The following is a 54,544-nucleotide window of genomic DNA, read 5'->3' as shown; positions in this document are numbered from 1 at the left end:
AATGTGATTTCCTACTTATTGTAAAATCCATTATAATGGATTCGACATGAATTATAATGCAATTTGTTTTGGCGACAAAAATGGATTTAATTCCATTTTTAGTCCAATTTTGTTGTCTGAACGTAACATGGGAATCGATTGTATTTACAACATTTTAGGCCACGAAAATCCATTATAATCGATTTGCTTTCACTTTTCTTAAATGCGGGTGAGATTGGCAAAACTATCTCTGATAAGATAATGCAGAAAGTTGGTCATCTGCCTGTGCCCAGAACAGGGCATGTGTAGGATTTAAGTTTGCAGTTCCTGTTAATGTGAGGGGAACGTTGACCGGCTCCCAACCATATTTTAAGTACTATAACCCCAAATAGCCAAACTGAGTTTTCGTTTGAGGGTTATTTGGATTAACTGATCACAGTGGTGCAAATTTTTGACTCCAGTAAATTCCAGTAAATTCTTGTCATAAAGGACAGTGTTCAGAAGCGTCTTAAGTGACTGGTTTCGCTATCCATTATTGTTCCGACTTTCGATACGAAAGTAACGGAATATTTGTGCTCGGGGTGGGTTTTTTTTTTCTTCAGACAAATTTCGACTTTTTAACTAGCCATTTTTGACGGAATTTTTTTATATCATTCGAAAGCTATTGTTGTCTTGAGCTCAAATTTGAAAAGATATTTCACCTGTGATCATTTTTCGTAAAGTTATGGGGGTTTAAAGATTGCCATTTTGGTCAATTTGGGACAATTAACGCGCGATATATTTCGCGCTATTAACGCGTAAGCGGAGATTTAATCCGTCTTAAAATCGTTCCAAATTGGTTGAAAGAAGCTTATTTGCCTTAATTGATTTGTTACAAGGAGCTAAATCTATCTTTCTGTACTTTATATGGCGTATGGGGGGATGATTTTCAAACAAAATTTCAAATTTTAGAAAAAAAAATTTTTCATTTTATTTTATTACATTCAATTTTTTTTTATGTTAATACTGCTCCATAAAACCTTAAAAGGCAGTCGGAACATTCAGGGCTTCGCCCTGATACGAGCAGTCTTGTTACTTTCTTAATAATTCATTATGAAGTTCATTTTGGTTGACGAGTTGAAATCAGTTTTTCTGATATTCAAAGCTGTTTTCAAAAATTTTATATAAACTTTTAACTCTTAAAAATGCCTTGCTATCCTCTGCATAACATTTGTGTTACATTGTCACCATATGCTAGTTTTATTGACAGTAAAATTGCGCACCATTGGTAGTGGGAGTCATTTTTATGTTATTCTGGCTAATCTTCAGAACACACAACATTGTATAATAAGTTCTTACAGTTGGATGTAAATATTCTTCTTGAAGCGTTAACAACTACCAATGAACATTTGGACTCGTTTTTTTCTTAAAATAAGAGACATCTATATTTATGACAATGAACATTTTTGAAGTAAGCTATGGTAACTTTTCATCCCTTTGTTTCAGTATTTTTTTGGCCATCTTATTTTGATTGCGTATTCTCCCAAACCGAACTAAATTGTAAACCTTTGTAAAGTTTTGGCTTGAAAATAGAATTATTATGATACTAGATTTGAATTAAACGAATTGTTTTTTTCTTGGCGTGTATCATCAAATTCCGACTTCTGGTACTGTTTTCTCGGCCTTTAACTAACATATTCTTTCCTTCGCCTCTCTCCTTTGCAAGACAGTTCATTTGGCATAACAGCAAGTGTAAATTTTAAAGGCATTTGTTTTTGTTTATAGTTAGCTTGTTTAGAGTTCTGCTAACAGGTTTTGATAGTTATTTAATAGGTTGAATCCTCATACACTCTTGGTAAGGTCGGAAAAATTTGTTTCAAATGAACTAAATGAACCACGGCGACCTGTGTTTTCCATTAGTGTATAACCGGAGGTCAGCCATTGCTGTTTCTATTTTAAAGTGTTCTTCAGCTGTTGTGGATTTAATAGTGTCACAGGGATGGTGGTATGGTGCTTCCTGCAGGAGAATTTTTTCTGTTTTGTTCAGTTTCTGTGCCTAAAAAATTGATATGAGTGTGTAGGCAGAGTAGCCTAATTCTTCGGTTCAAAGAACGCTGCAAGAGCTAAGCCATCGAAAAATAATTTAGTGTAGCCTGAACTAGTTTTGTATCAGACAACCCTATTGCGGACGCTGTCGTTGAATTGTAAACTTTTTTTAATGGCCACAAGGAGAAAAAAACGCGCCGTCCGACTATGGTAAAGTCAAATAAAGAAATCATTTCTGTAAAGGGAGATGTGGATGCCATCACGGCCTACATTTGCTGGGTACTCGTAAATCGATGTTGGGTGAGACCTTGAGGGTGAATGGGTGTACAAATAATTTTCTTCAATTATACAGGTCACAAATTTGATTAAAAAGTTCGCAATTGGTTGCAAAGAACAAAAACCAATTTTGGATTGATCAAAATTTTGGTCAGTCTAGTTTGGCTCATGAATTTTTTCATCTTTCCTCTATTCTTAATGTGAGCAAATTGGTAGTCAATTAAACCGACGACAATTGCAAATAATATGGCTTGTATCTTGCAACCATGTCATACAAGTTTTTGAGTGTCGCACAGCGGTTAGAACGAATCATATTTTTAACTAGCGCTGGCTTGATTTAATTGATAAATAAAATTTTAACTTAAAAAGATATACAAAGAAGAATTATTTAGCTTGAGATTGCCATAGAGCAAAAAACTGCAAATCAATTTTTTCTTCGTAAACATGCATAGTATTCTGCACTTTTTCGACAGACAAAGGTCTCCTTCTTTTTCGAAAGACAGTGGGGCTAACTTTTTGAGAGCTAATGCAAACTCGTGATTTGTTCCGTACTCCTCTTTTAGTCCGAGTTCCGCAATTTTTCTCATATATTTTTGGAAAAATTAAAAATCATCCAGGACCAGTTTTCCTTCCGAAACGCTTGAATACCGGCCTGCTCAAAATCCAGCAAACTTTTTTCTCCTGTCAGAGCTTAAATTTTCTAGGGCTTCTAAGAAACGATGGTATGTTTTTTTCCGTTTTTTTTGGTAAGAAGGCATATATGCTGGCGGGGCTATTTTTGAAAGACTATCAAGTATAGAGTAAAGTTGATGAAACATTCTAGGAGTATTGTTTTTGGCGTGTCAGTCTAGTTTGGCTCATGAATTTTTTCATCTATCCTCTATTTTTAGTGTGTGCAAATTGGTAGTCATTTAAACCGACGAGAATTGAAAATAATATGGCTTGTATCTTGCAACCTTGTCATACAAGTTTTTGAGAAATTTTTGAGTGTCGCACAGCGGTTAGAACGAATCGTATAATTAACTAGCACTGGCTTGATTTAATTGATAACTAAAATTTTAACTTAAAAAGATATACAAAGAAGAAATATTTAGCTTGAGGTTGCAAAAGAGCGAAAAACTGCAAATCAATTTTTTCTTCGTAAACATGCATAGTATTCTGCACTTTTTCAAAAGACAAAGGTCTCCTTCTTTTTTGAAAGACAGTGGGGTTAACTTTTTGAGAGCTAATGCAAACTCGTGATTTGTTCCGTACTCCTCTTTTAGTCCGAGTTCCGCAATTTTTCTCATATAATTTTGAGAAAAATTAAAAATCATCCAGGACCAGTTTTCCTCCCAAAACGCTTGAATACCGGCCTGCTCAAAATCCAGCAAACTTTTTTCTACTGTCAGGGATTATATTTTCTAGGAATTCTAAGAAACGATGGTATGTTTCTTCCGTTTTTTTTTTTAGGTAAGAAGGCATATATGCTGGCGGGGCTATTTCTGAAAGACTAACATGTATAGAGTAAAGTTGATAAAACATTCTAGGACTAACTTGAAGGCTCCGTCAACCAACCAAAAAACTTTGATTTTTTGAGCACACGTAGCCTTTCCGTGTCACCGAATGGAATAAATTTTTTGTTATCATTTTGTCTTCTGTCAAATCTTACAAAAGTTTTTAATAATTCGGGTATTTCGAAATTTCTGGATGCTGAGGAGACAATAAAAACCTGTTCTCATTGCTTGCGCATGCGTTGTGCTGTTCGAACTGATTTTGTTGGTTGTCTCTGTTTTAAATGCGTGAATGAAAGATTATGTCTTCAGTCAATCGAACAGCAATAATTTTGAGATGCTACAGGCATCAAATGAATTAAGAATGACTTATCTGGCTTCATTTAGTAAACTTAATTGGAATACTACTAATGTTGTTAGAGGACTAAGTTTGAAACAAGTTATAGACAATATATAAGGGTTAAACTATTGTGGGGTTGTCTTGTTGCAGGGTTTTAATTAGGTGATGTGAACATGGGAGTTAATTAGCGTTGGGTTAAAGAGTGGGACACCGTTTTTCACTAATATTGTTTTTTTACTTAAAAAAATCCTCAAATACAAGTCCCCAGAAAATTATGTACAAAAATAAAAACGTCTTTGAATATATTGAGAGCACCCCAAGGTAATGACCTTTGTTACTCTTGATCTTGTTGGCAAAAATACTGCAATCATAAATTACTTAATTGGATAAAATTTTCCAAATTATTTTTTGAATTAGCATTCATGTGTTTTGTTTTCAGTATCTGCTCCATCTCAGACTTTTGATTTTAGATTCATTGGTTTCAGTTGCACTGCTTGTGAACAGAAATCGGGAATTTTCAATGCCTTCTCTTTTCCCGTAAATTAACAGAAGCATCTGATTTTGCAAAGTAGTTCAGGTTTTCTTCCTGCTTGTTAGTCAGAGCTCCGGATAAGGAATTTACCCGAGTTTTTTTACCGACTACTTCACAAAGCTAATTATGCAAATATTTGCTTTGCTAATTATGGTGTTTTCTCAATTTTAGCTCTAAACTACAATTTTTACAACGAAAACGCTAGTAAATGGTCAAGCGTAATAATGTCCATTTCATTGTGATTCGGATTCCTATTCATTTCTTAAAAATTGATTGTCTCGTGAAAAATGGTCTAATAAATTTTTTTTTCGCTTATGAGACATGATTTTCCAGTCTAAAAATTGTTCAACTGTTCATCTATTACTTAACGGTTATTATATAGCTCAGATACCAACTCCAATCGCTTGCTTAAAAACAAGCAATAAAATACTTTTGTTGATAATTTTATACTTGTTAAATTGTCGCTCCTGTACCCGTGATGCAATTATCAGTTCATTTTGGCTTGGTCTATGAAGAAAAGAATTTTTTTTTGGAAAAAAGGAACGTTCGTCCAAATTTTGGGGAGATCAGATCATTTGTAGCAATAGGTGAAAGGACTAGTTCTGTCGTACGAGAGTCATAGTTGTCTGTGGATAGCCATGTTTGGAATTTCAGTTTTGTTCACAGATTTGTTTTCTTGCCATTTTCGAGCAAGCGTGCACAGTTTTTGCTCGATACTTTGTGTTTTGGTGGCTGATTCAAGTCATTTGAATTTAGTAGTAAAAACTGCAATGTCTTTTTTTTTAACCAGTATCATCAACTCTGAATATGGCGCGGTGATGAGCACCGGTCGAAAACAATTATTTTTGCCAAATTTTCTCGGTGCCTCTGCAACCTTCTTTTTAAATATGTTGGCGCTGTTGTTGCGATGTTCTGTTGAAAATCTTCAGATGCTTGAATACTTTATCCAAATGTTAAGATAGTGATTCTCAGTCTAAGAAAATTCTAATAAAGATTATATATTTTTGCGTGGTTTTTTAATCAGACCAAATCCTAACAAAAGAAATACCTCAGTAGCAATTTTTTGGTTAAGTTCTGAGAGTTCAAAGTTTGCCAATTTGGCCAAATTTGCGCTTTGAATATTTTATATATGATGCAAAATGTAACACGAATTGTTTAATCTTGGCAAATCACCTAGTTTTTGGTGAATTGGAACAAACTTCATATTTCAAGGGTTTCGTTATAAAAGAAGCAAAATATTGCTTCATTTAATTCCTTTTAAATAAAAGGCAACTAATTCATTTTAATAATTGTCTTTCGTCTATTATTGTTTTCGATCCTTCGCCCATGAGATTTTTGTTCAATAGTTCCTTCGCCCATGAGAATAGCCTCTCACTGGATAGGCGCACAATTCGTTGTTTTTAGGTCTCTGGAATGTAGTGACAAATCTTTAAACATGATAAAGTTTTGTCAGAATGATCAAAGAAAACGAAAGAACAACAGAAGAACTAAAAAAGCGTGTTTGCGCGAAATATGCTTACAATTCACAAAATTCTGAAGTTATTTGATACATCTTCAGAATTTTCTTTTCCGACAAAAGTGCATTTTTGAACTGCAACCTAAAAATGGTGCTTATTTTGGAAAAACTACCGTTGGGTTCAAAAAAGTGTGCACAGTTTCCCCATCTCTGATACTTATCCCTAAATTCTCCCAAATTTATCCTGAAAGCTTGAATCTCGGTATAAAGTGCCGTGAGTAAGTTTACTAAAAAACAAAATCAGTTTTTTTAATATCCGCTGCCTTGAGAGTTAACGTTTGAGCCGAACAAAAAAGAAATATGACCAATTAGCTTGCTTGATTTCAATTCGGAAAATGATAATTTATGAATAGCATTTTTTGAGAAAAATTCATTTTATGAACCGAGTCATAATTTTCTAAAACGCCCCAAAAAACTGGATTAGAGCGTTTATTCTCAAAATCAGTGCTCTTCAAAATGAATTTTTTCAAAACAGCCAATTTCTTTAGGGGTGTTTCATTGTGAAGAACGCAAAAGTTGGATCTCCGTTTCAAATATAAGACTTTAAGCAGCTGAAGCGGTTTTTAAGCAATGGTTTTGGATAAATAGAAACAAAAAGATAAATTACACAGTCCAATAGTAACTTTGAAATAAGTTTGTAGATTTGGAAAGTTTGTAGATTGAAGAAACATTGCTGAAATTGTGTTGGCAAGATTTTAAGTAGTTTTGAGTGCCTTTAAACTAAAAAATTTTGTTTTTTTTTTGCGCTGAAACTTAGAAAACAAACTGACGAAAACAATAAGATACAACGATGAATTGTAGGTCAGTTCAAAAGTTTGATCTTTTGATTTTAAAAGTTTTTAGGAAAAATTCTGAGCTTCAAATATCGAAAACCAAAATGCTGGCCAGCTCAACAATCGGATTTGCATAGTTGCTCTTACTTCAGCTTTTTTCTTTAAAACTTTAAAAGTTTAAGTTTACTCGAAGTTTATTTTGTGAACTAGCAAATCAGAACAAATACTTGGGTTTCAAGTTTAAGATGCATTTGTTAACCACTCAAAAAATCTTTTTAGCAAAATTAACAAAGTATATTTCAAAGTTTAAAATTTTAAAGTTTTTGCCAGAATTCAAAGATTAAATAATCTTCTGAGCCTGTGAGGGTTATGTCGAGCGTAATGCCTGCGTTCGTATTTTTATTTACAAAAATTGTCATACATAGCGGCACAAACATTTCACAAATCAATCCTATTAAATTGCCAAAAAACTATAAAATGCCAAAAAAAATAATCTAGCTTGGAATGTTAAAGTTTTCTCGTTTAATCGAAATAAAGTTTCGGTTAAATGATTTTTTCGCCATCTTTTTCTTAGATCGCTTGACTCTTCCGGCTTAATATTGACAAAAAATTTCAAGAAATACTGCTTTGTCCTTCTGTCTTTTTCCCTCAATTTTCTTTGAAGTTTTTGACAACATGGCATATGTGTAGGTTTTTCTGTGTAAAATGGGTTTTTCTTTGTCGCAATTTGGGATGATAAAAGTATATTTTCAGGATTTTTTATTAAAAGTTTTAAATCTTCTTTTTAATGTACCTTTTTAAAATTGCTAACCTCTCACTGGCAGTTTTTTATACAAAATTTTTTGCATGCCATTAGACCAAAACAATGAAAAGCTAAATTTCTCCTACAAAAAAGTGGCAAACTTTGTCGAACCAGGAGTTTATGTCTTGAACATAAGCAACTGGGTAATCAAAATTTGTTGCCTTTTTTTGTTATGAGCGTTTTCGCTTATTGTTTTTGTTTTCACTAATGAAATGCAAAATACTCCGTATCGTAAAAAATTTTTACCATAAATTTAAGAGATAACTCAACCAACTCATTCAATGTTTTTTTCCTCACTACATCTCATTTTTTTTTCAGCTAACACTCGCAAATAAGATTTTTCTTCCATAAGCATTGTAACCTAGTGTCCTCCGAATGCAAAGTTGGCAAACAATTTTGCAGGAATTTTCATAATTCCTGCTTTTTGCAAGAACCTTGCAAGATTTGCTTTCATTTTGTAAAAAAAAATAAGCAAGTTTTTGCTTCTGCCATGAAATAGTTGTAATTTATTTTTACTGTTTGCGATAAGTTCATTGCTTTTTAAAGTATCTCCAATCTCTAATTTAAATTACAAAGTTTCACAGATTGCTGAATTATGCTTCCCTACGACGAACGAACCATAAGAAAAATTCACGATTACATACAAAGTCGTTTTTTTTAAAGTTGTATACAATTTTTTTTCAAACAGTTTTCAAGATAGTACAGGTAGATTTCATGCATAGTTCAAAAAAGTCAAAAGCGTTGAATATCGGTCGTTTTTCCCGTTATTTAACTATAAAATAATAGGTTACTTGCAAAAACGCAAGTAAAAATCTATAAATTCAGATGTTTGCCAGAAAAGCATATATGATAAATCGTCCGTTATTTTTGCGTGGATAAAGAAACGGAAATATTGAAGTGACCAACGCAAAAATCTTATGTACTGGTTTCATATAGATTTCCGTTGATTTAGTTTTTTTGGAAAAACTAATGAAATTATTTTTGTACAAAAAACTGTTTGGTCATGTAAAACTTGCAAGATTTTTGCAAGATTCTTTCAAGATTTCCATTCTGAATTGAGAATGCAAAATATGCAAGATTCTCGAGAGGCTCTAGCAATATTCTTGCAAAATTTGCATGCCCTTGCTAGTACTGCAGAGCCAATTTCACATTGAATCCTAGTTGTTAGCTTACATCAGTAGTGACTTACAGCGGGTACGAATTAGATTAAAGCTGACTATCGATAATAACTTCATTATTATTCCTCAAGTACTTTTAAAACCATGACAACATAATTTGGCAGCTTAATTTCTATTTCTTCCCGGTCCAACAATGCAGGAAAATAAATATTTTGAAAAAGATAGCCGTTTACTGCGCAAGTAAAACAGAATCTTCCGACCACAGTCTTAGAAAAATACAACAAAGTTTTCTCGTTTCTTTTTGTCGGCGTGGTGCGATAAAATGAGCTGAACAAAAAACTGGAAATTAAGTAGATTCAACAGACATAATACAAAAAGCAAAATGAAAAAAACAATTTTTGTAGATAAATTACTTCAAAAAAAACAAAAAACAAAAACTTTCTAAAATTTTTTCAAGTTTTTGCAGTTTTTTGAATTTTTGAAAATTCAGATTCCAAAAATGCTCTGAAATACGCAAAATAAACTAACGTTACTCGAGTAAAACTAAGTTTTTTCATTTCAAATGAAGCTATTGTAGGCTTTTAAGCACTTAAAACAAGACTGCTCGCTCACTTTATTCGCTCGAAATAAGAGAAAAAAATCAAAGATTTTAAACCGGTTTTTCTCGTTGTTCGGAAATCATTTTTTTTTGAAAAATTTTATCTTGTTCCAATCACGACTGTAAGGGCTTTAATATGATATATCACCCAATCAGTCCGATGATTATTTGTGGTACCTGATTTTGCGTGGAAAAAAAATAAAAACTAAAAAAATACCCGAATACAAAGTTCCTCCCCATTTTCAATGGTCGGAACAATATTTCAACAGTAGTTTGAAATATCCATTTTTTGGATGAATCAACACTAATTTTAAAAATTTTTCGCACACTTTGAACCACAAAAGCTGTAAAAAAATATTATTTAAAGCTAGGGTCCAATTGACAATCCAGAAAGCTTATAGGCTCTAACAGAAGAGCGTCTGATGGCAATATTTCCGTCAACGAAAATAAAATTACTGCGAGGTTTCCCGATTATATTGAAGCCAAGCAGTTCGTTAGCCCCTACTGAGTAGCGTGCCGAGTGGAGCCTCATCTCAAATTCTGGTTGCTAGTTTTTTCCAAAGAGTCTCCCCTTCGCTACTATTTTAGAACCCCTATTTTTGATGCTGATCGCATAATCTTCAGCTAGTTGCTATTGATTTTATCATTTTTCAATTCAATATTTGATGCTTTCTTAAAACTTTATAAGAAGTAGGCATTAAAATATCTGAATCACTTACTTTCAGCCTATTTTTCACTAGTGAAATTACTTTTTCCAGTGAGATGAATTTCTTTTGATACCTGCAAATCACAGATGTCGATTACTAGTATCGTATACAAGTATACTACAAGTATACTAGTCAGTGGGAAAATATTTTCCCTTCAATGGGGGTGATTCACTGCAAGGAATGAAAAATAGTGAGTGTATAGTCCATTTAAGTAAGAAGGGCTGTGGAAACATTGTCCAAGTAAATTCCGTCATTGGAATATTCTATGAAGAATGTGCATTAGCAATACAGTGAAGGATATTTCATACTAGTTTACATTTGTCAATAGGGGGTGGGGTGTATATATTTATGCGGATGTGAAATAAAATTCAAATTGATGCAAAAAAATTCTTCATGCGTTTTGCTTATATTTCTTATCCTTATCTTAAGTTGTTTAAAGGGGGGCTGATTGACTCAGTTTTATTCGAGGTCCTAACAATGTCAAAAATTTCTTTGAAACTCTGCCCACCCCCCTGAGAAAATCCTAGATCCGTCGCTGCCGTGAATAATTCAAATTTTGAGAGGGGAACACAAAAAGAGCTAGTAGTGATAGAAGGATCTCTTTAAACATGTCTCTGAATTCGTGAAAAAAGCAGCTAAATTGATCGATAAAAAACCTTATAATCAGGGGCGGATCTAGAATTTTCTCGAGGGAGGGGTGGCGGATTTTCAAAAAATTTTCCAAAATTTTGACGACCTTTTTTTTTAGGTCGACCAAATTGATTTTTCGAGCTCTCCCAAAGCACTGTTTTGCCCCTATTTTGGCAAAATTTTAAGCGCCGCAGGCAAATTTTTGAAAAAACAGTCAAAAAGCCGTTTTTGGGCACTTTTTGAAAAATGTTGACAAAAAAATCGCGTTTTTTTTGGCGCGCGCTCCCCCTCAAAGTTAGTATATATTGGCGCCAAAGGCGCCTTTAGAAAAATTTTAGGGTCGGTCAGCCAAAAATGGATTTCTGAAAAAGTATCAAAGGGGGGACCCTTTGGGTCGGCAGGGGGTCGAATCCCTGAGGGGGGGGGGCATCCGCCCCCCGCCCCCCTAAATCCGCCCCTGCTTAGAATCACAATTTTTTTCATATTTTTTTGTATTGCAAACTTAAGCAGATTTAAGGGTTGGGGAGGCAGGAAGTTGATTTTTTGACCACGAAAAGGTCTCCTTTTGATACTGTTTTACGCCATTTATTTTCAGCTGATTGACCTTGAACCGTTTCTAAAGGCGCTTTTGGCGCAATATGTATTAGTTTTGGGGGGAACCGCGTACGGACTAAATTATTTTTTAAAAATCAAATCCTTCCAAAAATTCATAAGGTCAAATCTTTCTGTGGAGAGAAAGGAGGGTACTTCAACCTACAAAAAAATACAGTTTCTAAGTGTTACAGAGTAAAACATACTATAATGACGCACATTCAGAAAGCGTACGTAACTTGTCACAATTGAGCTCCGCAAGCCTCTAAAAAGTCTGCGAGGAGCGATTTGCCAAAAATCAACCTTCTTCGTGTGATGAAGCATGAACTAGAAAACTAATGGTAACAGCATGAAAGCTCAGAATCACTCGTAATTTAAACACATGAATTTGTATGTGCTGAAGTAAAAAGCCGATCTCACAGAAAAAAAAAAGATTTTTGTTTGACGTAGCATGCTCTTATGCGTTTCAAAAGTTTCATGCAGTTTTTGTGCAATGTACACAAATCATTTGTACGCACAATTTTCTTAATTCACTATTTTTTAAGTCTAAAATAATTTGACCTGATTGTTCACCAAAATTTATTTTGCGCGGCCAGATTAAGCAATGAATTCATAATTTGATAATTCAGTAAACTTATGGTCAAAAAAGAGATTGTGCTTTACAGACAAAAACTTTCGAGGACAGTTGTCAAAAATTGGTCGGCTCAAAATGCGACAACATGCCTGGTCCAGCGAATAGACTAGACAACAAATGTCAAAACTGCTTGAGAGTGTTCCAGAACATTCGGCTAAAGCGACTTCCTGTTTGCGCTCATACAGTATGTTCAAAATGCAACCCGGTGTTGCTTAGGAAGCAAGGGAAGCTCAAGGCTGACCAGTTATGTCCCGTTTGTGCCAAGAAACCGCCTTCTAATCCGGCATCAAAACCGAACCCACCGAAGTCGAAAGAATCACCGCCTGAAGTTGTCCAAATTAAATCTCCAAGAGAAGTGGAATTCAACAACCAGTCGAAAGATGATCAGGACGACTCGGAGGAGGACACTGGAGCCGATTCGCAGAGTGAAACCGAAACAGACTGCGCGATTTGCACCGATGAGTTAAAAAACCCGATAACTTTACCCTGCGAACATCGATTTTGTCAAGAGTGTTTTGACCACTGGGAGGAGCGAGCTTCTACGTGTCCATTATGCCGAGTTGTCGTAAACGAGGAGAAACAACGGCGAATTGATGAGGATCGGGAACGACGTCGGCGGCGCAGACATGCACGTAATGCGAGGTCGGTTCAACCTCCGTTTCCAGATCCTCTTTACAACACCAGAGCGGCAAGCGCCATCGCAGCGTCTATTCTTCTCATTCCCATGATAATCATGTTTATTTGCGGGAACTTTGCGGTGAAGAATTGTCACGCTATGATGTTCATTGGGTTTCCTTTTTGGACTGGAATTCACATGGTCATTGTAGTTTGCTTGACCCTGATGTCTGTTGGCAAAAGTTCCAGTACCGTCATTGTCGTTCAAATAGTTCTCGTGGGTTTTGGGATCATATTTAATACCATGTCTATTTTTCTGGGATGCTTTCAGTTGAAATTCACCATGAATAGTACAAAAATCGCTCGTTGTGACGAGTTTGACCCTGAGCCGAGAGTTTTGATTGACATTATGCTAATTTCAGCTTTCGTTGTTGCGGATGCCATTTTGATTTGCATGATACTAATCAGCATGGTTACTCTAGGAGCCAATCCTGCCGTGTGTATCCTCAAAAGATACATATTACCTAACTCGAACGCAACCCCGCATGCATTACTGCATTACTATCCTGGGAGTTTCTTTCCTCATGAAGGACATTTCTCGACGATCGGGCTACACGAACGGGTTTTCAACATCATGGGTTTTGTTTTAAGTGGGGCCCTTCTGGTGCTGGCAACCCTGGCGTTCCGCTTCTGTCACGCCTTCCGTGCTACAGGGATCTTTATCTGGTGTCCAGTGATGGAGTTGCTGTTCGCATTGTTCCACCTGCATACGTTCGGCAACCCGACTTGGTGTCGCATTACGACTTCGATGATTATCAGCAGTTTCGCCGCCCTCACTGCCTTCATTATGGCGTGCTTCGGCGGTGGTAAGTAACTTGAAAATCAATTTCAACTATTCGTTGCCTCAGCCTAATTTAGTCTAAGAAACAAAAAAATACACATCAGGTAGGTTTTCTAGAGGCAACTTTTAAAAAAAAATTTTGGAATCCAAACCGCAACCAATAAGGCTTTAATATGACACCACTTGATCCTCTACTGTTTTTTTCTTTCGAATAGTTGAAAGTTAGAGAAAAAAACTGCGTATAGTTCCTTCCCACTTCCTAATAACAAAGGATTCACCTCGTCAAAAACTTCAATAGTTCTTATTGCGCTACAAATTGGAAGCAAAATTCATTTTTGCTTAACACGGTCGAGTGTTTTTTAAGTACAAGGTCGACCGAATATGAGCAAATATACCGTTACATTTATACAGTTAGGTGTCAGTTTTTTAGGCAATAGAATCAAACGGAAAGTATTTCGAGGGAGCGTGGTTGGCTAGGTTACATATATTTTTTTCTTTCTTCTGAAGACGGTTAAAGTTCACATTGAGCGTTTTTGGCGAGTTTTTTTTTCATTGCGTAAAATCCGAGTGTGATAAAAAACCAAACCAATCAAAATCTTTTAAACTGTTCAAAAAAGCTGACGCTGTTCAGTAGTTCATTTTTCAGATATTCTGCCATTTCAACTTTTTTGGATTGCTTCTCAAATTTTTCAATTGAACGACATTCTACAAAAAAGTATGTAACCATATTAAGCAAGAATCTTTTAAAAAGAGCAGCGCCGTTTTTCATTCATTGCACTTTTTTCATTACTAATGCTCACATTTTATCATATGCTTCGTTAAATTTTATAGTTTTTGTGCCACTTCTAATACCAATTGACCAAATAATGGCAGCTCCACAGTTTTAAACAGTGCACTTTAAAATCAACTTTTGACCAAGCTGGGACTAAGTTTGAACCAACTTAGATTGTTTTTATCCAAGTTTTTCAAAACAGTTTATAGGTCAAATCAAAATCAAAACGGGAAAAATGGAAAAAATGCTACGAAAAGGAAAAGCCTGATAAAATTAACGGTGCGCAACGGCCAGAATTTTGTTTCAGTACCGTCTAGGCTACAGTTTTCCAAAAAATGTTTTAGAATAATGCACCAGCTGTAACTTACACTCAGAAAAGCCGCCTTTCAAAAATTATGTTCATGAAAATTGAACTCCCGGGATTAATTTTTCTGAAAAAATGTAGTCATAGGCTTTACAATTTACAGCTTTTTTGAATAATTTTTTAGTTAGAATGAATCTAAGGGCGAACAAGATCAATAATTGCGTCTCTCCTCGAATAACTTCAAGTGAACAATTCGACTGCTTGTTACAATGGCAAGCCTTGATTGTTCCGACTGTCCTTTAACGTATCTATCTGCAATTGTTTTGTTTTTATTAGAAAACCTATGAAATTGTCAAAAATAAATTGAAAAGGTTTAACATTGATTTCACGCACAGAATCATAACTTTTGCTTGTAGAAAAAAAATATTGGAGATTCCATAAATTAACTTTGAGAATAGCCTGAAATCATTCAAACTTCAGCATTTTACTGAAAAAAAAAATGAATTTAAACGGTAATCTAAGCAACTACCATCATAAAAATGCAATCCATCCCGCGTACAAAACAAAATGTGAAATCAATTTGGGCTATATCACGAAATGCATATTTTATGCTGAATCAGCATTACGAGGCCAAACGGTGTATTCTCTGCTCGTAATTTAAACACATTAATTTAGTCTAGGAAACAAAATAATACACATCAAGTAGGTTTTCTCGAGACATTTAAAAAAAATTTTTTTGGAATCCAAACCGCAACCAAGAAGGCTTTAAAATGATACCGCACTTGATCCTCTACTGTTTTTTTTTTTTCGAATAGTTGAAAGTTAGAGAAAAAAACCGCGTATAGTTCCTTCTCAAATCCTAACAAAACTGCTCGGATCAGGGCGAAGAACTGAATGTTCCAACTGCCTTTAAGGTCTATTGAGCACTAATAACATTAAAAAATTAAATGTATTAAAATAAAATGAAATTTTTTCTTTAAATTTGAATATTTTTATGAAAATCATCCCCGCACACGCCATATAAAGTTCAAAAAGACAGATTTAGCTCCTTGTAACAAATCAATTAAGGCAAATAGGCTTATTTCAACCAATTTGAAACGATTTTGAGACGGATTAACTCTCCGCTTCCGCGTTAATAGCGCGAAATATATCGCGCGTTAATTGTCTCAAACTGGCCAAAATGGCATTCTTTAAACCCCTATTAATTTACGAAAAATGATCACAGGGGAAATATCTTTTCAAATTTGAGTTTAGGACAACAATACTTTTTGAATGATATCAAAATTTAAAAATAGTTAGTTAAAAAATCGAAATTCGTCTGAAGAAAAAAAACCCATCCCGAGCACAAATTTTCCGTTACTTTCATATCGAAAGTCGGAACAATAACAAAGGATTTACCTCGTCGAAAGAATTCAATAGTTCTTGATGTGCTACAAATTGATAGCAAAATTCATTCTTGCTTAACACGGTCGAGTGTTTTTTAAGTACAAGGTTTAACGTATCGATTCAAACCGCAGCCTTTAACGTATCGATTCAAACCGCAGCCTTTATTGGTTGCGGTTTGAATCTTTTGCAATTCAAACCGCAACCAATAAGGCTTTAAAATGATACCATTCTTGATCCTTTACTGTTTTTTCTCTTTCGATCAGTTGAAAGTTAGAGAAAAAACCGCGTATAGTTCCTTCCCACTTCCTAATAACAAAGGATTTAACTCGTCGAACGACTACAATAGTTCATATTGCGCTACAATTTGGTAGCAAAATTCATTTTTGCTTAACACGGTCGAGTGCTTTCTAAGTACAATTTCGGTCGAATGTGGGCAAGTAAACCGTTACATTTAAACAGTTAGGTTTCAGTTTTTTAGGCAATAGAATCAAACGGAAAGTATTTCGAGGGAGCGTGGCTGCCTAGGTTACATACATTTTTTCTTTCTTCTGGAGACGGTCAAAGTTCACATTGAGCACTTTTGGAGCGTTGTTTTTCAAAGCGAAAAATCCGATTGGGATTAAAAACCAAACCAACCATATTCTTCTAAACTGTTTAAAAACTAACGCTGTCCACTCATTCATTTTTCAGATATTCTGCCATTTCAGCTTTTTTGGCTTGCTTTTCTTTAATTGAACGACATTCTACAAAAAAAAACATGTAACCGTAATAAGAAATCATTCAATAGAGCAGCGTTGTTTTTCATACATAGCATTTTTTTTTCATTACTTATCATTACTTATCATTACTTATGCATTTACTTCATGTGCTTCGTTAATTCTTATAGTTTTTGTGCCACTTCTAATACGAATTGACCAAATAATTGCAGCTCCACAGTTTTAAACAGTGCACTTTAAAATCGACTTTTGACCAAGCTGGGACTAAGTTTGAACCAACTTAGATTGTTTTTATCTAAGTTTTTTCAAAACAGTTTTTAGGTCAAATCAAAATCAAAACGGGAAAAATGGAAAAAATGCCACGAAAAGGAAAAGCCTGATAAAATTAACGGTGCGCAACGGCCAGAATTTTCTGTCAGTACCATCTAGGCTACAGTTTTCCAAAAAGTGTTATAGAACAATGCACCAGCTGTAATTTACACTCAGAAAAGCCGCCTTTCAAAAATTATGGTCATGAAATTGAACTCCCGGGATTAATTTTTCTGAAAAAATGTAGTCATAGGCTTTACAATTTACAGCTTTTTTGAATAATTTTTCAGTTAGAAAGAATCTAAGGGCGAACAAGATCAATAATTGCGTCTCTCCTCGAATAACTTCAAGTGAACAATTCGACTGCTTGTTACAATGACAAGCCTTGATTGTTCCGACTGTCCTTTAACGTATCTATCTGCAATTATTTTGCTACGTATCTAATTGTTCAGCAACATTGCTACTTTTCTTTGATCTTCTATGCTTTTTTGGATTCCACAAGCAAACACCTAAATCATTGTACCGCTCAAAATTGCTCGAAAAATAGGCGAATTGGCGGAATCCGCAACTGTATTTGCGGAATCCAGAACAGTTTGTGGAATCCACAAACAAATGATAAAACATTTGTATCGTTAAATTGAGCTGTTGCGGAATCCGCAACTGTAAGTGGAATCCGCAATTTGTAAATGGAATCCGCAAATTGTAACTGGAATCAGCATTTTGTTTGCGGTTTCCCTTTATATTTATTTATATATGTAGTAGCCTTTAAATACATGATTTGATTTCACTAGAATATAAATTTACTAGAATAGAAATTTTTTAGAATAGATCAGTGTTTGGGTTTTATGGAATCCCAATTACTGACCAGTATTTTGGATCGATGAAGTCCCCCAAATATTGAAATAATTCGACGATTTGCTATGCGTTGGGTTTTTATCCACGCTCAACCTAATGACTTCAAATAATGGATATATTCCATATTTACTCCACATTATTCCAGTTTTTGGGATTCCGTCAATCCCAAATACTGACCAGTATTTGGGATCGATGAAATTCCAAATACTGAACTAATTCGACGATTTGATTTGCGTTGGGTTTCTAATCACTCTCAACCTAATGACTCCAAATAATGGATATATTCCATTTTTATGCCACATTATTCCAGTTTTTCAGACTCCATCAATCCCAAATACTGACCAGTATTTGAGATCGATCGAATCCCAAATACTGAACTAATTTGACAATTTGCTATGCGTTGGGTTTCTAATCAGTCTCAATCTGATGACTCTAAATTTTGGATATATTCCATATTTATTTCGCAATATTCCATCTTTTGGAATTCCATCAATCCCAACTACTGACCAGTATTTGGGATCGATGAAATCCCAAATACTGATCCACTTTGGCGATATGCTGTGTGTCGTGTTTCTATACACTCTCAACCCAATGACTACAATTACTGCATTTATTCGGCGTTATGCTTCCGAAATCAGTATTTGGGATTGACGCAATCCCAAATGCTGACCTAATTTGTCGATATGCTGTGTGTTCCATACACTCTCAACTCAATGACTCCGAATATTGAAATTGTTCGGTGTTGTGTTTCCAAAATACTAAAAAATGACATCCACCGATTTAGGTGACCAATATCTTAAGACTTGTTCGTGGATTCTGCTTACAGTGATTAGCTCTTTGCTTTTAAATTACGCATTGCTAGAGATAAGAATTCCAGCTCAGCTTTTAATTGTTCATATGCAAGTTCAGTATTGAACAAATTTCGGAATCCACTCACAATTTGCGGAATCCACTTACATTTGCGGATTCCGCTTACATTTTGCGGAATCCACTTACAGTTGTAGAATCCAGAACAACTAGCTATATTTGTTTGTTGCGGAATCCGCAACAAAACAAGAGTGCCGACAAAATTTACGTTACAGGTATATGTATGCGAAATCCGCTGAAATTTTGTTTGTGGAACCCACTTAATTTTTGGAACATATTTTAAGACTTGTCTCTCGAATCCAGGAACATACAGATACAAAAGTGTGCTCCTATCCAGTGCACAGTTTGGCCTCGTAATGATAATTGATTCAAGTGTTTTCATTTTTTATGGATGAATGAATGATGTTACAATGTTGAGTATGAGGAGAAAATCTGTTCACATTACTTATTTTGTTAACCATGCCGAATTTCCTCACATTATGACATTGTTAAAATAGCTGCTCAAATTGAAAATGAAAGTTGGGGGAGGTGGAGTAGTAGAAATGTTTTAAGATTTTTTCGTGGATTACGCTGACAATGGTTGAAATTTTTTTTAAATTCCGCATGTGCATATGCAAGTTCAGTAATAAACAAATTTCTGAATTCCTTTACAGTTGGCAGATTCCGCTTACAAATTGTGCGGATTCCACTTACATTTGCGGATTCAACTTACATTTTGCGGAATCCTCTTACAGTTGCGGAATCCAGAACAACTAACTATAATCCACATAATACAGTTGCGGAATCCACGTAAATCTCGTAAGTGGAAGCCACTTACAGTTTGGAGCATGTTTGAATACTTGTCTCTGGAAACCAGGAACATACAGACACAAAATTGTGCTCCTATCCAGTGCACAGTTTGGCCTCGTAATGAGTTTTCAGATTTATTACACGCTTGGGGAGAGACTGTACGATTGATCCTATTAACATATTATAAACTATTATATATGAAATGAAAATAAGATTATATTAGGAAATCTTTTCACTCATGTGTAGAATTTCTTCTAGTATTGTCCTTCGTATATCCTCTCTTAACCCATTATATTTTTTCAAATAATTAATAAATATTTGATGAGGTTGTATAATACCTGATTTTGGTGAAATATAATCTTTCGTTACTTACTATATTAGGAAGCTCAAGTTGACAAACTACCACCTTCCTTCAAGGAAAGAGAAAAAGCATAAAAAAACGGGGTTCAAGATTGAAGGATGAAAATCAAAACTCAAGTAATCAAAATAGCAATTTATTGCAACATATTTTACATTATTTTAGAATTCCCTTTATCCTGAGCTCAAAATAACCTTTCTAAAATCAATTTGATGAGACTGTTGGAAATTCCTTTCATTTTGAAAGTGGCATTTCTTGATTTAAATCGCGCCATAAAAACCTGAAAAAGATTTTCGACCGGAATTTTCAGAACAACGGAAAATGCAGCAGAAAAACGCAATCTAATTTTGCAGACGCCTTCAAAAAAATGAAGTTGGCAAAATGAACGAAAAAAATGGTGGTGCCAAAAATCTTTAGGAAAAAATAAGTGCTAGTTTTAGGTCGACAAAAGTTATTTCCGAAAATATTTAAATGATCTTATTTTGTCTCTAAAAATTAAGACCGGGTCAAACTGGTTGTTTGTTTTTTTTTTGGAACGCGCTCTCTTCTCATTTTTATTTCAGATCTGTAATAGTCGCATTTGGAGTTTCGTGACGAAAAGTAGACAAAAAAGGAAGCCCCATCAAATCCTCCAAATCCACCTCTGCATAATAGGTTGATAAGTCTGTTTTCTGGAGTCCATGACAACATAACCTAAAATTGTTTGTCATCCAGTAGTACTCCAGCTTAACCCATTTACTTGAGAGAAGAAAATTTTGCAACAAACTTTCAGCAAATTGAATAGAGAAGAGAGTCTTCAATAAACTTCCAATCCGGTAGTTACTCTATAACACAAATAAATAGGGATCAGTTTCATTTTTTTCAGCACAACTGACATTTTACATGCTGAAGTTGCCTCTGTTTCAACTTAATGAAAATTTATTTGTTGTTGGGTACAAATTTCCACATTTATTTTCATTTAGCTGCCTCTGACAATAAGAAACACTTATTTAATGGGTCATATACATAGGTAGCAGATCTTAGTTTTTAGATCTCATAATACAAGTTTCTTTGAGTGTAGTAAAATGCTAGGGCTAAAGATTTGATTAACAATACGATTAAGAAATTCAGAAAGATGTTTTTTGAAGATGACCAAGACAAAAAACCTGTCTTGTTTACTATTTCATCACCCTATGGTATCTAATAGAAAGTATAAAAAATTAAAGCCAGCATCAAAATTCAGCGTTTTACTGAAAAAATTGAATTGTTAATCTAAGCATTTACCATCATACAAAGGCAATCCCGAGCACAAAAATTTAAAACCATTTTGGGCGATGCCCCGAAATGCATATTTTTTACTGAATCAGCTTTCAGATTTAATACCTGCTTGGGGAGGATAATCTACGGTAGACCTCTCAGGGGGCGGTAAAGGGACTATACGATTGATAATATATTATAATTGTATTATGCGTAATATAAAAATTAGTTTTTTTTTAAAATCTTTTCACTCATGTTTAAATTCTCTTCTAGTTTTGTGCTTCGTACATCCTCTCTTAAGTCATCATGCTTTTTTTATATAAAAGTCATATATTTGATGACGTTGTATAATACCTAATTTTGTGAAATAAATTCTTTCGTTTCTTAACATATTAAGAAGGTCAAGATAACAAACTCCAACATTCAAGGAAAGAGAAAAAAAGCATAAGGGAACGGGCTCAAGATCGAAGGATTGAAATCAAAACTCAAATGATTAAAATAACAATTAAATGCAGCATCCTAAATATCATTTTGAAAATCTTTTTGTCTTCAGCTCAAAATAATTTTTCTACAACCAAATTGATGATACTATTAGGAAATCCTTTCATTTTGAAAGCGGCATTTCTTTAATTAAACCCCATCAAAAAAATTCCTGAAAAAGTTATCGACCGGAATTTCCAGAACAACAGAGAGATATAGCAGAAAAAATCAATCAAATTTCGGAGACGCCTTCAAAAAATGAAAAGTTAGTAAGATGAACGAAAAAAAATCACACGGCAACTAAACTCTTCCTAACGAAGGCGGAGCCAAAAGTTTCTAGGAAATAGTAACTGCTGCTTTTTAAGTCGAGAAAATTTATTTCCCAAACTAATTAAATGACCCTCCTTTTGCCCTAATATTTAAGACAATTTTTTGAACTTTTTTTCGTCCCGCACTCTCTTCTCAAATTTATTGCAGATCTGTATTATGACGCATTTGGAGTTTCTTGACGAAAAGTAGAAAAAAAACGAAGCCCTCTCCAAATCTTCTAAATCCAACTCTGCCTAATAAGTTGAAAATTCTGTTACTTGAGTCCATGACACCATAACTTAAAACTATTTGTCATCCAATAGTACGCTAGCTTAACCCAACAAACTTTCAACAAGCTGACCAGAGAGTCATCAATAATAAACTAATCCGGTGGTTACTCAATAACGCAAATAACTAAGAGTTATTTTTCTCTTTTTTTTTCAGCACAACTGACATTTTCCATGAAAGATGAGACCCTGGAGGGCGATTGCACTCATGGCCCCTACCCGGAGATAGACAAGGTCATAGTGGGGGCATCACTGCTCCTCGTCGTCGCCAACTTCCTCACCACTCGATCATTTTCCAACCACATCGTGACCCCAAATAACAGGGTGGGGCCAGCACCCATAACAAACGCACAGCAACGTGCTTCAGCACCTACACCCAACCCTGTTTAGAACTCTAGAGCTAAAAACTGAGTATGCAGCATCAATTTGCAATGACTGATCTCTTTAACAACCTTTGCTCTGTTTCAGCATTATTCGTTGTTGGGTACAATAATTCACATTTACGCTCAATTCAGCCGCCTATAAGGAGAGACAATTATTTAATGGGTGCCATAGATATGGAAGATCAAAATTTTTAGATTCGAAATTACAAATATTTTTGAGTGTACTAGAAGAATGCTTGGCTAAATATTCGATTTAGAATACGACTAAGAAATTCTGAAAGATGTTTTTCGAAGATGACCAAGACACAAAACGGGTCTGGCTAACTATTTCACCCCTCCCCCTATGGTACCTAAAAATAGTATCCACCCCTGAACTAGACCAATTCAAGGATTCAGTGTATGCGAATAACCTTACAACGAGTTTTGTACCTTACAACGAGCTCCCTTCCTTTTGCAATAGGGATCAAATCAGTAGATCCCTATGGAGCTATGATTTTCTACTGATAATTCTGGTTGCCAAATTGTTCCAAAGGGTCCCCCTTTGGTATTAAGTTACATCAATTTTTGGCTGGTCAACCTCGAAAATTTTTCCGAAGGCGCCTTTGGTGCCAAAATAACTAAATTTGAGGGGGTAGCGCGCGCCAAAAAAACGCATTTAAAAAAATAAATTAAGAACATTTATCCACGGAGAACCGCTGTTGTGCCCTGCTTAAAAACTACATGCATCTTTTTTTTTTTTTATAAAGCGTGTTCCTAACATCATTTTTAGACCGTTTTTTCCAAAAATATGCTGCAGCACAAAAAATTTCTGCCAACATAGGGTCTTTTGAATATTTTTGGAGAGCTGAAAAAAATGTTAATTTTTTTTTCGAAAAACCGCCCACCTTAGAAAAACTGCGCACACCACTAGAACTAATAATTAACAAGACCGAAAAAAAACATCTGTCTGTGTCATAAACTAACTCACAATTTGTCATCAATTGTGCTTATAATTCAACAATAGCAAAGCACTATCGAAAATTTAATTTGGCCTTAAGAACAATTTTTTCGATAAAAAACTATCTAAATTTTTTGACCAGTCGGTTTTTGCCAAGACACTACAGTATTGTAGACTTAATTATGCAAATAAACAGTGCTTCTTTAATTTACTCAGCTAAACTATCTTGAATTAATTTTTGATAAATCAAAGAGTTTTTTATACGCGTTGGTGAAAGAAAAGAGCGTGCTGAGAATATTATACCATGAGTGAGAGTCTGAGATTGAAGTTCCCGAAATAGTTTCATTTTTCTGGTGTTCAAAAAAACTGGTCTGAAATCTTGTTTTGGCGAATTATCTTTTCCTGTTCCACTAAAATTTTGCTTCGTCTGCTACATGACTTTTATACGCTTTTCTGGAAAGATAAGAAAAGAGTTAGCAAGCTTTTGGTATGCCTTTCCCGTTCCAGGTCACTATTATGAGCATTGAAGGATGTTTTTATTGTCAGTCGTCCATTACGATCAGTCATAATCACATTTCGAGGCCAATTTGGTTTTAGTTTGGCATCGAAAAGTTGCCATTTTTCTCTACACCTTGCGAAATATACTATTAGCAGAGCTCTAAAGTATTGCTAAAATGTGTTTTCTATGCAAAATTGTGACAATCAGTTTTGAACAGCAAGTGGAGAGTGGTCTAAGCAATCCAAAAACTATAGATATTACTGAACTAACAAAGGCAACTGCAATATTTTGACCGGAGTGTCCTGTGTTATTTAAAAAAGGTGCCATTATCACAAGAAAAATTTCAAATCTGATCTTGTTTCAACAAGAAACAATCGCTATCAACTTTTGTTTATTTTGAATATCTCTTTCAATTCATTTTTCTGAGTTCAAGGGTCATCCATAATCGATATGACGTTAAGTCTTCGTTTTTGTCCGCAACTTTATAACAAGCCTGTAGCATATCAGTTTGGCTGTAACTTCAGAAGTATTTTCCAGGAACAGGTCCCACTCGCTCGAACCTCTCTCCCAGCACCACCCCCAACTGCCTCACTTCTCCGGGGTTCAGACTCATCCCCGGTCGCCCGTGCATGAAGCGGTAGTTGCACGACTACAGTAAACACAACATTAAATATTTACAAATTCATAACTTTTAAACATCTGTTTGAGCAAAATGAGGCTGATTTCGGAATTTAAAAAATGCAATTGAAAACGGTTGGTTTCAGTTGTTTGGTAGTTTTGCTTCTGTGGAACGCGCTGTAATTTTAAACTAGTTGTTTTGTTTTGCTGAACTTCCCCCCCCTTCTAATTGAACTTCCTGAGATCAAAGGAAAGGAAGAAGTCTAGCTCCAAAGGAAACTTTGAAAACTAATTTTGTATAAAACATGCATTTAAAACAAACACAATTTAAATTGGTTTCTCAATTTATAGGAGCGGGATTAAATTTCTTGGCTATTATATGCCTAATTTATGTTTTTTAATCAATCGTTTCTATTTAATTGTTCCGACTTTGAAAAATGTTTGAAAAGTGTTTTGTTACTTCGTGAAAACAAAACTTCTGATTAGTAGAAAAATTACTTGCTAGTAAAAAAAATGGATCAATCCTAGTCAAACACCTCTCCACATTAAATTATTAATTAAACACCTCCCCATAGACCCAGTTTAAGCAAGAGAGTTCTTAGCATCTCTAATCAATTATCAGTAGAATCTGTAAATACATTTTAGGCCGACAAATTAGTTGAAAGCGCTATTCCACGCCAGTTGATTTAGGGTAGGGGGGGGGGGGGGGGGGGGGGGGGGGGGGGGGGGAGGGCGCTTCCTCCACAGGGATTGGACCCCCTGCCGACGAAAGGGTACCCCTCTTTGTACTATTTTGAGACCTCCATTTTTGGCTGACGGGCCCTAAATATTGTCTCAAGGCGCCTTTGACGCCAATATATACAAATTTTGAGGGGGAAGCGCACGCCGAAAAAACGCGGTTTTTTGGTCAAAATTTTCCAAAAAAAGCCTAAAACTTTTTTGGCCTGTTTTTTTTTAAATTTTGCTTGTGATGTAGAAAATTTTGTCAAAATAGGGTCTCGTGAGAGCTCGGAAAGATCAGTTTGGTCGACCAAAAAAAAGTCGATAAAATTTGTATTTTTTTTTGAAAATCCGCCCCACAACCCCCCCCCCCCCCCCCCCCCCCTCGAGAAACTCCTGCTAGATCGGCTCCGACTCTTCCATAGGAATTTCAGCAAATTTATATGCGCTGCCACGAACATCTTTCAAAAATATCAAAACTTTGATTTTTGGGCAATTTGTGGAGTTTCGACCACGAAATTGCATTGAATCGTTTTATTAATACTTTTTTGGTTAAAAACGGTCTTTATGAAACTTTCAGGTTCCGGCAGCCAACAACCAACGTCATAAAATAGTTCCCAAAGGTGGCGCGGCAGTGTCCAATCCCCCCTCCCCTCACTCCGCTACTGGTTATATGTCTACTGGTTATATGTCTGCTGAAACAATCTATATATATTCTAACCAGAACAGACTGTCCTGGTTTCCAGCTGTGTTTGAAGCCCTGGTTTGCAGATATATCCAGGATCTGGCTGACCTCTTCATTTGAAAGATCACTCCCGTCTCCAAACTTCAATATGTGGGGGCGTTCCTGAAATAAAACCTGGTAATTGCTTTCAATGACAAATTGGGTTAAAATTGGACCTAAGCCCATAAGTTTGCACTGATCGACTTCAATCGAGACAAAGATCAACTCAAAATTAGATTGAAAAAATTTCATTCAATTTAAATAATTTAGATAAAAAAGTGGGCATTTGGTCTACACCGGTCGACAGCGTGAGATAGGCACTGTCGCGGAGAGCACTCGCGTAGCCTCCCGGATGATTTTCACCAAAACAGTTTGTTATAAACAGTAAATTTATGCAAATCCAGATTTATTCAATTTGCTTCTAGTCTAGTCGGTACAACGCAGACAGAAATAAACAGCATACATGTATTTTATATTAATAATTCTTTTATCTTTGTGGTGTTTATTACCGTAAATTAAGTTTAATAGACTTACACAAGGTTTATGAAAGTTTAACTTCATTAGCTCAAAACTTGATCTTTACAAGCAGTTTTCTTTCAATCTTTTCAAAATCTTTACATGAGACTGGACATATGACTGAGTCTTAATTATATATTTTGAATTATTTATTAAGAGTAGTTTTAATAGGGTCGAAAGCGAAGGCTTTTTTAGGTCTTCTTTTTGAGGAAGGATGCTGGATCGGTTCATATTTTTGCGTGTTTTCATTGTTTGTTAATAGTTCATGTTCGGCACATGATGGTGGACTTCTTACTTTCAGTAAATCTGGGCCAAAAGATCAGATTGTCCCTGGTTATTGCATAAGTAGTTCCAGTTGCCCACTTTCTTGGCCTACACCTCTCAACAGTCAACACAGCCGCTCAATCGTTCATTATTTTCCCTCTTTTTAGGTAAATCCAAAGATGTTTTTCAAATCAAATCAACTTACAAATTCAAGAAATGGTTGGCAACTAGAAAACTGAGAAATAAATGAACAGCCAAAAACTGTCTTATTACGTATTAAAGAATATGGGTCTTTTTAGTTATACCCCCCCCCACCCACCAAATAAGGAAAATTGAGAATGAAAAATTTCATAACAGCATTGAATCGATATTACTTTTAAAAAAGGCAAGATTGTAATATGCGACTACAACGAAGCAATTGTAATAACGAAGCGATTGTAATAACGAAGCAGTATAAATTAAGTAAATTTAAATCATTTCTCAATTAAGCCTCAAACTGGCTCATTTCTTTTCTTTTTTTGTCTTTTTTTTGACAAAAATTTCATAAACATCAGCGTAAATGCTGTTTTAATTGTCGCTTCATTCGTATTTTATGCATATTTCGCAGTTGATGCAAAAATTGGGATATCAGCCCAGCAATTTTGAGTAAAAATGATCCCATTTTGTAAAAAAAAACATTCACGATTCTCTTCAAAATTTTTTTTTAGAAAAGAACGTCATAGTTTTTGAAAAAAAAACACGAAACTGTATAACAGGGGCGGATCTAGGATTTTCGCGAGGGGGGGATTTTCAAAAAAATTTCGAAAAATTTGTCGACCTTTTTATTTTTTAGGTCGACCAATTTGATTTTCCGAGCTCTCCCAAAGTACTAAAAAAACCTGGTTTGGCCAAATTTTCTCCGCAAAAATTTGAAAAAACAGGCCAAAAAAGCGTTTTTAGGCACTTATTGGAAAATTTTGACCAAAAAATCGCGTTTTTTCGGCGCGCGCTCTCCCCTCAAAATTAATATATATTGGCGCCAAAGGCGCCTTTAGAAAAATTTTGAGGTCCGTCAGCCAAAAATGGATATCTCAAAATATTTCAAAAATGGGACCCTTTGGGTCGGCAGGGGCGTTTGAAACTCCTCCCAACATGCTGCTCATTCTTTGAGGGCCATAAATTTTTTTAATGTATCAAAACCATTAAAAACAGTTCAACAAAAACTCATTTTGATATTATATTCTAGATTTCTTTCGTTAATACTCTGAATTTTTTTAAGAAAAAGCAGCAAGAAAATTTTTCGGAAACAAATCCTGGGAACTTTGTGGTCGCCATAATCTGGAAGCCACGTTTGTGCTTTTTTGTAGTTATGATTTTCCTTTTAGAATACATCCGCTGGTTCTAAAAATTTAAAAAATTTTTTGGGGATGTATTGTATTGAACGATTGAATGAAATAATGCATCAGTCAAAATTGAAGTTCAAGTCTATGGTGTGATAAATGTTTTATCGAAAGCTTACGAAGAAAAAATTCCTTGATATCGCAAAAGTTAGGACTAGTTCTTATGGGGATCACCGCTTCTTACTATCTTCCTTACTTTGATGACCCTATTGAACCGAACAAATCTATGGTTGAAATCAGGGGCGGATCTAGGATTTTTTCGAGGGGGGCGTATTTTCAAAAAAATTTCGAAAATCTTGTCTACTTTTTTGAGGTCGACCAAATTGATTTTCCGAGCTCTCTGAAAGCACTACAAAACCCCGTTTTCGCCAAAATTTCTGCGCCGCAGGCAAAATTTGGAAGAAACATGTCAAAAAAGGCGTTGTTAAGCCTTTTTTGGAAAATTTTGACCAAAAAATGGCGTTTCTTCGGCGTGCGCTCCCCCTCAAAATTAGTATTTATTGGCGCCGAAGGCGCCTTTAGAAAAAATTTAAGGTCGGTCATCAAAAAAGGATTTCTCATAATAGTACAAAGAGGGGACCCTTTGGGTCAGCAGGGCGTCAAATCTCTGATAGAGGGAGGGGGGGGGGGCGTCCGAGGGAAATTGAGTTCTTATGCGTTCCGCCTTTTTTTAGTTTTCGAACCAGAAATTTTCTGCCACAATTGGTATGGTAATAGTTACGAAATTTTCACTAGCCATCAGGAGCTTTAATAAGAAGTTTTATTAACAATCTTGGATTTTTAAAAAAAGTCACTTTGGCCATGCCCTGTATCAATTTAAACGAATTTTGAAGTTTTTTGCTGATGCTGAGAATAACTCAAACTAATTTTGCGTGGCGAACTATCCAGCATTCAAAATTGTTCCAAATTAAATCAATACTGCTCACTTTAGGGCAAACCCTAAATATCTCAAATTCCCACTAAGGTTTATGCAATAATGCATCTTTTAGAGAAAAATAAGAAAAAAATTGATAAACAGTTTTTTTCTTAGATTTTTGTTGAAAATATTACCCCACACACTATTTAAAGATCATACTGCGCAATTTCTTCCCAAATTAGTCAAACCATAGTCTTCGAACCCCCATAATTTTACAAAAATGACCGCAGGTGATATATACTTCTGTGAGTTCAGAAATGGTCAGTCAAATTGTGAGGTTTGTCTGAAGAACAAAGCTACACAGAGCACAAAATTTTCGACCCTTTTTCACAAGTCGGAAAAATTAGGCACGTTAATGACTACTCATACTTTTACCTTTACGTCTCAAACTTTAACTTGTGTTTTAAATATTGGTAATATATATTTTTATTTCTATCGAATTTTCTTTATTTCATAAAATGTTTTGAGACCAATTAAAGAGCATTCCGGAGAGCATTATAATTGATTTTATTTCTTTGAAAATAATGGATTAAAATCGTTTGCGTGGTCGCAAAGTAGGTTCTTTTTTATTATTCTGACCAAAAATCAGTAGTTCAACATCTTGATCTGAAACCATTGTGCTTCACTTTGATTGCCTAGAATTAGCCAATCAAATTTCAGTATCATCTTACAATGATTTAATGACAATTTTCATTCGAACTATAAATGAAAAGAATTGACATAAAATGAAGAATGTTTGGTAAACTACTCGAAATTATTTCAAATATGCTTCAGAGTTGCACCCAGATTGAAAAGTGACACATAAAAAAGCTCCAGGAGAAAAAAAGATAAGTTTCGTATCTGTTCAAAGTTCGGCTTTATTAGAAGTCGCTTAATAATGAATTGATCGCATTTGTATTTACTAAATCATCAGATGCTATCAAGATTGAATATTACAATATAGCAAAAATAGGAAACCTGGGCGGAAGAAGTTAAGAAACCCCCAAAAACTAATTAGAAACTATCATATTGGCATTTTTTTGAAAACGAAATTCAGTCATAATTGATTTTTCCCATCGAACATTAGTGGGGATAATTTCCACTTTGAGCTGCCCTCTGCACAAGCCCAGCAGTCTCTACGATCATTGTCAAGTTTTGAAGAATCTTTAAAAAAATTTTGAAGAAACTTCTTTCAAAACTTCTTTCAAGACAAAAAAACGATTACAAACAATCTTGAAGATTTTACAATTTTTTTATCTGGGTTGCAAGCGCTTTAGAAAAAGTTTATTAAAGATGAGAAATTTTATAAATCGATAATTATGAGCTATTAAATGAAGGATTGATTGAATAAAAAATTTTCGGACAAAAAGAAATGTACTAAAAATCATCGGTCTTAAAAAACCTCATTTTTTCACTCAAAAGTATTAAAACGTTTAATGATGATTTTTCCTTTCAGACAAACTGTAGCCATTAGCAAACCAACCAAAAATAAAGACACACGAAGCAGAAAGAAGCATTGCGACCATGATTTAACTAAAATCACGACATTTAACATTTTTTCAAAACTCTCTGATGATTTTCAGTTTCCAATCATATTAAGATTTTATAAATTTACTTTTGCTAAATGCTTCTTGTTTCTATCCTTAGCTTTTTTTTCTCACAAAACAGACACTGAAAGCAGGTAATAGTTTAAAATGGACCATTCAAGTACCTAATTCATTTAGGCCATAATAAATAGTAGTTCCATAAAAGAACATTAAAAAACTCAAAATATAGTGTTTTGACAAAATTTTAAAACTCTTCTTCAAATGTTGTTAGCGTTATTTCTATTCTGTTTAATAATGTTCTTTTTTTCATAAAATTTTCAATAAGTAATATAAAAAATTTTAAACTTTTGTTTCATAGGTTATCTTTAAAAATCTTGAATAATCTTCAAAAAATTTTGAACAATTTTGAAGATATGTCCAAGATTTTATGAAAAACACAAGTTCGCTTAGTGAATTGCAGAGCTATTAAACAAATTCTTGGGGATGGAGTGATTGTTTTTCAAACGTTTAAAGGCATATAAATTACATAAACTTTTTAAAAGATTCTTTGCTATCGTTGGTTAATCTTCAAGATTTTTCAAGATAATGGCAAGACTTTTAAGATTATTAGACATGGGTATGGTTGTTAGCAGTCAATTCCTTCAACGACCAAAACATGAGGAAATAGTTCGTTCATTTTTGGTGTATGTATGTCGTATTTTTGGTGACTGTATACATTTATTGTTCCGGGCGAAAGTTCCTCTGCTTTTATATCTGTTTGTTATTAATAAAACCTAAAGGCTCTTTTATCTCCCCAACAGTATCATTTAGAGCTCATTGATCCCTCCCCAAGAGTCTTATTTGAGGCCCATTAAACCTCCCAAGTGTCTCATTGAGGCACAATTAAGCCTCAAGTGTCTAACATACGTTATCTGGCGTTGTGTTGACTTGGGGGTGTGTGTCGAACCAGATGGCGTGGTCTGCCATACTGAACCAGAACAGGTTCCTGTCTGAGTGGGGACAGTACTCGTATATGTCAGGGTACACCCTCCCGCTCAGAGTCCCTGTCTCCTCACACCACTCGATATCTTGTTGACTCCTGTAATTATCATCTACAAACAATTAAAAGCACTCGAGAATTTAAAATAAAGTTGATGACCAGTTATTTTGAAATTCTATAATTATTTTCTTCATAACATCTAGCTGTAGCTTCTTATGTCGCTTTGAGTTTTACTTGTGCTCCGCCGTTGGTCATATCTTGAGTTAGAAAATTTATTTCAAGGAAAATAGTTCTGCTAATTTAAAACCGAATAAACCCCGATGAAGCTTCCATGAAAAATAGCTTGAATCTGTTCAAGGCCTCATTAATTGTCTCACTCAATGGCTAAGTTTACATGAGGTCAGAACGGACTTAAATGTTTTTAATCAACATCAGCGTGCTTATGATTTCGATAAGCAAAGTAAAAAATGAAGAAGAAAACTTAGTTTTTTGCTCACTGCTCCCTTGCTCTTTCTTCGGCCACTTTGGGGTCATCTGTCATGAAGGATAGTTGCCACGTGGTCAAGTAGTTGGTCACGCCATGCTTCTTCACGTACTTCTCATCCGCCCATCTTCTGATGATAACTGTGCCTGAATGCAGACAACAGTTCAAAAAAAATCTTTTTTATCAGCATATTCTAGACAATGTGACAACAAAGAACTCTAGGCATAGTGTCATGTTATTGTTCCGACTTTCGAAGAAAGAGACACGGAATATTTGTACTACGTGTGTTTTTTTTTATCCAGACAAATTTCGACTTTTTAACTAACAATTTGCGACTAAATATTCTTATATCATTCGAAAATTAATGTCGTGAAACTAAATTCAAAAGAAATTTCAACAGTAATCGTTTTTCGTATTATGGAGGTTTTAAAGCACCCGCACTCAGTAAAAATATAAATTAATCGATTATAATACAATTATAATTGTAATTTTATCAAAATTGTATTTAATTATAAGCGTCAAATTTAGATGTTTCAACGATTTATAATCCTTTATAATGATAACTTTTTCGTCACATTATAATAAATTACAATCATTTATAACCTATTATAAATTTTCCGAAAATCTCTTATAATCTCTTATAATATCTTATAATCTCTTATAATCTCCTATAATCTATTACAATCTTCTATAATCGATTATAACACTTTTTTTCTTTCAGAAATCTCTAAAACTGAGATGTCTTGTTTTGGTTCATCTGAACACAAAGTTTTACCACGAAACAAAAGTTTTGTAGAGATACCTTCATATTAGTTGAAAGAAAATGCGGTAGCTGAAAACTAACTCTTCTAAAAAATTAATTAAACTAAAGCAGTATGCTGATATTTTGGTGTTCAAAAAAACTTAAAATGTGCATCATGAAACAACTATAATCAAGAAGAAATGAAAAAAAAATGTATAAATTTGAATTGAGTTGAAAACTGTTTAAAACATTTTTCCCATTTTTCACATGAACCAGCGTCTACAAAAAGCATAAAGTATAAGCATTTCAGTTGGCAGGTCGAAAGCGAACTGGGCAAACAAAGGGGTTATAATCTATTTTAATCGATTCTAATGGATTTGTCTGTAAAATAAATAAACTAGAAAGTTGGATAGAAATAATCGATTATAATCGATTATAATGTATTACAATTGATTATATTTGATTTCAAAAAAAGAAAGTACAAACGATTATTAATTCATTAATTTTTTTTTTTCAATTTTCGTAAGACTGGTAGTAAAATTAAATTATGTTTAATTATTAACGCTTGAAACTGGATGCGGACAGCCAATTTGGCCAAATTTGGGACAATTAACGCGCGATATGTTCAGTGCTAATAACGCTTAAGCAGAGATTTAATCCGTCTGAGAAATTGTTTCAAAGCGGTTGAAGTAAGCTTATTTGCCATAATTTATTTTTACTAGGAGCGAAATCTATCACTTTCTGTTTGAATGGCGCGTGGGATGATGATTTTCACAAAAAACCTCAAATAAATTTTTTTTTATTAGATTCAAATTTTCCAATGTTATTACTGCTCTATAAACCTTAAAAGGCAGTCAAAAGATTCAGGGCTTTGCCTTGATACGAGCAATCTTGTTTAAAGTTTGAATTTTGTAGATTTTTGCTTCGACTTTCGAAAAAAGTGCGGAGTATTTTCACTTTAAGCTTACGTCAACATTTCCTGATAAAGTTGATGCTAACTAATAAAAATACACAAAGATTCCAGTAAATCATTCATTGATAGTCCTAAAACTAATCCGTAAGGGGAAAACAGCTAATGATTAGTAGCGCAATCGATGCGAGCTAAATCCTTATCAATTATCACAAGTCTTAAGAACTTCTCTTTGATTTGAAAAGAATTAACGGCTGTGAATAAATCATACTTTTCTGACAATTATATTAAATATTCTCCTTATCACGCCGCCCTAACTTGAGCCCCATTTGCTGTTTTATAAATATGTCGTGAATATAAATTTATGATTTTTTAAAATTTTTTTGTTCAATAAAGAAAACAATCGTGTGCAGGACATGGTTTACCAATTTTAAATTTGGTGAAATATTCGTGCTGCAATTAGGATAAATTGGTGAATTTCAAATCGCTATCACTTTTTATTTAATATAGAATCATCAACCATCTCTTAAAGTGTCCCAATTTGACTAGCCTTTGTGGATCAACTTCTGTCCAATGTCGCTGGCCTCTATGTCTCTGGTGAATGCGGTGTTGTCGCAGAAGTAGGTGAAGCCGTCTACCCCCGGGGTCAGTTGGAGACACATGAAGCAGATGGAGAGAGGAGGTCGGTTGCTGTAGCCCATCTCGTGGTGGTAGTGAATCGTTTGCTGCAAAAACTCATTATAATATTGTTCGTATGGGTCCATCATTTCAGTCATCTAACAGTTATAATCATTTCACATCAGTTAAAAAACTTTTTCAACGCTTATGTGAGTCCCTCAATTCCATTTTCAATTTTCACTGTGCCGTATTCAAAGCGTTTAGTGCCAGTTTTTAGCGAGCTTCAGCCTCAAAATTAATGAATAAAAACTTTTGGCGACAGTTTTGAGTCAGTTTTAGCAAACTCAAAGTTAGTATTATAATAGTTTTGACGAATGTATAAGTAAACCTCATTTGTAACGCCTGTATCGTACACATCCTCAACCCCTATAGGCCTTCTGTAATTGCTGCCTCCCTCGTAATTAGCTCGTGACTTCAGAATGTGTTTGAAGGGTGCTTTGAGTAGTTTTGGATCCCTGGTTCCAGTGTTGTCCAGGACCACGAGGCCTATCCGTTTGAACACGTCACTCACTCGCTCCTTCAATTCGCTGTTCTGGTCCAGAGTTTTTTGATACCTGCAAACGAAAATTTCTCGGGTTTTCTGGGCCTTTCATGTTTTTTTTTAAATTATCCCCAGTAACAAATTTTGGGTGGGGAGGGGGTTTGGCGGCCACTTTTTGTCACTCAGGAATTTGATATCCTGACCACCCAAAGGTTTCCTTAGGGACACTCTGGGTGGTCAGGATGTCAAAAAGGCTAATTTTTTGTACAACCAGAGAATTACAGGATCTTCCGGTGTTAAGAAATTGCAGTTTCAGTTTTTACTAACTTTATCAAAAAACTGATCGAAAAATATTCACAAACACCACTATTATCCTTCTAAAGTGCTATTCATTCAACTCTTCCTACAGATTGGGCTAGAAAACTATTTTAGGTGGACGGTAGCCCAAAAATGCATGTCGCGACATAGTCACAAATTCTAACTTGAGACTATTTCGCGACATTCATTTTTGATCCATCATCGATCATCCTGAAAATCTCCTTCGACTTCAATATATAACAATAAATATGAATTTGAGTATTAATGAACAAAGCCCGGGCGAAAAAAATTTCAAACTTTTGAAAAGTATTCACAAACAGTATTTTCGGAATATAATTATTGTTTCAGGAAAGCTCAGAAAGTGTATGTAATCGACCTAAAACAGTTTCCTCGCCCATCATGTTAAAAAATCTGAATGAATATCGCTTAAAACAATAGGAATGGTGTTTTGGAATACTTTTTCCACTCAGTTTTTGTTCCGACTTTCGATACGAAAATAGCGGAATATTTGTGCTCGGGGTGGGTTTTTTTTTCTTCAGACAAATTTTGATTTTTTAACTAGCCATTTTTGACAGAATTTTTAAAAAATCATTCAAAAAGTGTTGTTGTCCTGAGCTTAAATTTGAAAAAGTATTCCACCTGTGATTTAAAGATTGCCGTTTTGGCCAATTTGGGACAATTAACGCGCGATAAATTTCGCGCTATTAACGCGTAAGTGGAGATGTATTCCGTCATGGAAATCATTCCAAATTGGTTCAAGGAAGCTTATTTGCCATAGTTGATTAGTTAATAGGAGTGAAGTCTATTCTTTTGTACTTTATATGTCGTGTGGGATTATGATTTCATAAAAAAATTCGTGTTTTAGAAAAAAAAATTTCATTTTATTTTATTACATTTAATGTTTTTATGTTACTACAGCTCCATAAACCTTAAAAGGCAGTCGGAACATTCAGGGCTTTGCCCTGATACGAGCAGTCTTGTTTCATATATTGTTTTATATTTTATATGTTTTATATTGAGTCCATTTAAGGAAACAGAATTTTCGATTTTTTGAGCACTGGAAGAATCTAATTCTCTAATTTTAACACAATTTCTTTCACAAAACTAAGCCTTTTGTATGTCTAAAACTGTTCACTCGAAACTGTTCACTCGTTTTTTTTAATAGCATCCACAGTCTCTTGGGGCATCTATTGACCTCCGCTGACATAAAATTTAGCATACGGTAACAAAAATGGAATATTATGAATATAGTAGACTCAATTAAGACAAACCTTTGTCAACCAGAGGCTCTATCTTTTCGCCTGCTCCATCTTTCTTACTACTGTGCTCGACTTATTCTTCGACTGTGGTCAACCATTTTTTCACAGTGCTGGACTATTTTTTGATTGTGACCGATTCAATTTTTTACTGTGCTCAACCTTTGTTTTGACTTTCTTGCACCTGCTCAAGTTGCAAAGTCAAACTAGAATTCGATCACCTTGACATCAGCAGAAAAACTTCCGGAGAAGTCAGGCCCTTCCAGCGTCACTTTTTAGCATAAAACATCAGTTTTGAACCAAGTAAACATTTTGGCTCAAAGTTACGAGGGAGGGCCTGGGAAGTGGACGCTGTAGTTAGTAGTGATTTTAGATTTCGAGGAGTTGCATTTTTGTGATCAAAAATCCTAAATTGAGTAGCTATGTTAAATCGATTTTACTGCGAAACGGTGACGACCGATTCTCAAGTACAAAAATTCGTCTGAGCTCAAAAATAACCAAATAATAAAATCATAATATAATAAATTGTTTGCAATGTAGATTCCATTCACAGTAAAAATTAATACTTTAACGACAAAAGGAAATCTCATTGCGAATACGCCGTGGAACTTTGCAGCTCGTTCTTAGGCGCCTCGGATCCTGCTTTAACTTCTGTTGGTTTTTTATATCGATAGTTAATTTAAAAATCTTGAAAAAAAAACATTTCGTGGAAATAAAAAAATGTATGAAGCAAAAAAGGGAAAAAATCAGCAGTATAACTACCGTTGAAAGGCAAAATATTTTTAATCTTATTTTTACAAGAAAAATAATTTAACCGGTCGACAATTTTCTAGAAAAAAATTGTCCAAACACTAAAAATTGAAGATTTGTAATTGATATGCTGTGCAGCTCTGAATCCAGGTTACAAATTCTGGGTACTATTTCAGAACAAACTTGAAAACTTTTCTAATTCAAACATTTTTTGAATTTTTTTGATTATTCTTTGATTTCACAGGTAACTGTCTAGCTTAAACTCTCTTTTTCAAAACTGTATTCAAATTTTCTTGAATACAGCTTCTTGAAACTTGACTGATATGCACTCTTGTCTCAAAACCTTACAACGTAACTTTAATAACTCATGGATACGTAACTCCTTTACAAAGTATATATATTCGTTTTTGTCTTCTTTTTTCGATGCTCTCAGTTCTTCTCCTAAAACAAAAATATTTCAGTAGTCGTATGGATCCCTGTGGTACTCTAAAGCTCACAGTTTTATTTTGATATCGTTCAGTTTTAGTGGCATTGTATTGTTGTCCATTTTTTGAATGGGGATTCAGAAATTCCAAAACAGGTTTCCGAAAACCATACGGATTAGGTTTATCTAGTAAACGCATGTAATCATCTGTATCAAAGGCTTTTTTTGAGGTAAATGAATGTGTACCGTGTCTTCGTGGGCTTAGAGTTCCAATCTTGACGCACTTCTTCTTTTATGGTTACCAAAACATCAATTGTACTCCTTTTTAATCTCAATCCAAACTGGCAGTTTTGTAATAATTGATACTTTGTGAGATATTGGTTTTTTCTGTTATGAATGACCCGCTTATAATTTTTCACTTTAAACTGGTAAAAGAAATATCAAATGTTGTTTACAATTTTTTGCCGCTGTGTGCTGAAAAGCTAAGAAAAAATTTATAGCTGTATACAGTGAGACTGATTTCTGGCTGACAACTCATTTGTCGATCTTTTTTTTATTATGTACATTTAAGCTTTTCTGCTCCTGTTTTCTTCGTTGTCTATGAGTGAAATTGTTCAAAAAAACTGAAAGTACTTCTTTGATTAAAATTTTCTTGAACCTTGCTCATTTCTCAGACTGGTTGGTATGCTGGCTTGTGTATTTTACTCAAGACCTCCACTTTCCACTCTACACGCAAAAAAGGACCCTGCCGAGCACACTCAAGAAAGTCGGAAAATATTCTATTTTGGTCAAGAAAATCAAACCATAAGCCGAATTCCTCAATCTGGTCGATTTTTCCGACCAGTTGGAAAATTGGGAGGAACTTTGTATTCGGTTGTACTTTAACTTTTTTTCTACTTTTTTTTATGTTTTCCACGCAAAATAAGCTACCAGAAATGACCAACGGAGTGATATATTATTTTAAAGCCATTTTAGTTGTGATTCAAAAGACATTGAAAAATTTTCAAACACTTTTCCCGTTGTTGAGAAAAACCGGTTTGAAATTTTTGATTTTTCGTCTAATTTCGAGAGAGCGAGCAGGCTTACACTAGTTTATTTTCTTAGCTTAAAAGCTTACAATTGCTTAACTTAAGCGGTAAAAACTTAGTTTCACTTGGCTAAAATTTTGGAAACAAAAACGTCAAAAAATCAAAATACTGCAAGAAAAACATTTGAAAAACGTTTTGAATTTTTTGATTTTGTAGCTTTTGGTCATTTTTTTTTACAAAAATGGTTTCCCAATTTGCTTATTCTACTATGACTGTCGAATATGCCTGCGCTCTAATTTTTCGTTCAGATCCTTAATCACACTACGCAGAAATTACGACTATAATTTGAAAAATATGTCTTTTTTAAGGCAATGGTCGGAACATATACTGTGCTACTTGCACAGCAACCGGTTATCCTTGCTATTGTCAGTAAATGAATGATTATGCTTTCCTACCTTGTGCAGTCGATGGTGAAATCCTCTGTTCTTAGTCTTTTGATCGTTTTTGCATTCTCAGCTAAGTGGGCAAATTTTGGGTGAACACCCTTGCGAATGATTGGTTTATTCGCATTCGCCGCATTCGACAAATTTCTCAATGCTTTACTGAAATGCATTTGCTCCGAACTGATATCTAAACAGTTTATTTGGGCAGTTTGATTTGAGTGTACATTGGTTCTGTCGTCATTAAGCTTGGCCGCCTTAGATTAAGATGAACTTATTGAGGTCAAAATAGCACTAACCTATATATTAGTTCCAATATTCGGATTTCTATAATGGATGTAAAATACAAACTCTTTGTGTCGTTCTTTATAGAAACTCAACAATACGCATCGGAAAAGCCGTTCTGATTTTTGCTTTAAGATGAAAATAATAACAAACTGTTTCTGTCGTCTTTAGGATTTCCACGCACGGTCTTGCGAAGCTATCCCTTTTACCGTGCTAAAGCAGGGGCACTAAGGCTCGGTATTAACGACAATCCCGAAAGGGTTATTTTAGTGGTGAGTTGTCCTCTACTGTATTCTATTGCTCCCCCTTGGTCAGTGATGCTCTTGCTCGCTATATCTCGCTTGAATTCAATATATATAAGTCTGAATGAAAACAAAGGGCCTAATAGTTCGGCCAGCGTATAATTTAATAATATACAACAGAATGGTTTGCGATCTGTACACGCTTAACAATTTCTTCTGCGTACTCGGTCAGTACACCTGTCGACTAAGCTCTCTGACTTGTGCTAGCTTCTGCTATAACTAATATTCCACAAGGCACTTCGACTTGCGTTCTTACTTCACTCGCTGTGAAACAACTAACTGTTGAGTTCAGATAGCGACCACAACTGGGACCTACTGAATCTTCCGCTCGTTAACTCTTTCTCCTAAAATTTGCTCTCTAACCTCCACTTCTTATCTCTATTTGCGCTCCGTTTTTGCTAAAGTCACGCCACTTCATATCGGTGTTGTCATCCCCTTAAGCACAACCGCCCCCTATGGTTTTCCCTTTTACCTACTCCCCCTGTCAAAGCTGACGGGTCCCAAGTCCGGGGTTTTTATCGACTTGTTCACGTTTCGTAAATACATCCCCCTGCGGTTGGCATCGTAAATCGGGTAAGTAACCGAAGTCGTATGATTCTTATCAGTTAAATCCGCCCCTCGCTACTTACTTAAATACCAACTGACTTCGGTGTCAAATCTTGACCCAAGCAACAAAGTCATACGATCCCAATAAACTAACCATAACCCGAATTTGAACCAAATTTACTAATATTTTCTCTATCATGTTAGGATAAAATACACGGTCGGTAAGTCGAAAATTTGCTAGAATTACCGATTCTACAGTCTTCTCTTCTAGTCTAATATTCTCCCGGAAAATGTTAGGTTTTTCTCTCCCCCCTTTTTTCCTTCATTAAATACTGAATTACTGACTATATACAATCTATACTTTATTTAGGTGTAAGCTATAGTTAAGTTTAAGTTTAAGCTATAAGTTTAATCTGTTCCTTCCTTGATAAATTCCTTGGTTATTAGCGAGAGTTTATAAACTGTCCTCTCCTAACTTTCGGCCCCCGAATTGGTTGACGATTCGTCATATTCGTCTGACCAATTCCCCTCTCCCCATTGGGCCTGGAGCGCCCGATATTCTTCCTCCCCAATGGTATGTCTGATTTCGTCAAAGAGGTCCCTAATTTTGGGCCTATCACTGGGCCTCCTCCTCCTAGCCCTTGCTATGTCGGAGAGGGAAATCGAGTGGGTGCTTGCAGAGTCCTCATCACTCTCCCAACTGAAAAATCTCTCCCTTCCAGACTTCTCCGAAGGCGGTTGACCCTCGGTCGAGCAAGTGTCAGTTACCGGATCCAAGGCGGGCTCATGTACATGAAATTGGCCCGCAGTTGAGCAACTCTCCAGATCGGGCTCCCCCGGATTGAACTTCCAGAGAGCTGTGCTCACATCCGGCACCGTCTCTTTGACTCTAGGCACCGTCTCTTCGACTCTCCGGGACCGTCTCCTAACCCTGCCCCCGCAGAAACAACCGGAACTCATGCCAGGAGGCGGTGTCTGCCAATAGGTGCAGGGAGGCACCACTCTTCAGTGAAAGAGTTATATACTCATCTTCTTCCTGGTAGTCTAGGATGGTGAAGAAGGCTCGGAGGATGAAGGATCTCCACACAATTGTCATTTTGGCGACTTTTTTTCGTTTGTAATTTAGAGAATTTATTAAAATTCGACGGTTCCTTAACGACTGAATTTTGATAGTAACAATGCACGGTTTCACCCTTCGTGGTTCTCTTTTTCCCTTATCTTCACCTGTTCAGATGTTTGTATCGAGGCGACACAACGGCCCGTCAATCAATCGGTTGCTTTTACTTAAGATTATAATCTGTCATGTTCGTCGGTTAACCTGCAAGCCTGGCCACGAAAGTCTTGTATGCTATGAATTAGCCTAAGCTTGCGCTAAATTAACCTGATTAAGTCTTTAATGATCTTCAACCTCTTTAATGTCGCCTAACGCATCCTACTAAATTGTATCGTGTGATCGCAAACCTCTAGTCAGTCCCCGTCAAATAAAAGCACGTATGATTATACCATGAATGAGGGGTCAGCTGAGCTGACTCGGGGACATGACTGCTAACAAGTTACTCCTCACGGTGTGATCCAACCTCATCCATTTAGATAGATATGAATGTTTGAAACGAAGTATAGATATCCGTGAGGTGGGGTAACACCCTAGTATAGTAGCACCGAATACGATGAGCATTATATTGAGTTCATGAATATATAAATTGTTTTAGACTCACAACCGGTCGGACTGGTTCTCACCCTCCTGGTCGCCTCATCCTCCCCTCCTCACAGAGTGGTGTCCATCAGCGCGCTTGTACCGATCCGGGGTCCTTGTCCAGAAACCCCCTTCCACTTGCCTCGCATATAGTTAAAGCCTCCTCCCATCAGCGGTGTGCTCGACACCCCACTTCCCTCTGTGGTCCTGGTAAGGTTCACTTCATCGAATGATGAGCTAGCGGGTTCTCTGGGGGGTAGGTATATCTGCCCAGAGAACGAATCATCTCTGGAGGGTCCCTGGGGATATACTCTGGGGTCTCTGTGATCCATACTCGTAGTTGGGGTCATATCTAGGTGGCGGCACCCCTCGATTTCGTCCTGGTGGAGCACAACAGTAGGAGTCCTCGAAGTCCGCGCCTCGTTGGCGACACCAATTAATTCCCAGTAAACGCGCTCTCCTTGAAAAACAACGCCAGTACACGCAGCCTAATATTAAAAAGACTGCGACCAACAGCCAGATCACCAGTCCCAGTTGCACAGGTCCACTGCGCATCATCTGCCTATGAAAAGGGGTGTGTTTGCGTAAAATTTCATCAGCAAAGGGCTTGGCAATCTCCGATAGGGCTTCTTCGTCCACCGACCCCTCTGGCAACTTGATCAGATTGAGTCGGAGTGCTTCGACCATCTCACTCCTAGCCTGCTCTCGTAAGATCTCCGGTATCATGACTCCTGGGAGGTTCTTTTCAGCTTCCTCCAAAGTCGCAAACAAGGTCCGGATCAACGGGTGTTGTCTGATCATCACCGTTAATCCAGTCTCGTACTGGCAGGTCCGTGGGTCTGGCACTAGGACCAAAGCACCGTCTGGCGTTTTGATCCTACCATCGCAACTAGGTCGTAGAAGGCAACCGAATATGGGTTCACCCCTCTCCTTAGCTCCTCTGCTGTAGTTGAAAAGCGTATAATCATCGTCCCGTGAAGTTACCAAATAAGTTGAGTCGTCCAGGTACACAGCCGTGGGGATTTCTGGCAGAACAATCACCTCCTGAGGGCACAACTTCAACGCATTTGTAGGCAAGTCGAAGAAGAGACTTGCTAGACAAGATGATTCACTACTTCGGGACATCGCGAAAGGTCGGAAGCAAAGCTTCAACCGGCTGCTTCCACTGCAATGAGCTGAGATCACTTCTCCAGATACTTCTGCAAAGTTGTCCCGTCTCTCCGACACCAGCAAGTGTGTATTTACAAACTTATACTGAGTCGCTGTCGATCCCCCATTCGCCGGCTGGGGAAGAGGAGTCGTCCGATAGACGTCGTGCAGGCCCATCGTATGGTGTACAGGAATGTTAATCAAAACGATGATCCCCGTTTCCGTGATCACTGTCGACTGGACCAACTCGAATCCATAGTACGTCATCAGTTCGTTCCTGGGTATAGCCTCTTGCATCTTATCCAACTGAATTCCATCTAAGATATTCGTCAGTACTTCCGGGGGAACAAGAGTAGCGGGAATATATCCTCGCGTCAAGGAACTCAACGCATCGTCCAAGATATACCCGTAATTGTGTACTGCCATTTTGAACGCTATCAGTGCCTTTGAATGCCAGGTAGGTTAGATTCACAAATGCTTCCGTAGTGATGTTGTCACCGCAGATCTTGCCATCCCATTCTTTCCAGCGATCTGCCAACATACACTGATGTTCCTGGAAGGCTATATCGAGGAATGTCCGATTAATCGCAGGGACCACGGGGACTGGTACCGAAACCCAAGAAGTTTCCATTGCGCTCGCAATGATGAGGGGAGTCTCCGCCGTGAACACTGCTCCGGCGGTATGGTTGATCGTCACTGCCGATGAGGGCCATACTCCAAGTAGCAAGAGGATTGCCAGCCCGACCAGCCATGAGTTCATATGTAGATTACAATTTACGATCTAAACAGCAAGAATAAAAAAAAGAAAGACTAAATGAATAAGACCATCGCATCCCTAAGTATCTGATTTTCCCCTAGAATTTGGAAAGCCTATAACCATTAAAGTATAACCATTAAATTCATTAAAACTTTCCCTTAAGTTTTAAGTTTTGGTCTCCCCCCTTATGAAGTTATTGCAAAATTATTATTTTTTATAATTTTTTTTTGAATGCCATATTTTTTTTTTTTTTTGAATGCCCTATTTTTGTAAATTTATTTTTTTACAGAAAGAAAATTTTAATAGTGTTTGTCTGATTTCGGGTTGGAGTCAATCCCAAAGCGAACAAGAGGTCGCCGTCTACGACTAGGTCGGCCCTCGCCCTCTGCCTCCTGCTCTCCCCTCAACTCCAAGGACTCGTTAGGTTCTGGTGGAGCAAGTTCCTGGTCCGCTAGCGCATTCGGATGGTCGTCTTCCCTTCTTGTCTCCATTTCGGTTGCGTCGTAAGTCTCCACTACTTCGGCTTCGATTTGGTTCGGATCCTCTATTGGGTTAGGGCTCTCTAGGGGTTTGTCGTTCAACCGGGCATTCGGAGGTAGTCGTGGGGTAGTTAACCTCAATGGTCTTAACTCGTGGGTCTCTCCAATAGCCATTTCCAACTCGTCGTCTCTAATTCCAGGGTCGTCAAAGAATCTGACCGACCGTGAAGGGGTCGGACGCTTAGGGTGGGAAGCCTCGTTGGATTGCGGGTTCTACTCTACATACGGTTTCAACATGTTAAAATGCAAATACCGGACCTTTGAGGTGGTGGAGGGTTTGACCACCTTGTAATTCACTTCAGAGACTTTGGCCAAGACCACATAGGGCCCATCCCATGGTAGGAAGAATTTCTTCGACTTTATCTTCTCTTTCGCCCAAACCCACACTTTGTCTCCCGTCGCGTACGGTTCTCCGTGAACTCTTTTCCGATATTGATCCTTCTGGCGTCGCTGATTAGTTCCCAGTAGCTCTCGAGCGCTGCTATGGGCGTCTCGGAATTGTTCGTCGAGCCATTCTACAAACCCATCCTGTGTCGGAACTTCGTCGTAGGGTTTTGGGTAGAACAGGTCGTTTGGGTACTGGCATTTCTGTCCATGTACTAGATTGAAAGGGGTCGCACCGGTTGTTCGGTGGATGGTAGTATTATAGACGAAATTCAAGTGGGGCAATACTATATCCCATGTCCGGGGGTTGTCCGCGCAGTACTTTGAAATGACGTCAGCGATTACCCTATTATGACGTTCTACCTGTCCATTGCCTTGGGGGTGGTACGGGGAAGTGCGGGATTTATCGATCCCCAGCAGTCGGCACATTTCGAGGATGAGATTGCTCCCAAAGTTCTTCCCTTGATCGGTGTGCAGGATGTTCGGTGCCCCAAACTTGAGTTCCCAGTTCTCGACTATCTCCCGGGCCACCTCTGCCGAATCCGTGGATACAAGTGGGACGGCAATTGCATACTTCGTGAACCAGTCCGTCATCACTAAGATGTGCTTCGCACGAGACTTTGCTGCCAACGTCACGGGCCCTAGGATGTCCGCCGCCAATGTGTTGAATCGGATCCCCTTTTAAACGGGACAAGCCCAGCGACCCTCTTTTTTCCTCCTTTGCTCCGCGCTGCACAAGTGAGGCACCATTGTATCTTCTTCTCCACGTCTGTCCTCCAGAACCGTTGACGAAATCGAGCGAGGGTCTTCTCAACTGAAAAGTGTCCGCCGCTAATCTGCGAGGAGTGCAGCTGGTTGAGGATCTCCTTCCGCCCGGTTGCAGGAACAATCGTCTGCAATACCGGACGCAAGTCATCCCTTGGGAACCATTTTTTATAGAGCACCCCCCCCCCCTCCGGACACTTAGTTGGTTCCATCTAGACCAGTAAGCTAGGGCCTCGGGTCCGTACTGTATCGCCTGCTCTTTGGGAATGAGGTTTGTCCCCGGAGATGGCATCTCGCCCGCGTCGCCTTCCAACTCCGCCCAATAGAACACCTGAGACATCGCGTCATCCTCTCTTTGCAGAGTCGATATTTCAGAGGGCGTCCGTTCCCAGGTAATCGCTTCTTCCTCGTCCTCTTCCTGGGTCTCGCTGATCATTGTCACAGTTTCGACTTGGTGCTGCTTTGCTTTCTGTAAGGCCAATTCGAGAGACATGGGCTCTGGGCAAGACCCGAATGCCTTCTCCTTCTCCCCTGGCATCCAGTCGGGCCCTTCTTCTAGCATCCTGGAAAGGCCATACGCATTTCCATGTTCAGCCCCAGCTCTGTGGACTACATTGAAGTCAAACTCCTGAAGTTGCTGTTGCATTCGGAAGGTCATTCCATCGGGTTCCTTCTGCCTAAAGAGCCATTGAAGGCTGGAGTGGTCGGTGCGAAGGACAAATTTTACCCCCCAGATGTAGGGTTTGAACCATTTCACCGCTTGCACCTCAGCCAAGGCTTCTCGTTTTGTCGTTGAGTAATTCTTCTCTGTTTTTGATAGTACCCTGCTAGCGTACACAAGTGGTCTCTCCTCCCCGTTGATGACGTTCGAGAGTACAGCGCCCAAGCTGGTATTGCTCGCATCCGTGTCAAATATAAAGGTTCCCGTATAGTCAGGAAATTCCAGAACTGGGGCCATAATAAGCTCTTTCCGTAGTCTATCGATGGCTGTCTGACATTCGTCGTTCCAGATAAAGGGCACCTTCTTTTTCGTCAAAGAGGACAGGGGACTCGCAATCCCGGCAAAGTCCTTCACAAATCGACGGTAGTAATTGCAGAATCCGAGGAAAGACCTCACCCCCTTAACTGTTTTGGGCACTGGCCAGTTCTCAACCACTTCAACTTTCTTGGGATCCACTTGGATACCTTCATTTCCAATTATGTGGCTCAAATAAGTCACCTCCTTCTGTACCAGCCTGCATTTCTTCGGCTTCAGTTTCAAATTTGCCTCCCGTAGTAGCTGGAAGGTAGCCTTCAGGTGTGCAAAATGGTCGTCTTTGCACTTGCTATACACCAGCACATCATCGAGGAATACTAGGGCCCACTTCCACAGGTGGTCCCGAAACAATTCATTCATGAGCCGCTGGAACGTCCCTGGAGCATTGGACAGCCCAAAGGGCATCATAACGTACTCATAGAATCCTCCATCCGATGTCACAAAGGCTGTCTTGTGTCGGTCTTCCTCGGCTACAGGCACTTGCCAATACCCACTCGCCAGGTCGAGGGAAGAGAAGTACTTCTGCCCGTTAAGAGCGTCGAACGTTTGATGTATCTTCGGAATCGGAAATGCGTCCTTGACCGTTACATCATTCAGCTTCCGATAATCCACACAGAACCGCCAACTCCCGTCTTTCTTCGTTTGCAAGACAATTGGTGCACTATAAGGGCTTTTTGAGGGTTGAATCACCCCTTTCTCCAGCATGCTCTTAACTTCGTCCCTGATGATCGGCATTTTTGCGGGAGATGTTCGATGGGGGGATCTTGATAGGGGCCGAGTCTCCAGTATCAATCCGATGTATCACCAATTTAGTTTGGCCAAGTTCGGCATCTGTCAAAGAGAACACATCTCTATAAGTACTGATCAACTGTTTCAGCCGGTCCCTCTCCGTTCCTGTCACCTCGGGAGCTGCTAGTTCTAGAATCTTCTCTATATCTTCATCTAGATGTCGTTTAGCCTGTACTTGAAAGTCCATTGACCCTTCCTCTTGCCTTCCCTGCACCTCGTGGTCCTGACTGACGGGGGCCTCGCCCTCTACAACATCCCCCATTGCATATGATGACTCAACGTTTGACCCACCAAGAGGGGCGTTTGGTTCGGTTAAGGGTGTACTATGCGACAAGTTCACGTCCCAGTAATTATCGTCCTCTGGCGGGTGTTTAGGGTATGAGGTCACCTTCAATATTTCATATTGCAGGGGAACTATAGATCCCTCTTTCCGTCCCGTCCAGAGGTTGTCACACTGGAAATCTAACGATCATTCATGCTCCTTTAAAGACCGAAGTCCTATGATCATTTCCGCTTTCAGCTCAGGCACCACCAGGGCTTCGACCTCATCGTCGATTGACCCTAGCTCCAAATTAGCCGTCACCCATCCCTCGACTCCCACTTGCCTTCCATCTGCTGTTTCTAGTGTCCCTTTGTAGGGCCGTAACGGTGGGGCTGTAGTCAAATTATGGTACACCTCGCTTCGTATTAGGTTGATCGTAGCTCCCGTATCCACTAGTGCTTTTACCGGTCGCCCGCCAAAAATCGCTTCCGCTATTAGCCCGAATGGTGCTTCGGGCACTCGGCAAACACTCACAAATTCCAAGGAACTCTCTGTCTGACACTGGATACTCGTGAGTTGTTTAGGGTTGAGGGCTCGCCTACATAGAGGGGATGGAAGTGGGGGATGGGTGATTTACTCGCTGTTGATTCTTTATCTCGGCCGGGACAAAACTTCCCTGATGCATATTCAATGCCCCGGCCCTTGGTAGTTTAAATGATCCGAATTCTTCTGGGGGCACTCCTTCGCAAAATGACCCGGCTGGCCGCAGCCAAAACAGTTCCCACGGGGTATCTGGTTTTTCATTCCGTAACGACCTCCAAGGCCAGGAGATAAGTTCGATCTATTCTCGCCGGGTTGGGGTTCGTATAGTTGTCGGGGTCGTTGGGAAGGTTCCGACCGCGGTAAGTTTTCCGGTCGGGGAACGGGGATGATAGAATTAACAAACCTACCCATCATGGCCGTCATGTTCTGCATCTGAGCTAACAGATGATTCTGGACACTCACCAGCTGGTCGATGCGGGGGTCATTGCTCGCCTGCTGACGTCCCTGACTAGCTCCCACGGGTTGGTTTCGAGGGATCTGTCCGCCTACACTCCGACCAGCCTCAGCACCCGGCTCTGGGACATTTTCGGCAACCCTCGCAAGGTGCATCTTTCTCCGGTTCCTGGCCCTGGACGTTTTATTCACAAGATCCAAGGCTTGGGCGCGGGCAACTGCTTGCGTTAGGCTTCCAAGATCTTTTCGCAGAAGTAGGTCTTGAAGGTCCACGTCAAATAGCCCGTCTATTAACTGTTCTCGGTTCATATCGTCTCGAGCTTGAGCTCCCACATTTCCATTAGCAACATCTCCAAGTGATCGGATTCGCCGAGAGAATTTCCTCAAACCCTCCTTGTCTCCTTGCATCAGACTTTTGAACTCCGCCCTAGCCGCTGCTTGAGTTTAGAAGGGCATCATACGCTGGTCTAGTTCGGCCAGCATCCGTGCAAGTGTTGGCGCTGGGAAACCGTCTTCCTCCTCTCTGAAGTGGGCTGGCATGCTGGTAAATTCATCCAGAGCCCATCCTGTCAGACACGTAGGCAACACCATCCGAGCCTGTTCATCTTCCCATCTGTTAGCATCCGCAACCCAGGCGAAATGCTTCCTCCAGTCGGCCCAGTTTTGATAGCTACTGGAGGGAAACCGATCGAGGCGAATGGTGCCAAAGCCAAAGACTCCTTGCTGCCTGTCCAAAGCATTCGCTGCCGCCACAGCAGCCTCCTCTGCCAATGCAGCTCTATTGTTGTCGTTCATCATCGTGTTTGCTCACGGGATGGTTGTTCGTTCGTTTGCAACTTCAGTCTAGGACAATGCCCACCCAGGAGCGCCAATGTCGTCTTTAGGATTTCCACACACGGTCTTGCGAAGCTATCCCTTTTACCGTGCTAAAGCAGGGGCACTAAGGCTCGGTATTAACGACAATCCCGAAAGGGTTATTTTAGTGGTGAGTTGTCCTCTACTGTATTCTATTGCTCCCCCTTGGTCAGTGATGCTCTTGCTCGCTATATCTCGCTTGAATTCAATATATATATAAGTCTGAATGAAAACAAAGGGCCTAATAGTTCGGCCAGCGTATAATTTAATAATATACAACAGAATGGTTTGCGATCTGTACACGCTTAACAATTTCTTCTGCGTACTCGGTCAGTACACCTGTCGACTAAGCTCTCTGACTTGTGCTAGCTTCTGCTATAACTAATATTCCACAAGGCACTTCGACTTGCGTTCTTACTTCACTCGCTGTGAAACAACTAACTGTTGAGTTCAGATAGCGACCACAACTGGGACCTACTGAATCTTCCGCTCGTTAACTCTTTCTCCTAAAATTTGCTCTCTAACCTCCACTTCTTATCTCTATTTGCGCTCCGTTTTTGCTAAAGTCACGCCACTTCATATCGGTGTTGTCATCCCCTTAAGCACAACCGCCCCCTATGGTTTTCCCTTTTACCTACTCCCCCTGTCAAAGCTGACGGGTCCCAAGTCCGGGGTTTTTATCGACTTGTTCACGTTTCGTAAATACATCCCCCTGCGGTTGGCATCGTAAATCGGGTAAGTAACCGAAGTCGTATGATTCTTATCAGTTAAATCCGCCCCTCGCTACTTACTTAAATACCAACTGACTTCGGTGTCAAATCTTGACCCAAGCAACAAAGTCATACGATCCCAATAAACTAACCATAACCCGAATTTGAACCAAATTTACTAATATTTTCCCTATCATTTTAGGATAAAATACACGGTCGGTAAGTCGAAAATTTGTTAGAATTACGATTCTACAGTTTCCAAGCGATTCTAGTTACAGAGCTTATTTATAAAACGTTACAAAAAAAAACAAATTTGAATCGCATGGGCTTGTTTGGAAATGAAAGAACCCCACCAGTCAGACAAAAATTAAATAATCAGATTCAAGAACCTTTGAATGCGACCGAGGACCAAGCCCATGGGGTGGCAAGAGAAGAAAGAAACATACAAGCCATTTTGGCATATACCGTGGAAGTGTGAAGACGGAAAGCCGAATAAAATGCAAAAAACAACAGCTTACAAATCTTAGACACAGACAAAAAAACTGAAGACTCACCTGTACCGTTCTCTAGGCAAAAAAGGTCAGAAATGCTTCGCCCACAAAACCCCCTGGAAATGGAATTTAGACAGCAAGTTTGCAGAGTTCTATTGAAAACTATCTTCACTGCAACTAAAAAGCTAACGTAGGAACGGTATAAATTGTTGAACCGCAGATCAAGCGTTCATGAGTCACTGGAATTTTTTCTCGCAGTCTTATCAGAATTGTCAGAAATTGTAAATCAAAAGAGCTGAAAGTTGAACTAGTAAAGGATATTTTCATCACGAACTTGAGAAGTGTCGAGATCCAAAAAGAAGTTGTTCCTTGAGTGTCTGAGATGTTGCTAGTTTATGTCCTAGATCATGAAAAGGCACAACAATTCACCAGCAATAAGTAAAATGTCCTGTAAATAGTTTTGCACAAAAATCAAATCCAGCAAAAGCGATTCAACATTGATCATTGTAGAGAGTGAAATATGTCAAAATTCTAGCCAACAGTTCAAGGAAGGTCATCTCACCTCATGCCCAGCCAGAGAAATTACACCAAATGCGGCGAAAGGCTTGACTAACCCAACCCACCTGAAAGGCTTGACTAAACTGAAGTCCAAATAGACTCAGCTACTCTGGTATCTTTCTCTAAAAATGACTTACTCCTGGAGAAATGAAAAATCAGTATTTAAAAACCACAGACAAATTCACCTAGAAGTTTTACTAAGGATTTGGAAGTGCCATCAATTTCATCGGAAAAGTAGTAGTGAGAACCTACTCGAAAAATTAGGATGCTTAAAATCGTAAACTGTTTTTTACGGAAGGCACAGAAACAAAATTAGATTGAAAACGACAATCTGCCCTACTTGGGAATTAGGGTTTCACAACACCAGACATCACCCACAAAATTGACACTACAGTCGAGCACGAAGGAGAACCTAGTTGGGAAACAGATTAACGAAATCAAACTTGAGTCGGAGTTTTGTACAGTCACAACCCGTGAAACGCCACTATATAGTGAGTTTAAATTACAGTATCATTAACTACTTCAGGATGGTGATTTAGAAAACTATCCAGATTAGTCGAAAACTCTCAGCTCAGATTGTCATAACGGCAAAGGGATTGTTCAATCAAGTTGACCCCAAGCTCCAATGTGTGAAGTAATTATGTTTTTTGGAAAAATTGACAATTGCCTAACCTATTTGAGTTGATCGATAATGTATCGCTGACGATTAGCGGCCATAAAAAAATATAATCCGGTTCTTTTTTAAAAAAACCTAAAACACGTATACAGTCAAACATTATCAGAAAAGCCAGTAACCAATGTCATTTCAACATAGTTGAAGGCGATATAACAGGTTATTACATGTCTAAAACCGGATTTTGGTGTCTTGGAGATATGCTGAACGAACTTCACCAAATACTAAAATACTACCCAACACACATTGCAATCTTGATGACTTTTTAATTGCTTCCGTTGGTTGCTCAAAGGACCATTGAAAAAAAAAGTTACAGTCATTTGAAGAGTTTTGGATGCAGAAAGACTGGCTATAAGATAAGGGAAATGCTCATCTCAAAATGTAACGGTTGGGCCAAGATTCGGGATTTAGTTCAAACGAAAGAATTGAATTTTATCAAGACCAAAAAATAAACACATATATGCCCAATTATATTTTTCGCAATGGGAGATCACAGAGGGACAGGCCTAGTCGAACAAGTAACTAGAACAATCGAAGATCGACTAAGACTGATGGTACTAGCTCAAGAAAAAGCAAAATGTCTTCTTCAAAGACCGTTACTGAAAATCATCAACTACCTAAGAACGGTAAGTCAACAATCACTCAAATTCTCGCCTTTCGAAGCTTTTTTTCGAATGAAAAGCAAACACAATGTTACACAATCTAGTAAAACATTTACATTCAAATAAATTAAACAGGAGCAAAGCCCTGTTAAATAAACTCAAATAAAATAAATTAATGTGCCGCAAAAAGCAACATGACAAGGATACCCCGGACCAAATTGAAGACAAAAACCTGGACGACAACTTTTCAATTTCGGAGGATGTTGCCAACGCGACAAGTTATTAACCGACTAGCTCCAGATCCACTGTCGAAATCCTTCCCCGCACCGAAAAGCGAAAAACTTTAGGAGTTTCAAATCCCATCTCGAACGCTGTGTCAGGTAACCACCTTATATTTAGAAAAATTCAAGAAAAGAAAAAAAGATGAAGTTTACTATAGAGAGTTTGAAAAAAGAAAGTGTAAAGGAATCAGACCACACTTTTTCTCTTTAGAGTAGCAAAAAAATCCGTAGACCTGATTTAGCTAAGAAAAAAGCCTAAGAAATTGAACAGAACAAGTCCGCTTGAAAACATTCAACTCCTAAAAAATTACACGGCAATTTATCGCTCAAAAGAAGCGCTATTACAGGAAGTAGACGATCAGAGGAATTGATTGCGTGATGCGATAGGGGCAGAAAACAACAGTAATACATCGTGTTGTCCCAGACCATTCCAAAGCTTGTAGGAATTTGACACACCCCAGGAGATTATTGATATGTGTCAACAAAAATATTGGCAGACAATGAGAGCGATCTGGTTATATTAAAGAACCTACAGGCAGACATTACGATGAACCGAATCGCACCGAACCGCCAAACACTCCTAGCCCGCAAAAAAATTCTAAATTGGAAACTGCCAAAATTACCAGCTGGAGCCAAGGAGAACAAAAGCCAAAAAAAAAAAACCCAAGTGAAATGCAGGGCACACCAACACCATTGTTAGAAACATGCCAGATCCCACCACTTGTTTTTTTTTGTAAAGTCCAGAAGAAAAAGAAACATCACCAGCATCTCAGGAAAAAAAAGAACCTAACAATTTTTTTTAAATCAATCCCTATTATAGAGGTTAAGTAATCGATCTCGACCAGCGGGTCATCCCTCAATGAACCACCTCCGATAGAAACGAATTGTATAAAGTGTTCGTCAAGTACCCATTTGTCAGGAAGGACTGAAAGAAAAACGAACACTAGACCATAAAAAAAATCGACAACTGCTTTCTCTACTAGGTGAGATGGTGTTCACGAACTTGTTCGTGGAATCCGATGATAAGCCAGGATAACAATATTCAACTTGCCCAAAAACCTCATCCACTGCAAGCTCTGACTGTTGAAATTGAGAATTCAGCCGTCCATTGTATGGACTTTGTTATCCCAAACTCTTCAGCACTGATTCACTCGACGCAGGACAACTCCAAATCAGATTCAGAAGTGATTGTCGGAAAATTGAAAACCTTTAGCATAAACTCCCCGGCAACATCCTCAAAAACGTCAAAATTAACTCAAAGTTTACAGAAAAGGCCTAGGGCCCGAATCGAGGCAATGGACCTGCTAGGACCAACCATGACCCTAGACGAGATGAGACCTTGGGCTACCCATAAGAAAACTGCCCGGGACTCATTTTAAGCAACTCCAGACAAGAGCCTGAAAACAAACAGTGATACGCCCATCGGGCATTCACACTTTCATTAGTTTTCCAGTGCAATCATTATCTCCATAGCATTTATCTCGGTATAAATCGTGAATTTTGGTGCAAACTGTTAGTTCTCAATTAGTTTTTTAATTGTATTGATATTAGTGCTCTAGCGACTAATCTACCCTCCCTACATACCGTAGTTAACGTCAAAAAAGTTTTCATTTTTTTAATATTACTTCTGGCGATGCGAAAATTTTAAGGTTCTATTGCACTTCCGACCGAGGGTCGCCCCTCTGGGTGAAAACTATAGTTAGGTCATAATTTAGGGCCGTGTTGTCCTAAACTCTCTACCTTTCGGAAAATTTTTCGAGG

The 54,544-nt window shown here is 37.7% G+C and overlaps 2 protein-coding genes across 4 annotated transcripts; one reads left to right on the top strand and one right to left on the bottom strand.

Annotated features, from left to right (window-relative positions):
- Nucleotides 1-11,831: 11,831 nt before the first annotated feature.
- On the top strand, nt 11,832-23,546 carry LOC134851097 (uncharacterized). Its single transcript, XM_063867026.1, has 2 exons — nt 11,832-13,495; nt 22,296-23,546. The coding sequence occupies exons 1-2, from the start codon at nt 12,100-12,102 to the stop codon at nt 22,526-22,528; spliced, it is 1,629 nt and encodes a 542-aa protein (XP_063723096.1). The 5' UTR covers nt 11,832-12,099; the 3' UTR covers nt 22,529-23,546.
- A 680-nt stretch (nt 23,547-24,226) lies between these two features.
- Nucleotides 24,227-39,742, bottom strand: LOC134851208 (uncharacterized). 3 transcript variants are annotated; one of them, XM_063867189.1, is made up of 8 exons: nt 39,549-39,742; nt 39,126-39,300; nt 34,742-34,967; nt 34,286-34,460; nt 32,097-32,229; nt 31,527-31,698; nt 26,017-26,142; nt 24,227-24,606 (listed from the first exon to the last, which is right to left on the bottom strand). In XM_063867189.1, exons 2-8 carry the CDS (start codon nt 39,281-39,283, stop codon nt 24,478-24,480), a joined length of 1,119 nt encoding a protein of 372 aa, XP_063723259.1. In that variant the 5' UTR covers nt 39,284-39,300; nt 39,549-39,742; the 3' UTR covers nt 24,227-24,477. The 3 variants fall into 3 exon arrangements, with proteins under 3 accessions (XP_063723259.1, XP_063723260.1, XP_063723257.1); XM_063867190.1 differs by lacking the exon at nt 39,549-39,742 and adding an exon at nt 39,410-39,428; XM_063867187.1 differs by lacking the exon at nt 39,549-39,742 and having other exon boundaries at nt 39,126-39,348.
- Nucleotides 39,743-54,544: the final 14,802 nt, after the last annotated feature.

Source organism: Symsagittifera roscoffensis, chromosome 7 (genome assembly GCF_963678635.1).
Source record: "Symsagittifera roscoffensis chromosome 7, txSymRosc1.1, whole genome shotgun sequence".
NCBI classification, from domain to species: domain Eukaryota; kingdom Metazoa; phylum Xenacoelomorpha; order Acoela; family Convolutidae; genus Symsagittifera; species Symsagittifera roscoffensis.
This window is presented reverse-complemented; position numbering and strand designations above follow the sequence as displayed.

Coding starts and splice junctions, on each gene's coding strand:
- LOC134851097 (XM_063867026.1), top strand. CDS start 12,100: ATGCCTGGTCCAGCGAATAGACTAGACAACAAATGTCAAAACTGCTTG. Junction 13,496..22,295: donor TATGGCGTGCTTCGGCGGTG/GTAAGTAACTTG, acceptor TTTTTTTTTCAG/CACAACTGACATTTTCCATG.
- LOC134851208 (XM_063867189.1), bottom strand. CDS start 39,283: ATGCATTTCAGTAAAGCATTGAGAAATTTGTCGAATGCGGCGAATGCG. Junction 26,143..31,526: donor TCAACACAACGCCAGATAAC/GTATGTTAGACA, acceptor GTTTTATTTCAG/GAACGCCCCCACATATTGAA. Junction 24,607..26,016: donor AACCAGGACAGTCTGTTCTG/GTTAGAATATAT, acceptor TGTTTACTGTAG/TCGTGCAACTACCGCTTCAT.